General features: G+C 36.7%; 3 protein-coding genes across 3 annotated transcripts; all 3 read right to left on the minus strand.

The window, feature by feature from the left end:
* Window positions 1–9,545: 9,545 nt before the first annotated feature.
* On the minus strand, window positions 9,546–10,803 carry LOC149933565 (uncharacterized). Its single transcript, XM_090155264.1, has 2 exons — window positions 10,683–10,803; window positions 9,546–9,781 (listed from the first exon to the last, which is right to left on the minus strand). The coding sequence occupies exons 1-2, from the start codon at window positions 10,778–10,780 to the stop codon at window positions 9,574–9,576; spliced, it is 306 nt and encodes a 101-aa protein (XP_090011390.1). The 5' UTR covers window positions 10,781–10,803; the 3' UTR covers window positions 9,546–9,573.
* A 3,744-nt stretch (window positions 10,804–14,547) lies between these two features.
* On the minus strand, window positions 14,548–15,787 carry LOC149933566 (uncharacterized). Its single transcript, XM_090157064.1, has 2 exons — window positions 15,681–15,787; window positions 14,548–15,140 (listed from the first exon to the last, which is right to left on the minus strand). The coding sequence occupies exons 1-2, from the start codon at window positions 15,732–15,734 to the stop codon at window positions 14,562–14,564; spliced, it is 633 nt and encodes a 210-aa protein (XP_090013190.1). The 5' UTR covers window positions 15,735–15,787; the 3' UTR covers window positions 14,548–14,561.
* Window positions 15,788–37,958: 22,171 nt separating this feature from the next.
* LOC149933567 (uncharacterized) lies at window positions 37,959–50,038 on the minus strand. The gene is made up of 10 exons (XM_090157336.1): window positions 49,957–50,038; window positions 49,028–49,191; window positions 47,722–47,825; window positions 47,491–47,657; window positions 47,153–47,251; window positions 46,880–46,991; window positions 46,007–46,076; window positions 39,644–39,688; window positions 38,385–38,463; window positions 37,959–38,201 (listed from the first exon to the last, which is right to left on the minus strand). The coding sequence occupies exons 2-10, from the start codon at window positions 49,129–49,131 to the stop codon at window positions 37,959–37,961; spliced, it is 1,023 nt and encodes a 340-aa protein (XP_090013462.1). The 5' UTR covers window positions 49,132–49,191; window positions 49,957–50,038.
* Window positions 50,039–60,948: the final 10,910 nt, after the last annotated feature.

Genomic DNA, 60,948 nt, shown 5'->3' on the forward strand with positions numbered 1-60,948 from the left:
CAGGCAAAATCACGGATGTGCCAGACATTGTGGACTACCTCTTGATAGAGTTTCTTTCCAATCCGGAACTGAATCCTTATGTCTCCTTCACCATCCGCTGTCATCTGCGTCTTGTTTCCAATCTGAAAAGTTGCTGGAGTAGCGAACTTGCGGAAGTTTAGGAACTTTTTGGCGTCGTTCGTGATATGCTGTGTAGCACCCGAGTCAAAGTACCATGCTGCTTCAGACGATGAGCAAGCACCGAGACCATTTGCTGCGATCAGACCCCCGATGCTGGTGCGATTACTTTCGTCAACGCTCGTCCTTCTAGGAGTTTTCCTTTGTCCTCGGCAGTCTTCTGCTATGTGACCAAACTTTCGGCAATTGGTGCATTTTGGCTTACGTCCCATGCCTTTCGTCTCGTTTGATGAGTGACTGCGATGACCTCCGGCATTGCGTTTCGCCATCAGACCAGATGAATCTCTGAACGAGTCACCTTCTCGAGTTGCACGGCCAATCAATAAACGTTCCAACTCTGCGACCGTCTGTTTTTCGGTTGGCAGCGTGTCCCAGAGCATACCGAATTCTCGATACTCATCCTGAGGTAGAGACTCGAAGATGCAGGCAATCAGGATGCAGTCGTCGAATGTTACGTTCTTCTCTGTCTTTGCCGTTGACAAGATATCTGTCCAGAGAGAACACATCTGGGCAATGTGGGTGGCCATGTCGACGTCTGGTGACTTCGTAGATCGCATGAGCTGCGCCAGAAGCTTTCGGAGACGATTTGAAGACTTCTGCTCGAAGATTTCGAGCAGCTTGTCCCACATGTCCTTTGGTGTCTCGCAATTTGTGATCTTGTTTTGGACCTTTTTGGATAAGGTTGACCAGATGATACCCCGGACTGTACTGAATGCCACTCGGTATTTTTTCTTGTTTGAAGTGTATTCAGATCTCTCTGCTACTGTTAATGGTTTCGTTGGTTCAAGCCATTCGCCAGTAAGGATCTCGTATACGTCTCGTACGGTTAGAATGTCGACGATTTGTCTTTTCCAACTCCTCCAATTCTCCGGACCTGATAGTTTCTCGACGTCTTGACGAAAAAGACTATCCATGGTTACTAACGGGAACTGTTGACAGGATACGGATTACGGTGATGGTAACTGAAACCGGGATACAGCAGACTAGATCATCAGCATAGCAGAGTGGCGCAGTGGGAGCGTGCTGGGCCCATAACCTATTGGAGTTTTAAATCCAATGTTAATCAGCAAAGCTACACTACACTAACTAACTAATGAAACTAGTGAGAAATCATAACGTAGTGATTTAAAACAAGTTGGCAAGCCAAAATATACCTCTCCTCGGTAGAATTGTCCCTAGTGGTATTAATTTCTCGAGATAACCCTTAAAGATATATCTCCGCAATTTAGAGTTATTTGTTAAAAATATTAACCCATTTCTATCCCGCCCGGTATAAAATTTTAATTATAATTAAAATAATTGAGACGAAACGACCAATTTTAATTTATTCAGAATATCATAAGTTAAGTAGTTACAACAGTAAGTTAGACGTACTATAACAATGCACAATTGAATTAAACCCTTTTACAGAACAAGTTTATCAGTTAAATATAATACGAAGCAAATTTTAATGAAAGAAATATCTACAGAGGCTTTTTGGAATTACTCGCTTACGAAATACTTGCCGCATCTTTAACGCTCATTTTATTTCAACACTCGCCCTTGATGAAGATACCGTAGATATCTGGTAGTGGACGACTCGTTCACTTCCTGTTGACGTTGTGACGCATACCACATGAAAAAGACCAATGCCGTCCAATTTCCAATATCATATAATGACTCGCACACCCAAGAAATCATTGACTGCGTTAGAAATCGTAGATATCCAAATATCCACACCAAATGTATTTACAAGAAGCAAAAACCTTACCATCAACAAAGCACAGAGAGCCACTTGACTAACCGCCAGCTCTTAAAGCAATTAACGTTAAATTATCTCCTTTGAATTAACAGAACTATATATAGGTCGTTAAGAAAGTGGACCACCCACAGGGTCTACCCTTTAACCCTCTAATCTCGGCTGACTGCGCTAAAACAAGATTTAACCTTTAAAAAATACCAGATTAGGCCTTCATAAATTCATTAATAAAAAAAGACTTTATTACCTATTATGCTTACGATGCCTGTCTTAATTTCAGTGAATCTAAGCAGCTATCGGTGGTTCTGTGGTAGAGCGCTCGACTGCCAAGCCGAATGGTCTGGGTTCGAAACTTGGGTGGCGCATTTGTTTTTAATCAATAGAGAAACGCTAAATTAGAATTTCTTCGATGCAATAATTTCAATTTCAATTCTATTTCAATTAAACCAAAATTTCGTACTCTATTAAATACGCTTCCGATAAAGCTGAAGGTCTAATTTTCAATAAGGCGTAACAAGTGTCGGTGGTTCTGTGGTAGAACGTCCGCCTGTCAATCAGGAGGTCTCGGGTTCAAATCCCGCCCGATGCGATCGCAAATTGATACTAAGACGAATACCGTGTACAACTGGTGGAAACCCTGCCATTGGACTCAGCACTCGGTCCGTCCCAAAGTCATTAAGAAGAAGTTGGAGAGAAAACGCCCATATGAACACAACAGACTCAACATGCACATCCATCAGAACACAAACACAACAAATTCAACACTCACAACCTACGCATAAACATTACACCAAACCGTCACGACGGTGAGCGAAAAAACACCATCCAAACCAAACCGCAAATGCATCCGTTAACGCTCACCGTCACACGGTGGTTTTGCCAACCCTTTGAGAAACTGCGTACGCAGTGATTACACTTTGCACCGAAAATGCGAACGCGTTCGCAGTCCTGACAGACAGACACACCCACAGACCCACCCACAGACAGACACGGTCGTTGTATAACCCCTCCTAGGGGACTTTGTCCCCTCGGAGAGGTAAAAACAAACGTTTATTAAGAATGAGTACTTTACAAGATGAACGACATATTAGGAGTGACGGCAATAATAAACGCTGTAAGCGAATATATATACACATAAGGTTAAAAAATAGTAAGATAAGATTAGTGATTAAAAATATATCTTATTTACAATGAACATTTTTTAACCTATTAAAAAAACTAAACGAGAAAAGCCGATAACGCTTTTTATCTTCAACACTCACTTTCTCTTATGAGATATTCCACGTGAATTCACCCAATGATGTTATCATGGTTCAAGCGATTTTTTTTTAAATTTGCACACAGTTTGGTCAGTTTTAGGAACGATAATTCTGAGTTTCTAGCTAAAATTTCCTAGTAGTTATTGAAATACGAACTTACAACCATAGCCCCGGTTTTTCGCGTGGCGCGTTTACGTAATTCGCCCCCCTTGAATAAAAGTTGATTATCGTTCTATCTAACTATTAGAAATTAATGAAAAATTAGTTTCTTGTGTAAATTGTGCTCTTCGGTCCGGTGTGGGCTGGTAACTGGGCTTCGGCCCAGGCTAACGGAGAGGGGCCGGACAAACTGGCCGTCTCGGCGGATTGAGTTGCCTGCTGTGGGGCTGCGGGCCTCCGTATGAGGGCACGGCGGACCCATCTCCCGGCCTTTTGGGGTTCCACCGGGAGATCCGGTGCCAGCTGTGCAGGGATATGCGGGCTGCCGTTTGCCCGCCGTTCCCCTTTAGGAGCTCTTTCCAAAGGGCTAGGCTCTCTACCTTTCCAGGTAGGGTGTCAGCTGGCTTTGCCAGAGCATCCGCTCTTATTCCCACTGCTGTGTGCGAAGAGGCGCGTTGGTCGGCACATTGCTGCACCATCTGCTGGGTTGAGCGGCTTGCGTCGAAGGTGCGACCATCAGTAGTAGGGTTCTGCTACCCTGCTGGTTTTGTCACCTGTCCGGGCGTGTGGACGCTGGCATAGGGCATTTGATGATGGACCTCCGGTGGTGTGGTTTCAATCTTACCGGTACACCGGGCTATAAATCTGATGCATGTAAATTGGGCTGCAGAACGCAGAAGTCGTGCTAATTGTTTAAACTCGTCGCAGACAAAAACCTGCATACTGCTCAGCTCATCCCCTACAACACCAGAAATTTCTGTACTGACTATTGAATCACCCTGTTTATAAGTTGACAGAGTAACTTTGTTAGTTATAATAGTAGTATAGTTTCAGATGGTTATTCATACCAGCGAAAATAACAAGCTAATGTTTAATGTTTATAATAGTAATTTTTCTCTCCGGATATAATAATGCATAAATATTTACACCCAAAGTAAGCGTTATTTACATTTTTGAAAGCATTTTAATTTTTAATGGGCTTTGGCTGTACCACTCGGCGATTTCCAAAGACCAAGAGGAATTCGCCGAGAGTTTTTAGTCTTTAGTCACATATTAATTTACGTTATCAATGGTGAAACAGACCATTATTTAAAAAATTCATTAGGTAAATAGGTAGTGTCATACTTATGTTGATTATGTTACTTATGGTTTAAGTAATTATATTAAAAATTGGTGGGCAAGAGGGGGCCCCAAATTGTAGTGCCTACGTGGGAAAAAATCCTTGCGGTGTCACTGCATAGTACGTTTGATAACGTTGATAATGAGGTCACCACTTACCTCCCCTTTTTGGATGGCGTCACGACGTGACGGACACAAACCTGCGAATTCGAATTCAATATAAATCAGTTGCCTCATATAGTTCGTTCTTAGAGGCAGCCTGTGAAACTATCCATAACACGCATGGAATCTTCGAATGGATCCAATAATCATTTGTAGGTGGTAATTTGGAAAAAAAAATTTAATTAAATTAAATTTGTACGTGTTTCATGACATTTGAAGAAGAAAAAGATCCCAATTAAATTAGAAACTCATTGACACAACGGTGCCACTTTGGAACACCTTCGTTTTATGTAAAATTTAATTTACACACTTGTCCTACTTATTCTAATTTAATAACGCACTTTTCATACTAGTGATCGTTTTATTATCTTATTCGGAAAAAAATAAAATGATTAGTAATAGGAAACAATTGGGTCGAATGAATAATAGAAACTGCACGTTTTGGATACCAATTCTTGATGGTCAATAACTCGGAATCAATGAATTTTGGGACCCATATTCATTAGACATTTTCGACTCAATATGACCCAAATAACACGTCACTTAATTGTTTACATGCTTTTTCGTAACACCCTGTACGTATATTTTTGAACACTTCCCCATGAAATTATATTTTAGAAAATTAAAAGTGTATTTATATAATAACTCAGCTAGGTCATTATTCAAGGTACTAGCTAAGGCGAAGTAGTTGACGTTTATTGCCTTTATATCAAGTGAACGGAATTAGAGGGTATTGGCATCACATCATCGACCGCAATCTATTTAGTTCACCAAGCTAAATTAATTTTGTGACAATATCAGAAAATTTATCCTGCATATTTATGTTGCTCTCAAATGAAATGGTACCAAACGTCTCTGTGATAAATGATTTGAAAGCTTCTAAGTACACTGGTTTATTATTGCAAAGAATACCTCTTTGAGATCAAGCAGTTTGCAATTTACTAATGATCCATAGTTGTCAACTTTAACAGAAAAACAATATACCTAGCCTATTATAGATGGTCCCGGAAGTTGGGACTACCAATAGCTCTTCTATACGGAAAGATCATGATTTCCTCTGTGTGGTTTGCTTCTTACCAAAAACGTTCGAAAGAGTCGATACAGGTTAGGAATTTGGAAATAACCAGCCCAGAATTTTCCAATGCTCCTCTTCGTATACATCCCTTAATTGATAAAGGGATATACATCTGATAAGCGCGTAATCTGGGTAGGAATTTGTGGTTCGATATCACGCAAGCTTAATCCCCGGTCTTTTGGCTGATTTTGATTGAATTCAGGTTACGTTTCAGTTTTGGGAGGTACAAGACATCAGATATCTTGGAGAACTGAAGCTTTTCTACAGATTATCGCGTCCACTTTAACTGAATTCTTTCCAAGTGTATAAATCTGAGCTCCATCGTTAAGCGCTATGGGGATCAGATCAGTGAATTTCTCGTAGTCTGTGAACTAGGCAAATGTAAAAGACGTTTTTTGCTTCAACTGTATCCACAACTAAATGCTCTGACGAGTAAACGATAACTGCAGTTTCATCAAACAAACATTTAGATACGCACACTGATTCCCATCTGATTGCGATCTGGGTGCCTCTTCTGACCCGTAGAAGAGAAAAAATTGTCCTGGCCTCTTGACGGCTTTCTGGAATTCATGTAGAAGGATTTTTCACTAGTGGCGATATCTTCAGTTTGTTGAGCTGTCCTTAGACTGTGCCTTTTCTCCACTTAAGTCAAATATTGCATTTAAGTGCCTACTTGGAAAGGCCCGTAACGGGTCACGGTGTGAAATAAGCGGAGTCGGGGTCCGGTTTTTGAAACTTAAAACGATGGTGGCACACTTGGAAAAGTTAACAGTGATTAAAGTTTCCTATCTCCACCTTCGACGTTGGTCAAGTAGGGACCGGCAACTGGGATTCAGCTCAGGCTTGTAGAGAGAGTCCACGTTTATATCTGGTGACTCAGCGTAATTTGTTTCCAGCTGTGCCGGCAGGGCCGTGTTTAAGGGGGGGAGGGGGCGAGACGGGCAGTCGCCCAGGGCCGCTTAAATTTTCCCATGGGGACGAATATACCGGAGGGCCGCTATACTCGGTTTCGCCTATGCATTTCGCCCGGGGCCGCGAGACCTCTAAGCACGGCCCTGTGTGCGGGGGTGGTTTTCCTAATGAGCTTGCCGACATTTCCGTATTTAACTGTTCATTTAAAAAAATTAATTGATTTTTTTTCCATACCCCCCCCCCCCCCCACCACCCGGTAAGGGGGCCCCTCTTTAGTCTCTAGCCGAGGGCCCCCAAAGGAGCCAGTCCGGGCCTGGCCTGAATGCTACAGTTATCACCATTATTCCCACAGCTGTACGTGAAGTGGGGAATGGTCGTACCATTGCTGATCCTTTTGGGGGTTAAGTGGCTTGCGTCAGGGGTCTGACGGTCAACAGTAGGGCTCTCTTGTGGTAAATGGCTGTTTCGTCACCAGTTCGGACTATGGATTCTAGCGCAGGGAATTTCCGATTAGACCAACGGTTATATGGGATGATACAATATCCTAGGTGCACCGGTATATTGAATTCTGATATCATGCTTTCTTGGCAAACCAATGTCTTTTCGATGTAGCCCGTTGATAATTTTCATATGCTTTGATTTCAAAACCACCCATTTTATCGAAGAGTTCTGAGATTCTTGTGATCATAAACAGTCAGTAATGACAAATAAATGATAAGGTTTTTACTGATGAAATACTGCAGTGAGGATCAACAGTGATTGACTTGCCTTCGATGATTATACTCTAACAGGAATTGACATCCAATTAGATCTCACAATAGACACTCTGCTACGATGGCATTTAATTACTTTAAAAATTATACTAAGGTTTAAGTTAAACATAACTTCAATTAACGATCAAAACAAAATTTAGTGCTTTAATAAAAAATATATAAATATATACAAATGTTTAAATACTATACTTCGAATTTTATTTGCAATTCGTTAGATTAGATAGAGATCTTTTTTAACTGAAAGTACATTTTCATATAATCTTAAAAAAAAAGTGGGCATTAACGAACGGGGACATTTTAATTTATCGATTTGGCGCCTTGATTTCGGCTACGTTCAGTAGCTTGCAACAAATTAAACGTTGCAGTATTTTGGAACCAGTTTTCTACTGTACGCTTTTTTCTATTTCCGGTGTGACGTAGCGTTGCTGAAACATTTGAACCTGCTCTTCCAGCCGGTTTCTTCGTTGTTAAACGGAATCGTGACGTCACAGCACGCGGGAAGGCTAGCTGCGGACGACACAGCAGACGATATTTTATAAAAATTAAAACAATCGTAAAAAAGCGTTCAACAAGACAGGATAAAAAGTCTCAACGGAATCAACGCAAACGTAAAACGGTATAAGACCGTTAAGCTTCACTGAACGTAGCCTTCATCTGCCGTAGCCGACGAAAAGAAATGGTTAGCGGTGGGCTTACCACCTTTTCGTCATTTGAATTAATTTGTGACGTTAGGAAATTTTTTCTTTAAACATAGGAATAATGATTACTTTTGGAATAATATTTTATGCCGAATGAAAATCGATTTAGTTTTAAGACCAAGGATGACTCATGACGAAAATTCTTTTTTCAGATAAATAAGAAGCATTCTCATTGCGTATCAATTGACATTAACGAGTGCATTAGTTAAAATTATCACATCTATTACTCCGCTTGCACCATGATCTAATTGATTTCGGTGCGAGAGAAGAAAGAAAAATTTTCATTGGCGATTGCTTCAATCGGTTCTGAAGACGTGAGGTTTAGGGAACCAATTAGATATAAAACTGATTTGATATTTTTAGGGCAATAGAACTTACTTTTAAAGCTTGAGGTGGATTCGGTGTAACTCAAAAAATGGTTTTAGCATAGTCATTATGATACATTTTAACGCTAAATTTGTAATTTTCATCTTCAAGTTCCTTCGAGTTAAGGGAAACGCATTCTTTTCGTCACCGTTATAAATTATTTATAATCCACTAAATACACTAGTTAATGTCGAATTTCAAGTCAAAGGTAATGCTCTTTATACATCTGAAAAAGTATTTTTAGAACTCATCTTAGATGTATGTTTTTCAAATAGGCAATTTTGTAAGATACAATATTATTCTTTTACAGAATAAGTAATTGGTTTTTTTGAAACAGTGTTTAAATACAGGTTATGCAGATCGTTCGAAATGCAATTCTTCGAAGGGCATTTTAAAGATCCAAATGGAAATGAGGCCTCATTCCTTTATTAATGACATAAAAAGAGACATGGTGCTGAATATTAAGGAATCAGGCTTCTTTTTTCAGCATTTTGTTTTATGGATTGTTCATCCCTCAAATTGCTTTTCTTGAAGAAACTAATTGTTTTGTTTTTCTAACGACAAATGTCAGTTATGTACAAGATGTTGAAATAAACAACGACAAAGGTAATTAATGAACAAACAGATAATGATTAAAGATTTCCACAGTGGCGTAGCTGAGAACTCAGAGCCCCCAACCCCCCGAAGCTTGAGGCCCCCCCGCCCCGCGGGCCCTGCGGACCATCAGCTACGCCACTGGATTTCCAGTATATTAAGCTTTCTCACATAACCAATATAAGTGTTCTCTTTTACAATTCAGGGTAACTGTACGATTGGGGCTAAAACATTTAACTACTCTCAAAACGACCAAAGCTTTATTTTAAGTCATACAACTTTACGAACTAGGTTGTTTGCTGAATATATTCATTTAGCATTGAGTGTTGCCTTATAAGTAAATGTTTAATTTGTGTGATTGGGTGAGATAAACTTGAATTTTTCTATGAACAGCGTTTGTATTTCCCATAAAATGTGTATGTTTTTATAAGTTTGAATTTTTTTTAAATTTTTATCTTTGTCTGGTACGAGCGGATTTGTAAAGATTGCACTTATGTCACTTTCCAGTTCACACCAATGTACAAACTGAACAAGAACCCCTTTAACAACAACAAAATTCGACACACGCGCAGACGGCAGATATCAAGATGCCAAACAGCCATATTTCGAAAACAGAGCAGAGAAACCAGAAACTCATTGGAGTAGCTTCCCTCAAACCTCCTTGTGCTATAAAACGTCCCGCACGGCCATTCCAGGCTTCCCATCTGTATTTCACTTCAGACTGAGCAGTCTCCAAAAAACGAGAAGCTCTGCAAAAAAGATGTTTTTTTTTCATAAAATCAATAAAATGACACATTGTCTAAAGAGCAGTAAAATTAATAATTAGTTAAAACTATTCAAAATACTTCCGCGAAAGTGTGTTTGATTTCTCTTTACAAAAATCTAGCACCCTTTTTTTGTCAACTTCATATGACAAAATTCAGGAAGAATACGAATTTTAGTAAAAACTACTTTTCAATTACTGTGATGGTCATTTGTTTTACGAAAGGTTATCTTAGCGGTATTATCCCTTCACACTTATAAAGAAGGGACAGCTTACGTTCAACGAAAGTTCATCGAAAAATCCGCTGAATCAATCATTCAAATAATGAAGATTTTAACAAAGTGATTTTTGAAAATAGTTCGAAAATATTTAAAAAAAAACATTTTGTAAATACCATAAAATAAAAGAATTCTTACGAAATCACACAAAAAACTACAAAGCTTTCTCGCTTTAAATTTTACACATTATCTGGGTTTTTAATGTGAATCACTTTGAAAAAGAACTCGCCAGTGAGAGATTAAGTAATTTTAGTCTTTTTGTTTATTGTTTTAATTGTAATAAATTTACTCTATAATAATTATGCCTTTACCGATTACGTGAAAACTAATTGTTTTAGGCATAGCTGTACTATAAAAAAACTTGTTTAACTTCTGTGTCATTTCTTTCATCCAATATTTAAACATTATATTTTTATATACCTTTTAAGATTCGGTTACTGCTTACAATGGTATTTGCTTATTTTAGATCAATTAATTTAAAATTATGTTGTTAGTCTAGCAAAGGGTTTACTTTACACTTTATAATAAGTTCTAAAATAATTAAAACTAAATATTAAAACCGAAGCTAAGAAGGCCTTTCCAAATTAAGTGCAAAGTTTGTTTTATTACAAATAGTCGACGTTCTCCAGATGTTCTGTGAGCATTCGTTTGGAAAATGTCAAGAACATGTAATTGAATTCGTACTCGCTGCTTCCAACGTGTATCATGCTTCCATGTGGTTTTATGAACCAGAAATAACTGTCGATGACGAATTTATTTACGTCCTGTGTGTAAGAAAGAAGGGCGCCTCTACCAGTTCCAACTGAAGCCATCATCGAGTAAAAAGTATTCCTCGATGAATAGTAAACAATCCTTTTTCTGCCCATCCGTCGAACTGCGCGGAAGAGTGGTTGTTCGCTTCTCTTTAAAACCAAATGAATACCATTTAAAACTGCTTTGACATTTCCTACATGCAAGGCAATGGTTCCCTCTTTATTTTTAGAAGTGCATTAACTCGAAAATATAACAAGCTGCGTCAGCCAGTAAAAACTTACTTCTAGTAAATAACTCATTTTAGAAGGATAAAGCATATGTAAAACTAAATGTTGTTTAGAAACCAAATCTTCTATAGTTTCAATGAAAGAGCCCTTTACAATAAGAATGGTTCCTTTCAAATTTCCAGAAAACGCTTTCATTAAAATGTTGGTCGCTATCAGCCACACGGCCAGTACGATGTTAAAAGACCAGCGGGTTTTCGCAGACATGAAACCTGGGTTTAATTAAATAAGTTATGATTAACACTTATAACATACACCGCTTGAAAATGAAGTTGCGAAATTAAGAAAAAGTGTTTTGTTAGAGAAAGTCTACGGAAAAGACTTAACGTATTTTAAGTTCACTAGCATAATCTCTACAAAGCTCGTAGGGATACTAAAATTCAATCAATTTACCATTGAAGCTTCATTGCAAATATTAGTATTAATAATAATAATGATAATCACCTAGTCTAATAACTAAAGTAAAACCTTAGGCCCAAGACATATAGCGACTTTTATTGCCTTTAATTACGGTGGCCGGGTTAAATTGCATACGAGTGGGTGGTGACAAATCCTTCGTTCCACGCGAACCAACAGGTCCCTTCACTTACTATTATACCTTTAAGATCAACCCTTGAATTTCACGTACCAAATTTTTATAAAATATTAATCCCGTAGGATTTCTTACGTATTTAAAACCACAAAGTCTATTTCAGTCCTCAAATGAATTACACTATTTCATTGATACTCGTAATCAATAGCCAGCAAAGTTATAATCTCTAAAATTGAAGTCTTAAGCTCGAAGCATCTAAATATCTTGAATGTGGTGTTTATGTTTGTAACCGAGAACAAATTGTTTTTTAGATAAACTATAAGCATCCCTACTTTGAAGTGGTATTCTAGTTTTTGCCATGAAATTATCCTTGTGAAACTATAAAATTCAAATTATACTACGCCTGCGGCTTTACGCGTCTGTAAAAGTAATTTCCTCTTATTATGAACTTTTATGAAAATATGAAGGAAATGGTAAATCAAGTTTTTAAACAGGTATTAGAAATAATTTCATACCTTCTACCGTTGAAGACTGAGACACTGACTGTAATCTCGTCTCGGGTAATAATAACCAGCTAGGCTAATATCTAAGCCCAAGCGATCCAGCGACGTTTAATGCCTTTTATTCAGGTAGCCGGGTTACAATGCGTAGGAGAGTGGTGGCAAGCCCTTCATGCCACGCTTGCCAATACATTTTTTCCCTCATTATAACCATTCACATTTAAAAGATTTAATGAAAAGGAAAACCGAAAAACTCGCGGATAACCCCTTTGACCAGTGTGCAGAAAGGGGCAAAAAATCATTTAGCGAATAAAGAATAATTTTTTTCCCTGTTAGTTGTTATTTATCAATAATGTAACAATTAATTTATTTGGAGAAAAAATTTTAAATAATTATAAGAAAATATTTTTAATATAATTAGTTCAGAAATAAAAAAGGTCAAAATATCTATTATATTAAATCATTTCAAATAAATTTATCTAACAAATAAAAAAAGAATGAAATATTTTTCCAGCGGATATTTCAGGTTTGCGTATTTTACAAATAAATTGTCGAAAATACTTTGTTTAGTTATTATTTAGTAGATAACGAATTATTTGAGAGGGATAGATTCAAGGAAAATAACTGAATATATTACAAAATTATAAAATAAAATACAATGTTTCGTAGACTGAAAGTAAATACCGGTGTCCGAGACAATAAAACAAATTCCACCACCATTTTTATTTTAACCAAGAGGATCAATATTCCCCAGCAATGGCACAGTGAAAGAAGACCCGCCGTTGGCGGAAGAGGGGGGGGGGGGCTAATGTATTTTTAAAGGGAATATAACCTACAATGTGTTATTTATGCAAGACTCCCACATTTTTGGGATTGCCTCTACTACGCAGCGCGAAAAGTTCTAAAGCCATAGGAGGGGGTGACTCAGTGACCAACAGCGAAACTCTTGGAAGGCGACAGAAATAATTGAGCTTATAATCCCTTTAAGGGGCCCTTGTAAATTTGGTTTTCGGTGAGGGGGAAGGTAGAGCCCTGGACATATTCACAAAAAATCGTCCTTTGGATCACGGAAAACATCCTTGCAGAAAACCCTAAGGAGTGTAGCTTCGCGGGCCCGCCGCTATTGAGTGCGATAAACCAAGCCTCTTCTCACAACACAATTCGTTTTGCGAAGGAAAAAATTAAGGAACCCCAAAAGTTCGGGGGCTCAATAAGTGCCGCTAGTTGCTGGGCCCTCAATACATGTATGTTCTTCTAGGTGCGGGCGCCTTGCTCGCCTTGCGCCAGCGCTGGCCCTGTAGTTATGTCACCGACTCATTACTCAGACGACCACGTCTACCTTTCTTTTTAAGTCGAAAAATGTAAGACACCAAAGCACGCCAAAGGACGATAAAAGAAAAAAAAGACTGAAATGTCTGGGAAGAATTTCGGCAAAACGCCATTTAATACATTATCGATCAGGAAGAATATTCGCCTTTAATAGGACTTTTTTCTCAAACATATTATCAGACAACCTATTACCCCTTGAGCAGTTCACCATTGTCGCGAATGAAAACAGTCTCTCAACTGGAGCTGAGGAAGGCAGGGGCGTGTTGTACCTCAAGAACACTCGTTTTACTTCCGAGTAAGCCGCCAACGACGAAATATCAAAACTTGAGTCTTCCAAGTATTGCAAAACCTTTAAACCATAAACGACACTGTTAATTAAATACTTTCTAAGCACTCGTTATCCTCTCCGCGTACTGTATAATATATACCATAAATATGACAGTGAACGATGTCGTTTAATGATAGTCTGTCTCGGAGTTATTGCGTAATCGGAAGATTCTAAACCGGAAATTCTTCCAAACAACTATCATTACGGCATTATATACTAGTCTAAACACGTTACGGTCTCAGTTTAGAAAGAAAAAGAGCTTATAAAAATAATGTTTAAAATGCCTTGCGTTTCAACTCACGGATAGTTATCAGTCCTCAAAATTTAATCATTTATATGGTCAGTGCCGAGACAGACGACTTTAAATAATTTAGCTTTAAGAGGAGAACACGAAATGTAATACTCGTGGTTATTATGTTACTTATGATATACACTGTGTCTGTACTTGTAATATCCCAAGTAAATTAACTTTATTGCGGAACTTATGTTTATTAAAAGATTGGCTAGCCTCAGGCGCGGATTGTTTTGAATTAAGTGGTACAGCTTCTATTTTGAATTTGGCGCCCCGCTCATCGACAAGCTTTTAGCGCCTCTTTAACACAATTTGGCGCCCCTGCCCAATTTCAAATGGGTACATGGTATCCATGTCAGTAGTAAAGCGATGGTGTAAAAAGTCATGGATATGAAAATATATTACCTGTATTTCTGCTTTGGCCGTCTTTTTCATTCTTGTTTTCTCGTGGTTTTGAACTGTTCCAAAATCTAAAAAAATCTTCGTTGTCTGGTGGTAGATTGGCCTCTTTTAGTTTTAGTGGATTCCATGTTTGCAGCCACCGTATTTGTAAACAGGTTAATTAGTTTTTTGTGGTGCATAGAAGCTATACAATTAAACCACATCGTTTTGAATCTTGGATGTGAAATTGCTGCAATAGCAGCGTTTTCAGCTTCTGGACTGGCGATATTTAAAATGTCTGCAAATCTAGTTTCAATACTGCTAAGAAGTGACTTAACTAATGGCGCGCAAGTGGTCCAGGAGTTTGTTTTTAATATTTCCAGCTTTCGCCTTAGTGCCAACAAGCAGGGTAGAACAATTCCATAATAAATATTTTTTTCTCCTTGGAGAATATCCAATGCCTCTGCTAAAGGCTTGACGCAAGTCAAATGTTCTTCTATGTAGACTAACTCGGATTGTTTGAAGCAAGAGTGTTTTATTCCTAACGCCATAAACAATTCTGGGAGATTTTCCTTTACACTGAGAATTTGTCTTAAAGAGTCGTAGAGAGAGTTCCATCGCGTTTCTCCATGCCTCTTCAGTGTGTGCCCTAAAATACCTTCTATAACCTAATGTCAAGAAAAAAGCTGCTCTGTAATATAACTAATAATGTAATACAATATAAACATAAGTTAATAAACAAAAAGTTATCGGATAGTTTAAAATGTGAAAGAGACATTTCCGTTAAGGGGGAGCGGCTGTTCCAACTTCGCTCAGGGCAGGAGGAGGTTGTTAAATAAACCTGATAACTCGCGTAACAAAAAAGTTACCATTTCCTTCCTGCTATATGAAAATATCAACTGTCAATAAAAATACTGTAGTCAAACGCTACTTTGTAAAATCACGGGTACCCGTGGATATTATTTTCTATGTAGTTAAGTATAACGTGGATAGACCCATTACACCTAAAACCATGGGAATAAGTTGTATAAGAGTATATATAAAACGTGAGTAGATACATCTAATGGTTTGACTGCGAGCTTCCACATCTAGTGTAAAAGTCATAAAACAGGGGACAAAATGAAAATGCTCTTTTCGCTAGAGCTATGAATACTAATAACTTCGGTTCATTAAGTCATTGACTTCTGATAAAAGTATCTCTACTTTACCTCTGCTGACTTAGGTCTCCCAGCTGCGTTCCACAATGATGTACATTTCAGCATAACTTGATTGTGCAGATCGCGAAGGGTTACCGTTGTTTTGATACATTTGGTGAGGTCCGTGGTTGCGCAGAGACTGAGTGTATGGGCGCAGCACCTCAAATGGTGCGGTAAACGTAAATCATTTGATTGTTGAATGTCATTATTGGTAGATGTGGTCAGGTGTTCTATAGAGTCGTTTTCGCTTTCTTCACTGCTCAATTCGGAATCCTCGTTCAAGTCCGTTCGGGAAAGCAGAACGCCAAACAGTTTGAACGCTTTCAAAAAGTTACTGCGGTTATCGGTAACGGTGGCGATAATCTATAGGTAAAATACTGCCATATATATTCGTGGTAAAACATTTAACTTGTTTTAATTTCTTAACTTCTTTTCAAACTAGCAAACGTGTTACAATTTGGTGAAACTTCCCCCCCTCCCCAAAATGGTGGTAGGACCGAACGTCTGCGGGTGCTACAGACCATTTTAAGACGAAAATGTTCTTTGGCATTTTTTCGATTTGGGCCGCCTTTTCGATGTACAATTTATTGACATTATCGTCTTAAATTAGTCTGTAGACAGCGGCGCCGATCCTGGGGGGGGGGGGGGGGGGGGCTGCATGTCGAACCAGCAGACGCTCGGTCTTACGACTATTTTGGGAACACCCTGTATTAAAATGAAAATCCACTTACTTTGTTAGTGCTCAACCCGTACTCCATTTGAATATCTTGAAGTAAAGTAGAGATTCTGTCGTAGCTGTGGGTACCTTTAAATCGACGGCACGCGAGACTCGCTGATTTTCGTTCCAAGGAACCGGTATCTATCCAGTGAGCTGTTACCCCAAAAAAACTTCTTCGTTTCGCAGACCAGATGTCGGCCGTTGTGCAAACGTAGGACACGTTATTAAAGGTATTTTTCAGGTTTTCAACATTATCGTCAAAAATGATATCTATTCGTCTACCGAGGGTGCGTCGTTTCATAACTTGCAGGTGTTTCTGCATCCCGAGGTTTTCGAATAGTTTAATTCAATAGGGATCCTCTACTATGCTGAGTGGCGACAAAGAATGGAGGACGAAATTAGTTAAGTCCCTATCAAAACCTTCTTGAGAAACTACAGATCTACCGCGACCAGAGGAAAATAATTTTGGAGTTGATGGAAACTCGTTTTTCTTACGTTTCTCGTCGATATACTTATCATACTCTTCCACCACGGTAGAATCGTGCTTTCTCCGCAAGTGAGATTTAAAGTTCGATGTAGCTTTCCAGGTTCCCTTTATTTCGACACGTTTTGGTTCGCACTTTACACAGAGCGCTACAACCTTTTGCGCGTCACTCTGTTCAGTAAGTACACGAAAAAATGTCCCGTCTAATACTGCCGACCCTATAATTTTCGTAATATCGTCTAAACCTTGTTCCTGGAGGTGCGTGTCGTTGGCAATAGCGCTTGACGTTGCCATAGCAAGGAATCAAATATCCGGCAACCGTTCACTCGATTAACCAAAGCAAAAACAACACGGTCTACTTATTCGTTATTTAAATTAAAGAAAATATTTCCATTATTTGCATTTTTTATGACTGAAAATATTTTGTAAAAAACAATTTACCAAATAAATGTTCATGAAATATTCGTTAAAAATTATTTACAAGATAATAGTCGAAATTATTATTTTTTTAAATCATTTACCAAATAAGACCACCACCAAATATTTGTTTAATTACCAAATAACGAAATCTAAAATATTTTGTCCTGTCAATCGACAAATAAATCTGCTCGGATATTTTGTTATTTAGTAATTTATTCGTTATTCGCTAAATGATTTTTTGCCCATCTCTGCCAGTGGGGAGAGAACTCGCAAATTCTATGAAGAAGGAGCTGTTCCGAGTTTTCAGCCAGTGCCCCAAGCTGGGATCGAACGCGGCTCCTCTTGGTGCGAGGTGGAAGTGCTAACGTCACCTCATGCCCAAATGTATTCCATATCATAAATACTAATCAGCAGCCAGTGCAAGAAAGTCTGAGCAGACTTAAGGTTTGTGTACCATTTGGCAAGTTACAAGATTAGGAAAACTGAAGTATACTCAGATTATTGGCTTATCCACTACTGGTCGCGGATACGTATTTGTGATATGGACCACGTGTGAAACAAAATGATTGATTCACGAATTCTTCATGCTATCCGATGCGCGATTTTATTTCAGTCAAATGTTAATGATTAGAGACGTATTTCTCAAGAAATTGCAATTCGAACTAGCAAGTGTTTGACCATAATCAAACTGTTTTATGTTACACATTTAAATTTAGTGTAGTATTGAAAAATGCAATTTAACTGTAAATTTAATGGTTATACATTTCAACTGGGGTTTAAAAGTTACTTTCAATAACAAATTTCCGTTAAATAAAAACCATACCTTGACAGTTGATTTTACTGAATAATGTGAATCGTAATTTCATAGAGTGTAGTTGAGGTAGTTGAATACAAGCAAAAACAAACCAAATAAGCAATAAAACATAATTGGGCTATAGAGGAACGTTACGTGTAAAAAGTATATCTAAGACCACGCTTAAGACAATTATCCTTACATCTTCGGTTAAAAACATAATTTACAATTAAAAAAAAATTCTATAGCGAAAAAAAACAATTGTATGGTGATTCACAGAGGGCGTCTTTTCCATGGGCCGAAATGAAATTAGAAAACAAGTTGGACAAGTTCAGAAACAAAGAAGACCCACGCGTTTGTTTCCTTCAGTTGATCATTTTTTCGATTTAAACATGTCAACTGTATTTGAAAAAGCGCGACACTCGCGGTTTTTTATTAAGTAAATATTCCAAATGCACTGACCATTTTGCAGTAAATGCGAAGTAAAGAACCAAAAGTTGTCCAGGAAAATCATCGTTCTTCTTCTAAATGAATGAATCGTAGTACTTGATGTGTACGACGCGAATAAGGACAAGATGGGAAGGGCTAGTGCGGTGGTCAACCAGACGTGCCACGACAGACCCAAGATGGAATACTGATTATCCCCGCGCTTCATTCCAGATTTTACTCCAGTCAAAATGACATAACTGTTTGAATCGAAAGGTGGTGTAAGATGTATGGAATCAGCAACGTTATCTCTGGTATAAAATTGAATTGCTGTATCTACAATCTAGAAAATAATAAATAGACTGTCGTCACTTTTGGCTAAGACCATATTAGATAAATATTAAAATGAAATGACGTCGGAAATACTTATAGGAGCTTACATTGAACTTCATCGCTTCCCGTGCATAGTTTTCGTAGCTCTTTCCTACATCGATGCCTTTCGCCATGAGGTTACGAATGATATCCAGCCCTCCACGATATTGAAGTCTACAGGCGAAACAATATGGGAACACACCATTTCATAAATATATATTTTTTTTAATTAACAGATTAGGATAGTGTAGAATACGAACAAGTACCTTAAAACCGGTTATTTTTATTTGTCAAAGTCATAGATAAATATTTCGGAAATTAAAGACAAAGAAATAATATATAATAAATTAAAATTTACACGATTTAATTTTTTTTAATTTTAATTTTTAATATAATGCATTTTTAACTGTAGCCAAAAATTCGATTTTAAAGGAATAAGATAACGCTGAAAATAACGTAGTAAGAGTAATAAAATGGCGGGATTAAAAAGGGTTTCGAATAAATAAAGAAGAGGTTATAATATTAAAAATCTTTTTATAGCATTATTTCCATTTTCCAGAAAAAGTTCATTTCAGGTTTTACATCTTTTACAATCAAAAATGTCTTTGATGATAAGGGGATTATAAAGGTGTAATATGCGGACATAATGACTCTAATTGCCAGCGAATCAAAGTCTAGATCGTAACGAGCGAAGTGAGCTAATATAACTGTTTTTTACATTTTTCTGATTCACCGGTCTTGAATTGTTCAATTATTACGATTTGTTTTTCTTCACCCACATCGCTACCATCTCATATGGCATATATCATAATAATTTTGAATCAATGGCGAAAACATATGGTGACAAGTGGAAACTTCAAAAAACTCTTTTTTATAAAGAAAAACTAAGGTACCCCCGGAAAGTTAAAAATGACCATTGATTTATTATCGATTTTTTTTAAATCACGTCAATCTTGTAGATTTCATTTTCCCTGAAAAAGTTATTTCTATACCATTGTTAATCATTCCGAAACGTACTTAGTATTTGGGATATTGTGAAGGATAAATTGTAGTGCCATGTAATCTGAAGGAGAATAGCGATAAATCTTAAAGGCGTTGTTCTTGAACGATTTCAAGCAGCAATTTTCAAAGCCCTAAAAAAAAACGATTTATAAGATTTCGAAAAAAGGATAACGTGCCCTCCGCAGTTAAGTTTTTCTTATTTTTTAAATACTCATGTTAATAAATAAAAGTTACTTACGTGCATCATGGTCCATCGTAATTCAGTTGAATTCATGGCTGAAAAATATATAATATTTACTTTCAACTTGACTGATTAGCAGGCGGCAAATCTAAGACATACCTAGTCGGGCTTCAACTTACAAGGAATATACCCGAGGTATTCCCCACCGATTTTGTTCAAACTCGGGTATCATATACAACTCAAGGCAACTAGAAAAAACTGCGAGGGAAAAGTTACGCTGGGCTTTCGTTTTGCCATTAAAATTTGAAAAAAAAAACAAAAACAAATCGTTCTGATTCCCATGTTATTTTCAATGGGAAAATATTCAATTCGTGGTGTTTAATACATTTTCGGTTGTCATGGCAAAAAGAAAGCCCAGCGTAACTTTTCCCGTGCTGGGATTTCAAGTTACACTGAGAGGTACATGATACCCGAGTTTGAAACAAATCGGTGGGTAACACCTCGGGTACATTCCTTGTTAGTTCAATATGATTTATTGTAATTTACCGAAACAAAACTAAAACTTTCCAGATATTATAAGACCAAAATAAATGAACTGTGAATGTGCAATATTCCAATCACAGTTCCAATTATTTAATAACTCAAATTCAACCTGGGAATTGAGGAAGATAGTTATGGAGAACTTGAAATCATATAAGTCAAATGTTAATCATGTGGCGGTTATTAGTATGGTACGCTTTTAGATCCTTAAAATGACAAAATATTTTTCTGGTTCACGTATTTCAATTCGAAAGTAACGCCGAATATAAAGAAGAATAATATATTACCTTTTTAGCAGAATATATACGCTAATTTCTCTGAAAAATAATAAATCCTTTTTAGAAAATACCTTTATTATAGAGAGTTTTAAGATGGTTTGAATAATATAAAGATGAAATACGGTGATGTTTAACTTGAATGTGAGAAATACATTGCCTGTATATCTTGGAAACACTTTAATAAAGTCTTGAAGGACTATCGAGTGCAATGCCGCGTTATTTGTTCTCAACAAAGCTCGGTTTTCCACAATGCTTTGGTCTTTTCGTAAAGCTCTCCGTTTGACATTGGAAAAGCCATTAGCAAACGTCGGTTTGAATTGAGGTTTTAATCTTTGATTTTAAGCCCTTTCTATTTAATGTTTTAATGCAAAAGTTTTCGAGGCTATTTGCTGTTTGTTAAAATAATGCTAAATCGTAAAACTTGCAAGTGGTAAAACGAAGTTTTTCTACCTGGAAATGTTGTTGTGGACGCTTATGACTTCTCAATCCACCATGGAAGGCAAAAAAAAAGTAAATAAGCTGACACAATTAACTCTACCACTTTTAAGATTCATTCAAACTAAAAACATTTCATTGCCAAGATTGTTTATTAGCGAAGCTAGCTAAATTATTGTTACTGCCAATAATAATAGTCGTACAGGGCCATATTATATAAGACGAGCCAGCATTGTTTATCAGTGGAAAAATAGTCACTCGGCTTTGTTTCTATTGTAGATATCAACCGAGGAGTTCAATATCCAAAAACAATTGTTTTGTATATTTAAAAATATTGGATTTTTTTCACCAATCCACTAAATCTTATAAAGAAAAATCACAAATCCCCAGAAAATCCCGAAATTCTATAAAAAATTGTATTTTTAAAATCCAGTTTTTTTTCCTCAAATGCCAAAATTCGCCGAAAAACAGAAACGGGAAAAAAAAAACATTAATCAAGAGAAAAGCTCGAAACAATCTATTAAAACCAAAAAAAATAAAAAATCCAGCATCTCTGACGTTTTCTTGAGGACATCCCTCTTTTTGGCCAAAAATGTATTAATCATTTTAGGGATGTACTCTAATGCGTTCATGTTTATCTGGCTATTGCAATATGCGCTTAAATAAATCATCCTCCAAGGTCGTCACATAGAAGTAGTATTTCCAAGAGCCAGGAACCGCAAGGTATTGTTTATATAGAGCTTGTTGCTATAATGGAAACTTGTTGAAGATAAAAAGCGTTATCGGCTTTTCTCGTTTAGTTTTTTTAATAGGTTAAAAAATGTTTATTGTAAATAAGATATATTTTTAATCACTAATCTTATCTTACTATTTTTTAACCTTAAGTGTATATATATTCGCTTACAGCGTTTATTATTGCCGTCACTCCTAATATGTCGTTCATCTTGTAAAGTACTCATTCTTAATAAACGTTTGTTTTTTTTTTAAATCACTACGTTATGATTTCTCACTAGTTTCATTAGTTAGTTAGTTAGTGTAGTGTAGCTTTGCTGATTAACATTGGATTTAAAACTCCAATAGGTTATGGGCCCAGCACGCTCCCACTGCGCAACAGCAACACTGATGAACAAGTCTACTGCTTGCTGAATCCGGTATCCTGGTCCCAGTTACCATCACAGTAATCCGTATCCTGGTCAACAGTTCCCGAAAGCCACCATGGATAGCCTACTTCGCCAAGACGTTGAAAAGCTGTCTGGTCCGGAGAACTGGAGGAGTTGGAAACGACAAATAGTCGACATCCTCACCGGTCGAGACGTTTACGAGATATTGACTGGTGAATGGGTTGAACCCGCGGGGCCGTTATTATCAGCAACAGCAGAAGAGAAGTCTGAATACACCTTAAACAAGAAAAAATACAGAGTGGCATTCAGTACAGTCCGTGGCATCATCTGGTCAACCTTATCCAAAAAGGTCCAAAACATGATCACAAATTGCGAGACACCAAAGGAGATGTGGGACAAGCTACTTGAAATTTTCGAGCAGAAGTCGTCCAACCGTCTGCGTAAGCTTCTGGCGCAGCTCATGCGAACTACGAAGTCACCGGACGTCGACATGGCCACCCACATTGCCCAGATGTGTTCTCTCTGGACAGATATCTTGTCAACGGCACAGACAGAGAAGAACGTTACATTCGACGACTGCATCCTGATTGCCTGCATCTTCGAGTCTCTACCTCAGGATGAGTATCGAGAATTCGGTATGCTCTGGGACACGCTGCCAACCGAAAAACAGACGGTCGCAGAGTTGGAACGTTTATTGATTGGCCGTGCAACTCGAGAAGGTGACTCTTTCAGAGATTCCTCTAGTCTGATGGCGAAACGCAATGCCGGAGGTCATCGCAGTCACTCATCAAACGAGACGAAAGGCATGAGACGTAAGCCAAAATGCACCAATTGCCGAAAGTTTGGTCACATAGCAGAAGACTGTCGAGGACAAAGGAAAACTCCTAGAAGGACGAGCGTTGACGAAAGTAATCGCACCAGCATTGGGGGTCTGATCGCAGCAAACGGTCTCGTTGCTTGCTCATCGTCTGAAGCAGCATGGTACTTTGACTCGGGTGCTACACAGCATATCACGAACGACGCCACAAAGTTCCTAAACTTCCGCAAGTTCGCTACTCCAGCGACTCTTCAGATTGGAAACAAGACGCAGATGACAGCGGATGGTGAAGGAGACATAAGGATTCAGTTCCGGATCGGAAAGAAACTCTATCAAGAGGTAGTCCACAATGTCTGGCACATCCATGACTTTGCCTGCAATGTTTTCTCGCTAAAAAGCGCAATGAAGAGAAACAAGAATCTAGAGTTCAAGGTCACAGCAAATTCTTGCGGTCTCTATGAAGTTGTCGGAGGCAAAAGGAACCTTTGTGTACCTGGCAAGGTCGAGAGTCTGTATCGTCTGGATATCAAAGTCATGCAGCCATCATGCTCCGCTCACATCGCAGCAGATCCGAGAAATGACCGGAAAGCAGATCTCCAAGTCTGGCATGAACGCATGGGTCATCAGGATAAACGGCATGTAGCAGCGACGTTACGGAGACTCGGATACGAAGTTCTAAACCAGACGTCTGACAAGATCTGTGAAGGGTGCGTCTACGGCAAGATGACTAGGCACAGTTTCGGCACTCGTTTGGAGAAGGCTACGAAACCAGGTGAAAGGATCCATTCAGATCTCTGGGGACCATCACCAACACCGTCCATGAAAGGGAAGAAATACTACCTCCTATTCAAAGACGAGTATTCCAGTGTTCGAGCCGTATATTTCCTAACGAAGAAATCCGAAGTAGTCAATTGTTTCAAAGATTTCCTTGCCTTTTGCCGAACCCGCAATCACAAAGTACAAGAGCTGGTCACGGATAATGGAACTGAATATGTCAACGAAGAGTTCCGTCAATGGACGTCTCAAGAAGGGTTACATCACCGCAAGTCCATGCCATACACGCCTGAACAGAACGGGGTCGCTGAACGAGAAAATCGTACGATTATGGAGTCTGTAAGGGCCATGTTGCATTCCAGATCGGACTTACCACCGAAACTCTGGGCTGAAGCGGTGAACACGGCCGTCTATATCCTGAACCGAACAGCACCTACATGCATTGCTGGGAAGACGCCGTTTGAGTTATGGACGGGGAAGACAAACCCATCGATCGAGCATCTGCGTGTCTTTGGCACTGAGTGTTTTGTCCACATACCCAAAGAGAAGCGAAGGAAGCTGTCTCGGAAGGCGTATAAAGGTTTCCTGGTTGGCTATGAAGACAATGCAGACGGTTATCGAGTTTATGTTCCAGAGCTGGACGACGTACTAAGATCTCGAGATGTCAAATTCAATCCCGAGACGTGCGTTCCTGATTCCTGGATTCCTGTCTCTGGGGAGTCCTCCAGCCAGGGCGAGCAATTGACCGACGATTTCGTTTGCGAAAACCGGCCAACCAGAGCCACCAACTCATCAAAAGACGGACCAGCCAGAGCCACTAATGCACCATCGGGCATGCCAACCAGAACTGCCGACTACTCAAACGACGAGACAACCAAATCCGTCGAAGCGTCGGAAGACGTGGCTACCGGACATAATGAGGCAACAGTGTCTCTTCCTGACAATATCCGGGACAATCAACCTGAGAAGAGCGGTCCAGTCCTTAGAGATCGTTCAACACTAAGGAAAGTCCAACCATGTCAGAGCTGCCAGCTAGCAAATAAAGCATTCCTCATCTGCGACATGTTACCACAAACGGCACGAGAAGCACGTTCAAGCAACGAATCCGCCGAGTGGGAGAAAGCGATGGTAGATGAACTTTCGGCAATGAAAAGACACGACGTCTACGAAATGGTTGATCCTCCACCTGGTCGCAAGATAATCGGAAATCGTTGGGTCTTTCGTACAAAGAATGGTGAAGATGGGACGATCGTCAAGCACAAAGCCCGGCTTGTCGCAAAAGGTTTTACGCAACGAGAGGGAATCGACTTCAATGAGACTTTCGCTCCAGTTGCCCGATTCGAGACAATACGAATCTTTCTAAACCTAGTTGCCCACAAAAATCTCAACCTCAGGCAATTCGACGTAAAGACCGCATTCCTTCATGGGAAGCTATCCGAAGAAATTTATCTGCGTCAACCTGAAGGTTTCGACAATAGTAGTGGACAAGTCTGGAAGTTAAAGAAAAGTCTCTACGGTCTTAAACAGTCTCCACGATGTTGGAATGAACGAATTGACAAATCGCTTCAGAACCATGGCTTCAAGAGTGCTGATGGAGATCACTGTCTATATATTTACTCAACCAATGACGTTTTCTTGGTCTTGATCCTCTACGTCGATGATGGATTGGTTGCCGGCAGTACCACCAAAGCAGTTGATGACTTTCTTCACGACTTCAGCGATGAATTCGAAATCATAACCGGAAAAGCGTCAACGTATCTTGGACTTAAAATCGATCAGTTAAGCGACGGCTCCGTATTCTTACACCAAAGCGCCTACATCGAGAAGGTTCTTGAAAGGTTCAACATGCAAGACTGTAAACCAGTGAGCACTCCTATTGGCAGTCCAGACACGACCAACCAAAGTCAGGAGAGTTTCGAGTCAACGACCATATATGCCTCGGCCATTGGAAGTCTCAGATACGCAGCGACAGGAACACGACCTGATATAGAGTACGCTGTTAATCGAGCGTCACAAGCTATGGCCAACCCCACAGTCGCCGACTGGAACTGGGTGAAAAGGATCTTTCGATATCTTAGAGGGACCTCTACACTTGGTCTCCTATTCAAGTCCGAGAATTCAATGACAACCATCCCCTACAGCGACGCTGATTACGGTGGTTGTGAAAAAACCAGACGTTCAACGTCTGGGATCGTATGCCTAATTGGTTCAACTCCAGTTACTTGGGCGAGCAGAAAGCAACAATCTGTTGCTTTGTCAACCACGGAGGCTGAACTGGTAGCTGCCACTGAAGCGGCGAAAGATGTCGTCTGGATTGAACGAATCAAGTCTTTCCTGGGTCTCAACGTAGACGATGATGTACCCGTACTCCGAGTCGACAATGCAGGGGCCATTAAACTCATCAGAAATCCTGAGTTTCATCGCCGAACGAAACATATCAGTATTCGTCAGTACTACATTCGTGAACTGGTCGAAGAGGGCGTCATCGACGTTATGTACGTCCCGAGTGAAGAACAGCTGGCCGACATTTTCACTAAGCCACTACCTAAAGAAGTCTTCACCCGCCACCGTCAGAATCTCAGTTTACGGCAGTACGAGAAAGTCGTCAACGAGGGCGAGTGTTGAAGATAAAAAGCGTTATCGGCTTTTCTCGTTTAGTTTTTTTAATAGGTTAAAAAATGTTTATTGTAAATAAGATATATTTTTAATCACTAATCTTATCTTACTATTTTTTAACCTTAAGTGTATATATATTCGCTTACAGCGTTTATTATTGCCGTCACTCCTAATATGTCGTTCATCTTGTAAAGTACTCATTCTTAATAAACGTTTGTTTTTTTTTAAATCACTACGTTATGATTTCTCACTAGTTTCATTAGTTAGTTAGTGTAGTGTAGCTTTGCTGATTAACATTGGATTTAAAACTCCAATAAAACTTTTCACCTGTAAACAGAACGTCGTGATTTTCCCAAGCCTTATTATGTCAAAAAAGCTACCTGGTTTCAGTGGTTAAAAGGAAACGCTTGTTGCGGCCTTAAATGTTAAACATTTCCATCATTTTAACAAGCACTATATAAACAGTCGCTTGCAGGTCCTGGCTCTCGGAAATATTACTTCTTGGTGATTTCCTTGGAGAATGATTTATTGAAGCGTCTATTGCTCATGGCGAAGAAAGGCGCCAAATAACAGATTAATAACCCTTGGCATGGCGAGTGTAAATATACAACAGACGGACTTCCGGAAACGATAGGCTTAAAAGAAATAATCTAAGATATTAATAATAGATAGGTTAAGCTACCTCTTTATAACGTGAACGGGGGAACTTGTAAAAGTATAGTCTTTAGATAATAGAGAGGTTAAGCGAAGCGCTCTATAAGTTTTAACAACAACGTCAGGAGTACATCGACGTTCAAGGAGAAACATTCTTTAAAATCGGTTACGCGCTCTTTCAGTTCGCTGGCTAACGCTATCAAGTACGTGTGCAAATGAATGTAACAAATTCCACACCTTTCGCTAACCTAGGGTACACGAAGAATTAAAAGCGTTGTTTGAACAAGCGTTGTGTATGGGTTTGACTGTCGTCGAAATACAATTATATGTTTCTCCGTGTTCCCGGGTGTACCGCGAATGTCTGTCTCTCTTTGTATACTTGTACATATTTCGCACAAGGCCTAGGCGTATTTCAACTCTGTCTCTGGAAAATAATAATTATCAGTATTTTTATATAAACACTATATATATATTACGACGTGTCACGTGAGCTCGACTCCAAAGTAAAACGTCTAAAATGTTCACATGACTAGAGTGCTTAACCTCTCTAATGACGCTATACGTCTACTCTCCCACAACTTTCCCTTTTACACGGTTGAGGAAAATACTAATAATAAGATCACATTTATGAACATGCGGGAAACTGTACAATCTCCGAGCTTCTGAGCCATCTTCTCCAGACCAACCGTACACTCTGTTAAATAAGTCTTCGGCCGTTGTGTTTTTTTCACTAAATTTATGTTTTCTCTTGAACGGAACTAGATAGATGGATGAATCAAAAAGCTTCGCGAATATTTTTCAAAGACCTATAGGGTGACATATCTTGTTCTCGGATCAAAGCGCCACCTTCGTTAAAAACGGAAACTAGCACTTTTGGGACTTATTGAAATAATGTGGTTACGACGCTGAAAGTGCCCTTTTTGGATTCAGCATGGTCGATTCATATTTAGAAAGTGCAAATATCTTAACTCTACGACCAACGGTTGAGATGCTAAGGCCATTTGAAAATTTTGTCGAAATTCGCGAAATGCTAATTTACAAAGTGGAACATTTTAATAATAAAGTCAATCTTTCACTTCACTCGAACAACTTCCTAATTTAATTGGTAAACAAAAGGGCCTTCCCATTCCCGTATAAATTAAACTCATCCAAACTCATGTGGAACAATAACAACCCGAAATCGGGTGGCCGCAGAGCCATATGCCCGCACCAGGAGGTCATTTTCCCCACAGGATACTGTTTGGGCTCTCATTTGGGACAACCAGAGGCAAATTTCGATATTACCAAAAAGGAATGGCCAGCACGTGGCCGCCGAACATAACAAAAAATTCAGTGGCGTAATTACGTCGGAAAATTGGGCCAAGTTGTCCCAAAAGGGCGCCCACTGAAGAAGTGCCATTTCGATACTGAATTTTTCAATTTTTTTTCTGAAACATGCAGTGGTGGCGTTAAGGGTAGGCGAGACAGGCTAAAGCCTATAGCCTACGTTTGTTTTCACTGCGGGGTCACAAATCCACTGGACAGGGTCCCGAAGAGGGCTCAGTAAGTCCATTTTTAGGGCACCAAATTAAAATAAAATATTTAAAATAAATGCCAGACTATTTTCCGTTTTTACGTTATATTTAAGAAAATTTAATTTTTAAGTCAAGAGGAGATCTTTGTAATAAATTAGGGTCAAAAAGAATTTAAATTTCTCTCTAACCGCCTCTCCAACACCCTTGATTCTCAGATTTTATCAATTTTACTTGACGTTATCTCACGTTCTAACTCTAAAGAGTTCCAAGAAGCTAAATCTAAACATATCCGAAAATTCAACGAACTATGCCTCAGACACGCTACAAGTAATCCGAAATCGAGACATCACATTGATCATCCATCTAACCCTTCTATAATCACCAACCTTTCTAATCGACAATTGACAACCGGCGAAACTTCGCTACTAGAAAAGGGTCTTAACTTCAAACCAACACAAACCAATCCCAATATCAATGATATCTATGCTACAACTGAAAATTTCTTACGCACTTCAAAACAATCCGATCAAGATAAACAGGAAATAAGGAGTCTAATCAAAAATTCGTTCAAACACGAGAAACAAGTGAAAAACTTAACTCCATCAAATCTAAACAAAATTGAAAGAACAGCTCTCAAATTCTTTAAAGAAAATAAGGACATTATTGTTTTAGAAGCGGATAAGGGTAAAAAAGTAGTTGTTATGGATAGACTTGATTATGTTCACAAGATGGCTGAGTCTTTAGATAAGAACAATTACTTAAAGCTAAAAAATGACTGTACTCAGGACATTGATAGGAAACTTAGGATTATTATAAATCAAGCGGTGAAATCAAAAGAAATTACGGAAAAGGAGAGATTTAGATTCTATAATGACAATGTTCAGACCCCTCATATTTATGGAAAACCCAAAATTCATAAGCCGAATAACCCACTACGAACTATAGTAGCTTCATATGGAAACCCAACGTACAACACGGGAAAAATTTTATGTAATATAATTTCCCCTTTAATTGGAAACAATATTTCTTGTTTAAAAAACTCTGAAGATTGTATTAAAAAACTAAAATCCCATTGCCCTGTCTTATCCCAGAATGACGTCTTAGGGAGTTTTGATATAACCGATATGTATGGTAGTATCCCTATAAATGAAGCCCTTAAATTATTGGAATCTAAATTGAGAAATGACCCTAATTTATTACAAAGATCTCCTCTTAAAATCAATACAATTCTTAAGCTTTCGGAATTATGTTTAAATAGTACTTATTTTGACTTTAATTCCCAAATTTATAAACAAAAAGACGGCCTAGCAATGGGGAATCCATTATCACCGGTTATAGCAAATCTCTTCGTGGAAAATCTAGAGGATACCATTTTTGGGTCGGACATGGACAAAAATCATTTGGCTTGCTGGCTTCGTTTTATGGATGATATATTTTTTGTATGGAAGGGAGACTTGGATTCATTAACGACTTTTCACAATGATTTAAATAATTTACATAACTCTATTCACTTCACTCTTGAACTAGAAGTTAACCACGAAATTCCTTTTTTAGACCTATTTATTAAAAATGTTAATGGTAAACTAACCTTTTCATTATTCCAAAAGCCTACTCATTCAAAAACCTTTTTAAACTTTAATTCAAACCACCCCAACCATGTAAAAACATCAGTCGTAAAAGGTTTAAAACACCATATTGAATCCATATCTGATAACCCAATTGCGGATAAATTAAAAATTAAAAATCAGTTAATTGAATCAGATTATCCAAAAACACTTATAGAAACCATATTTGACAGAAACTTAATCAGCATGCCTTCTGATATGAAAAGTAAACCTAAAGAGGAGGTTTTAGTTTTACCCTATATACCTAAAACCACAGAGAAACTTAAACGTATTTTGAAAAATTATAAAATAAACTTAGTATCAAAAACCACTAATATACTAAAAAATCAAATTTCTCATTTAAAACCTAAAATAGAAGATTCCGCCATTCGAGGCGTTATTTATGAAATCCCTTGCTCATGTGGAAAAACGTATATTGGTGAAACAAAACGTTCCATTTTAGACAGGATACGTGAACATAAATCCTGCGTGGCTAAGGGCGATATGAATAACGGAATTTCAAAACATATTTGGTCTACGTTAAACCACTCTATTAAATGGGATGATTACAAAATTTTAAAACGGGAAACCAATTGGTACAAAAGAAAATTCTATGAAGGATTGTATATTCGTAAACTAGGTAATTTAAATTTAGATAAAGGATGTCAAGAAGTAACTAATTGGGGTAATATTGTGATTTAAAATTTTATTTTATTTTATATTTATATTTTAATAATTCACACTGACTTACATATACTTTGGATTTATCGGTTACATTGATTCTATTACACACGTAAATTGTTAAAATCAGTAAAACTTTTGTTTATTTTTTAACACGCTGACCTTCTGCTCGCGTGATATTAGAACTTGAATATGGCGCGTGGTAAAATTTTAAATCAAATTAAAACTAACGAACGACTGAAGAAGAGCCTCGGCTCGAAACGTCTTGTATAAAATAAGTTTTATCTTCTAATACCATGCCGTTTTCTCTGAATTAAACATAATTTCTACTAATATTCACCATGGTAAATAATAAGTTTAATATATATTTATTTTTTATTGTAGCTATCATTTAAAGTGAAAGGCGGACACATCTCCCCTTTGACCTGATACCCAATGATAAAAAACTCCCAAATATACTTAATGAAATGTTTATTGAGCCATAAATTACTTTTATGGGTAAAAAATTACCGGAAGGTGATAGCCACCTTTGAAAAATATTTAAATGAAATTCAACTCTACCACCATTTGATATTAAGAGAACAACAAGCATAAAGACGCCGGGAGTAGTGGCGTACTCCTGTAATCCCAAGCGTCTGGGAGGCAGAGTTTGTGGATGGCCGTGTGAGGATGACCACCAATCCCCCAACGGGTGGTCGGAATACTTCCGCCACGGGTGTCCCCACCCCGTCCCCGCGTATCCCCCCACCCCTGTCCCCACGTATCCCCCCGTTGGCGTGGCCGTTCCACATATCTCACCCTGATTAATCAGTTCTTGTGTGCTGGTGTCTAAGGCCTTGGGTCGACACCGATGTGTGTATATAAAAAAAGAAACCAAGCATAAAGACAGAGACAGCTCCGTTGGACAATGGGTCAGCTGACAATCATAAAGAACATATTATTAAATGTTTCATTGTTGTGGCATGGGCCAATAAGGGTTGTGGGAAGTTTTACATCTGAAAGCCAGATAAAAGGTAATAAGTAATATCAAGAGACATAGAAGAAAAAGAGTCTGCCTCGAGAGCCCTCCCCTAGCTTCTACCATGGGTTTCCTGAAAACTTAGAATTTCGGCCACCTCCCTCTTACCCACTATAGCAGCGAGCCAATCATATTGTGCAAATTCAAATCGTTTTTTTTTAAATTGTACCCGCGACACTAGCGACCACAGTAGGCATTCCGGTAAACTCACGAATAACGCATTTTCAAATGTAATCATCCGCAAGGGGGAAAGAACACAATGGAGAAGCTGGAAATTTTCATGGCACACGCAGAGGCAGCGTCGAGGCAGCCTCTTTTTCTTCAATGTCTCTTGGTAATATTTATTAAATTTATTTTAAAGTAGTAGACATACTGCTGGTCAATTTAATTATGTTTCAGGGTTATAAATAATTCGTTTATAAAGGCGAGATCACTGAAATAAAATTTTCAATTTCCTTTTCAGCCCGAACAAGAGAGTTGTGTATGGCCACCAGAATTTTATATATTCAGGGGGATGTGATTTAGATTTCAGGGATTCCCTGCAACAAGTGCCAGTGATTCAGCGAACACTTGTCAACCCCACGACCGACCGTACAGGAATAAACGGGTATAGCCAGGCAAAAACGGGCAAAATGTTTGTATTCGCGGCGGTCTCGCGTTATATACATTCCCCCTTTCCTCCTAAAGTCTTCCGTTATAGAAGCTCCCTGCTGAAAGTGTGATAACTGCTCTTTCGTTAGAAAATTTGACATTTGTGGAGGCCCCGAGCTTTAGCACCGGCTGCCCCCCTTCAAAACCGGCCCTGCAAATTAGTCTGTTTTTTTTGCGTGAAATTGACTAAAATTCAATACAGTTCAGTGTAGACTAATTTCTGTTAAAAATCAGACCAGCATAAAATAAAATTCAAATGAAAGTCAAATTAGAGTGTATTATTAAGAATAAGAATAACCGTCACTAAACGGCTTGCGCTCCAATCACATCAGATGACGTGAAATTTTGGGGAATAAATGAGAAACCGGGTGGATTTTTTTTGAGTTTTCTATTCGAGCATCAGAGTTAGTAATACCGAAGATGTGTCGAGACAAGTTAAAGATTTGTATTCTTCAAATAATCGAAACAGAAAGACGTTTTGCATTGAAACGTTTCAAAATATTGTATGAAAAGATTCAATCAATTTGGGGAAAAAAGGTTAAATGAATTTGTTAAAAAAGACCCATGAAATATTTTAGAAAGAGGTTCCATAAAAAAAATATTTACATTAAATTCCAAAAACAAGGAGTCTACTGTATTCGGGGGTTTTGAATTTTATGTTATAAAATTCGTTTCGGGGTGTATAAACGTCAGGCCAAGTACCTTATATGTAGGCCTAAGCAGAGGCGTATCTAGGGTATGGCAGCCATGGCGCGTGCCATGGGCGCAACTCGACGGGGGGCGCCAAATAATGTTTTAAATTTTTTTTGGCGGTCTGCTTTGGTGTTGTGTTTTAGGTTTTTTTTTAAATTTATATTTCCGTTATATATATCTCTAAGTTGATATTAGAATCAGGTAACTTTCTGGAAAAATTCCTGGGGCCAAGGAAGGTTGTGTGAACTTGCTTTGCTAAGTTTTCGAGAGACGGAGAGAGAACAAACGGAAAAAACCGACTTCAACGATATTATTGACAAATGTTCGTGAATCAAAGCAAGGAAGGTAACACTATAAAGTTGGTTTCAAAATACATAATATTTCTTGTACAATAAAAGATTATAGTTATTAAAAAAATAAAGTTTAACTTATATTCCATTTCCTATAATTCTGACCACCTGGGAAGGGGCGCAATTTCTATGGTTTGCCATAGGTCAAATTTTCCTAGCTACGCCACTGGGCCTAAGGTGGTGACTTGGGTATAAGCCTAACTGACAATTATTATGATTATATTTAAGTTGATTGACCTGCCTAACTACCTTACGAGTCTTTATGGTTTAAGACAAAGCATATGATTCTTTATACATAACTATTTTCAAGTGTAGGTGGCAATGGATGTTTCCGTTATTGCGTGATGTTTCTACACCTATAGCTCTCAAATAATTAGTCGATTTTCTATGTATTGACGTGAAGTGAGCTCGCTCAGATTTTGTTAGTACCAAGCTTAAGAAATTAAGGGAACGGTGCAGGGACGTTTTTCAGAATCGCAAAATTACGATTCCTCGCTAAATTAACAGAAAGGGGGCGTGGTTTCGGAAAATCGGTGTGCAGAGACATCGCGATCGCAAAATAAACAGGAAAACGTTCTGTTTATTTTGCGAAAGGTCTACGGCAGTCCCTAGCCGCCGAAAAGCTCGCTACAAAAATGGTGGATTTTGGTACGCAAAGAGCTCGGGAAATAAATTGAGAAGTAAACGCTTTTTACCTACTTTAAAAAGATAAATAATACAACACGATAGGTCAGAATCTTTTAAATTATAAAAATTTGAGTTTCTAGCTCACTATCGCTTTCCGAAAAATGTTTTTGTGAAATTATTTTCAGAGCCAAGGCCAAACACAATCACGATTTACGAAACACTAAAATAAACCAGCCACTCTTAGCATCTTTACAGGTAAGAATAAATTATAATAGGGAATTTTACACATTACTTCTTTGGTTGTATTCTAATCCTTGGTTTATTTATAGATCCTTATTTGCTGGTAGTGTATGCACTGGGTTTTAACTAATGAGTCAGTAATGACATGGTGTATTGGTTCAGTGTATCAAAGATCTTTAGCTATCAACCAGCGATTAAACCAATTCATCTTCCGAGATGAAACCTTTCCTCAGGTAGACTAGGAGTTGCGATAAAAGATATATTGGAATAGTCAAGTTTATTTGGCATGCATCAAGAGCTTACCGAGCCCATTTTATGTATTACCTTAAAAATGTTTGTCAGTTAATTGTACACGCTTATATCATTTGTTACAATTTATACCTTGACTAGGCTGTGTAAATGCAAAATAATTAGGTAGAACAACAACTTATATCAAAAAGCAGGACCTTTTTTTTACGTGTGATCAATGTAGGATATTTAGCTAGAAATGGCTTTAAGACAATTACCAATTTTTGTACACTCGTGAAAATGCAGTTTTTTAATTTATCGATTTATTTTAATTGCTATCACCTAAGTTTTGAAATAAATGTTTTCCCAAAAACCAAATGATACGGCTCATTTTCTAGCAGAGAATTATTTTCGGAAAATGTTGGCTTATATATATGAATCTTATTTTCATTTGTTATTTTATTATAAAAATATATTTTTAAAATAATAAAACCATTAAACTGTGTAATAAATGCACCCAATCTAATAAATAATAAGAATATGAAAATTATATAATCAGAAGAAACTTAATTTTCATGCACTATTTTATTGCTTTAAAAAAGATTTTGGATAACCTCTCATTCTTCAGAAACTGATTTGCTTTCCCTTCGTGGCTATATTATATAAATATGCTTAAAAAAATATCGGATTTAACTAGAAAAATTATAAAACCTAATTATAAAATTAGAGTAAGAAAATTATTAATTAGAAGAGCCAAGCTTTCATCGTCAAAATGCAAGCCAACCATAACCACTACCACGTGATAGCTTTTTGCGTCAAAAATCAAGCTCTCCTATTGGTCGATGACTTTGGTATAAAAATTCGGAAAAATAACACGTCACCGATTAATAGGAATCGCTAAAAAGTCTCTGCACCGCGATCCTCGCAATCGAAATCGCGGTGCAGAGACTTTTTAGCGATTTCGATTGCGAGGATCGCAAAATAAACAGCTCGCTAAATCTAAATCGCTAAATTGCGATCCTATTAAAATTAACAGGAATCGCAAGACGTCTCTCCAAAAGGCCGTTAGCCTTTATGAATGTAGTATTCATAACGCTTTTCAAGTTCAATACGTAGGCAACATTAAAGAGTGCCGCTGCGAGGCGTTGAGTTTCAAGCAATTCCGCCCTAAACATAATTTCGGTGCTACAAATTGTATCTATTATGAGATACGTTGTCAAACTTGAGTAATTTCCTGCCAGAAATAAGGTGGATGTAACTAAAACTCCACCAATTTTGTTTAAGCTCGAGGTTTTTTTCGGACCTTAACATAACTTCAAATTCCTACAAAGACAAAAAAAAACAATCGGCTATTATTTGTCAACAGAAAACGTTTTTGACAATGTAAAATAAAATATGAAACACATTTAAGAATTAAAAATCTAAAAACGAAATAATATTAACTTATTTTCACGCATATACCCCGATTACTCAGATAACCCGCATACCAATATGTATAACCCGTGGCTTTCCCGTTTCCTCTAAAAACACAACGTAGATAACACGCATACCAATATGTATAACCCGTGGCTTTCCCGTTTCCTCTAAAAACACAACGTAGATAACCCGCATACCAATATGTATAACCCGTGACTTTCCCGTTTCCTCTAAAAACACAACGTAGATAACACGCATACCAATATGTATAACCCGTGGCTTTCCCGTTTCCTCTAAAAACACAACGTAGATAACCCGCATACCAATATGTATAACCCGTGGCTTTCCCGTTTCCTCTAAAAACACAACGTAGATAACCCGCATACCAATATGTATAACCCGTGACTTTCCCGTTTCCTCTAAAAACACAACGTAGATAACCCGCATACCAATATGTATAACCCGTGACTTTCCCGTTTCCTCTAAAAACACAACGTAGATAACACGCACACGGACATAACACGAATTTTTTTCTTAATAAATATCAGATATGTTGAAAAAACTAGACTCGCTCCCGTATAACACCCCTCATTGAAAATGGGGGGAAATGTTAAATGATACGGGGTTTACGCGTGAAAATATGGTTCTTCATTTTAGAGCGGAAAACAAAGGTTTCAAGTTCATCCCGTCAGTGCCAGTATTTCTAACAATAAAGATTAAAATAACATCGTATATACTCCTCCGACTTGAAATAAGTGGTAGTTGAAAAGGCTATTCAAACTAGCAACAGCATGCCAGCGGTTGCCCGAAGTCGTGCAAAACATTCCATTTCGAAGATTTGTAGAAAAGGAAATTAAAATTTAGGCATCACTTAGGCTGACATTAAAAATATGCCATTCATTCTGTTGGCGCCCATAGAGTGTTATGCCTAGCGGTTTAACATCCAAAATCACAGCCTTTAGACATTGCAGTTAACCATTCATTTAAAACGTACGTTAGAGATGAATGGGATAAATGGTTTGCAAACTGAAAACACCCGTATACCCCAGAAGGAAAACAACGACGAGCTACCTATACGTTTAAGTCTGCAAGTGGGTTAATACCGCTTGGAAAAAAAGTCACCAAAGAGACAATTCCAAAGGGTTTTTTAAAACTGGTTTACTAAAGAAACGAAATATCTGACGTAGAATCTGAAATTGAGTCAACTTCAACAAATGTTTAAAATGCCCATGCCCGAGCTTTCTTCCTCTCTTCGTTGGTATAAGCCAAAGCAGTTAATAGAGTAACAAATAGATGGAACCATTTCTTTAGGTTATGCACCTTGCACAAGTTGTTTAGCGAATTTAAATTTTACACGAGAGCTATAAAATTGCAAATTAAAACACTTTGGCTTTTTGGTTTATTAATCTAGAGTGAAATAACTAAATATATATTTTAGCTATTTATATAAATTGCTAACAAAAGACAAATTTTAGTTTATCTTGTTATAAAGCGGTCATTTTTCTAATACATTTCATTTACAGCATTGATTAAAAAAATATTTAATTCATTTTATTAATTAAAGTATCTAAATGTTTTTAAATATGAGTAGCTAATACATTTCTAGACAAAAAAAGTGAGCTATACATTTTTCTACTTTACCGCTTCACCAAGGAAGGTTCAAACACACATTTTAAATAACTAACATCTTTGTTGTTCGTTAATGTCAAAAGTAAGTTTGCACATCTAGGTGTTTTGAGATCAACTCTACTTCTTGGCACTTTCGCGACTTTATGACCCAAGAAAGAGACAAATCTGAAGAGAATATCATACATCAGAGGAACGGAAAGACCGAGCCAAACTCCAACGCAACCTCCGATGTTACTGAACAGCTCAACGGTCTGAAATTTTGATCAAAACATTTTAATAAAATATTTTATTTGAAATGCATAAAATATTGAACAACTTGGAAATCTTCAGCCAAACCAAAACCCACGCGAAGAATGTCTACAATCGAACGTGGTTGTGAGGTTGGCTGGTTAGATGCTTCCCAAAACAGATTTAACTTCCTAAATTTAGCTTACCGAAAACTGCGCTTTGTGAATATACAACACATCTACGTTGCCTCGTAATTCTACGTACACCCGGGAAACATTGTTACGGCTAAATTTAAACAATCATGCAATATGTTAATGACACCTTTAAGTTAAGGGCATCCTAAATTAAAAACGCAAATGAAAATGTTTTATCTCCAAAAGCCACGTATATAACGGCTGTAAAAATATTCTTTTGTGACGTTTTTAATTGACAACGATCTCACAGTAAACGTTTTGTTCACTGGTAGAACTGTTTGGGAGAACATTTATATGTCAAGTTTAGGTTGGTTTTAAGCAGCCCATAAACGCTACGACGGCCAGCGTCCATGCAGAGAATTCCGGCTGGCCTATAGCTTGGTTTCCACCAGCGCGCGTCAAAAAGCGACACTCAGCTTTGTAACGTGCAAATGATCTTGCGCTCGACAAAAAATTGACATTTTGACGCGCGCTTACGCTCGTTGGTGGAAACCAAGCTTCGTACCATTTTTTTCTCGCTCACGTTCACCGTTGTTACGTTTGGGTTTATAATATTTTTCGCCGTTAAAAAAATGTCCAATCCCCTTTCTTATAAAACGTTTAAGAGGACTATACATAATCCAAATTAAAATGCCTCAAAATTTATAGAATATTGCAATGTTTACAGAATTATCTTGCCAATTTTAATAGATTATGTAGGAATTTGCAGCTTTCTTTCATACATGTTTCTGATTATATTTTATAGAATTTTTAAAGAAAATGTTTGTACTGCCTTTTTCGATTGAATTTACAATTAAGGGGACTATGATATTTAGTGTTATTTGTTAATACTTTTTAGGGTTATTTCTATTTAACACCGCGATCTAAAATTCGTGATTGGTCAATGGGCAGTCATTTCTCTGAAATATTGATATTTAAGAAAATTTTAAATTTAAATATTTCTTAAATATTGGTTATTTTGGTATTTAAGTTAAACTCAAAGGCACTCACAGGGTAAAAGTTGGAGTGAATCGAAAAAGGTTCTGACGAAATATTCTATTCATGGACATGGTAAAAATAGTACAATATGAATTTTTTTTGTCTAAACCATACTCAGTTTCCAATTTGTAGATTATTTTATTCAATGTAATTTTATTATTTTAATATGGCATTTATGTGTTTATAAAATATTAATATTTGTCAAACCTTTGGTTTATAAGAAATTAAAATGCTTCATTTTTTTAATTAATAAGACTAAAGATTATCTATGAAATATAAAAAAATTATCTTACTTGTATTTTGATTGTTTTGAGAAAGTAAATTCAAAGTATTCAGTTCTTAAAAAAAATTAATTATAATTTGAAGCTTTTAACACTAAATAATGATAATCAGCTATTACCGAAGGTACCACTTTAGGCCTAAGTCATCAAGCGACTTTTAAAGCCATTAATTTACAGTTTCATTATCCTACAGACGATCTGTGCATTTATTGCGAAGCTAACACATGCGATCTGATTTTACAAAATTTACGTGACATACCGGGTTAAGACATGTATTTTTTATCTAATTTCTCCAAAAATTAACCCTTACTATTTCATAGAAGTACATCAAGATTTTAACAGTTGCTTTGACAGTTTTAAGTATCACAAAGGTAAGAGACCACCAACGGTCGAAATATAAGAATTAATAGACAAACTGGTAGAAAAGACCGTTAATTTAATAAGAGCTAAATCGCAGTACTTCGGCAAAATATGCCTTCAAGGCGGTACAAGATTTGAAAGAAGACTAACATTTGAAAATTAAAATTAATTTTAAAAGCTCGCGCGGCGGAATGCCTATTAAACGCGAGCCCCAAACCAGAGCTAGAAATAAGCGGGGGTACTCTGCAGACTTTCCCAGGAAAGTTGTGACACGCCTTCTTTCTTTCAACTTTCTTCTTGAGATTTCATTGGGCGCGAAATCACATGTCGTATTACGTCCACAGGGACCGTACAAATTCGACCCCTACGCTCCGATTGGTTGTCGTTACGTCATAGAATGACACCACGTGAGTGTGAGACCATAATCGCCATCTATGAAACCCCGAAGGACCAAGTTCAGCTCAGTTCACCAGCCAGATTCAGCTGGCCCGTGGTTAAGAGTTCTCATAGGCTGAAGTGGTCGTGACGTATGCCTATTCTAATTGGCTCCAGAAAATTGAAGCGTTAAGGATTTCGCCAGGAAATTTGCCGTTATCTCTGACGCTATTCCGTTGGAAAATAACTTTTAGCTTAAGGGTGTCTTCTGTCTTCGAGCGCGAAAACTAACATAATGAAAATTCGTTCGGAAGTGAGTTTATCAAAAGGTCACGGTCAACCGGAAAGAGTGCTAAAGGTAACTTTAAATTTCAAAATGGCGTGTGAAGCTGTGGAAAATGTCCCCGAACGTGAGTGCGAGTGTCGTGAATTAATTTGTAAAAATTATATGCAAACCGTAATTTACACGATCTGGACGTTGGAAAATTAGTTATGGAGGGCACATTTAAACGAAGAAGGTATATTTGAAGGTTTCAGGTTACTGGAAGTTGCGCAGTAGTGTAGGCCTGTAACCCTTGCCTTAATTTAAACCAATTAAGATACTTTTTTGCAAGCCGAAGAGGTTTCATCTGCAAAAGTAAGAGAAGTACACTTGTTATAAGGTTTATTATTTCTTAGACTAATTAACTACTTTTAGATCTCGTTCGCGACAATGTACTGCGATTAGATTCCAAACAAAATAACGGTACGGATAAGAATGGAATTTACTCAATACACAAAGAGCTGGTACAAACATTTTCATGTTGAGAATAATTTTTATTTTAACTTTTGTTATAATGGCACCAAAATGTAGAAGGTGGTTTGATGGTTTGTGATTACCCAACAACTTCACTGAATGAAAACACTAACTAAACAAATTGTAGAAATTTGTAAATTACGGTCAGGGCCGTGCTTAGGGGGGGGGGGGGGGCGAGCCAGGTGGTCGCCAGGGCCGCTAAAGTTTTCCCAGAGGGATGTATATACTGGAGGGCCATTACACTATCAATTGTCAGTTCTCCCATGGATTTCGCCCGGGGCCGCGAGACCTCTAAGCACGGCCCTGATTACGGTTTGCATATAATTTTTATCGAAATTTTTACAAATTAATACACGACACTAGCACACACGTTCAGGGGACATTTTCCACAGCTTCACAAGCCATTTTGAAATTTTAAGTGACCTTCAGCACTCTTTCCGGTTGACCGTGACCTTTTGATAAACTCACTTCCGAACGAATTTTCATTATGTTAGTTTTCACGCTCGAAGACAGAAGGCGCCTCCAAGCTAAAAGTTATTTTCCCCCGGAATTGCGTCAGAGATAACGGCAAATTCCCGGGAGAAATCTTTAACGCTTCAATTTTCAGGGCCAATTAGAATAGGCATTCGTCACGACCACTTCAGCCTATGAGAATTCTTAACCAGGGGCCCGCTGAATCAGGCTGCTGAACTGATAGTACAGTCGATCTACGAAAAAATACATTGGTACCTAGAACAAATTGCAAGATAATATTTTATTTTTGTTTCAAGCTGAAAAAAATGCGCTGATTTCAATAAAAATAGTTTGCCACACTACCTCGCTTTCTTCCCCCCTTTTGGGGCGAAAAGTAGTTATTCGCCTGTAGCTCAAGTTCTGTGTAACTTATTTGGTACCGAAATACATTTTTAGAACGCTCACGTCATTATCTATAATTAAGTTGCTATAGTAAATATCACTGCGCTTAGCCGTTAACAAGTTGGGTGAGCATAAAGGTTCCCCCACACTCGTGTTTTTTTTAGAAATACAATTTTATCTGTGTTTAATGAGAAAAAAAATCGATTTCTTAGGAAAAGGTTTATTTATTAAGGCGAAAAATATTTATGAAGCAAACATGCCGATCATTAGGGAGTGTTGCGCCGTTTTATAGTACGAATAATAAATTTGCCTAAATGCGCTGCATTTTTATAAAGCCAGCCAAAATTTAAGGCACCATTTCAAAGAGAAATAGAGAATGCGATATAAAATTTAAAATGCAGTTCGTACCTTCCCGCGAGTTCTTCTGCTAGACCTCCTATACTGTTATTTGACCGCCCGAGAAGGCAAAGTACAAATGGACTCGATACGCGTGTTTTCGTACGTAAGGACAAAGTGCCAATTGAGTCGTTGTCACGTGCATTTAAGTCGGAGCGTCAGTCGAAAATAAAAGAGACCATAGTATTGGATATTTTGAGCATTTAGAGTTAGGATGTATTCTGAAAACTGTGTTTTTTGCAACAAAAAAATAACTGCTAATGCCAAAGCTTTCGGATTAACTGAAAAAGGTATTGCGAGTATACAAGTTAAAAAAGGCCAAAAAGTTCATAGCAAATGTCGTTCCGATTTCATCCATGCAAAGTCGATAGAACAAGCCAAGAGAGCCTCACAAGCTACGACTAGTAAAGCCACTCTACGATCGAAAGTAAGCAAATTTGCATTTGAGAAAATTGTTTATTTTGTGGAAATGAAGTATCGGAAAATGCTAAAGCGAAAAAAGAAGCGCACCCTGTCAGAACCAAAAATTACGGCCATACAATACAAAGTATTTCCTTAGAGCGAAATTATTCTTGGGCACTTGAAGTTAAAAGAAGACTAGAAATGTCCAATGATTTACAAGCGAGCGACGTGGTTTATCATAAATTGTGTGATACAAATTTTAGAACTTTGCGCAACGTTCCATCGCAGTATTCTTCTAAGGAAAACGATCCACTAAAACATTCCGGAAGACCAATTGACGAAGTAAGGCTACGTGCGTTTAATCAAGTCGCTAATTACCTTGAGGATAATGACGATCAACTAACTTTCGTTCACGAGCTAAGGGATCTCGTGGAAACTTATTTAGAAGGGACAGGCTACGAGCCATATTCCGCGAAATACTTGAAGAAAAAATTAACGGATCGTTATGAAGACCAAATCGTAATAATGGCTATCAATGGAAAGGATGACATTGTAACGTTTCGTAAAACAGCTGCCTTTATATTGAACAAACTCCGTGAAACATCTGATACTAGCATCGAAAAAGAGAAGGAACGACTTTATAAAGCAGTAGCAGAAATGATAAGATGCGATATAAAATGCGCTCAAATAAATACCGGAAAGGATATCTACGCTTCATCACTCGAAATTTCAGACATTTCTGATAATGTAAAATATTTATCAGAACATTTTCTTATGTTTTTGCGATTTTTATTCACTGCCAAAAACGTTAAAATCGCATCCGTAGGTCAATGTATGCAAGCTGTCCGACCACGCATTTTAATCGCGCATTTACAGCTTGGTCTTGGAGTTTTAATGCACCACAAATTAGCTTCAAAATTGGTGGTAGACGTTTTACACGTTATGGGATTCTCCTGTTCCTACGAAGAAGTACAGCGCTTTGAAAAATGCGCCGCTAAAAAATCTCAAACCAATGTTGGTGAATTTTCGTCGGAACATTTTGTATAGTATATGGCGGATAATGTTGATCATAATATATGCACGATAGATGGTTACGGAACGTTTCACGGAATGGGAATAATATCAGCAATAACACCAGCAATCAAAGATAAAAGCGTCATCCAGCGGGCAAAAATATCGGAAGATGAGATTCTTCAGGCGGGAAAGATTGAAATTAGCTTCGCCGGAATGTCTTTAATTAAATATACTTTACCAGAAAAAAGTTTAGAAAAGCTTCCGACAAGTAATCTAGAATCGGTTTGGAGAATTTCCCGTTTACTTAAAACCCCGAGACCAAATTGGAATGGAATATTCTACTCTTTCATTTGTGGCCGATAATGCTGGGAAATATAACTCGATACCCATATTAACATATCATCAGCCACTTTATTTAAAAGCATTTAGTCTTAATGAAAATGAAGCGCCCAATAGTGAACTTAAAAATATTGTCCTGCGACTTGATGGACTCCATACAGAAATGAGTTTTCTAGGAACAATCGGATATATTATGGCGGGGTCTTTAATAAAAGAACTTTTTGAACTAATATACCGGAAAAAAAGTGGTGCATATGCTTTCAGGGGCTGCTATATCTAGAGCTGTAAGAGCGCACTTGCTTTTAGAAAGTGCAATATGGTCAATTTTAATTTCAAAGTGTTTCCCGGATTTTTCGAAAAATCCGGATATACCCGTAACTGAATTCTCAGATATTTTAGATGCTATTTTATCGTCAAATATTTATCCCGAAGAAGTCTAATTCTACGATTCACTAAAACAAATTGCCGTCACTCTAGAAGAGCACCTAATTGATCTTAGTCAAAACTCGTTAACTGTCAGATTATGGACTCAGTATTTGGAAATGGTTTCTATTTTAAAGTCGTTTATAAAAGCCGAACCAACTGGTGACTGGTCTTTACATTTGAAATTGGTAAGCTTAATGTTGGCATATTTCGCTGCATCTGGCCATAATAACTACGCGAAATCAGCTAGAATATACGTCCAAAACATGCAAAGACTTGAAAGTGAATCGCCAAAAACATTCAAATTCTTCGAGTACGGCTATCACGTTGTTAGGCGGTCAAACAAATTTTGGGCGGGAATCTCAACCGATTTAATTATCGATCATCTTTTAATGAGAGGAATTAAAACATCCGGAGGTTTGACTAGAGATTGTGGTATGAGGGAATTGCGAAGAGCTATTTGGTTGCTATATCGAGACCAATTTGCACTGAAATGGAAGAACTCACAGGGAAACACATGCACTCTCGAGATCAACATGTGTATTTGGCTTTATAAAGACAAGATCGATTTTTTTCATCATTAAATACAGATAGAATTGTATTTCTAAAAAACACGAGTGTGGGGGAACATTTAGACTCGCCCAACTTGTTAACGGCTAAACGTAGCGATATTTACTATACAAACTTACTTATAGATAAGAACGTTCCAAAAATGTATTTGGATATCAAATAGGTAACACAAAACGTGAGCTACAGGCGAATAAGTACTTTTCACACCAAAAAAAGAGAAAAAAGGGGAGGAAGGAAACAAGGTAGAGCGGCAAACCTTTTTTTATTTGAAATCAGCAAATTTATTTCATCTAGAACCAAAAATACGAAATTCTCTTGCAATTTATTCTAGGTCAAACCTTATATCGACTGTACCATGAACTGAACTTGGTCCTTCAGGGTCGCATAGATGGCGATTGTGGCCTCACACTCACGTGGTGTCATTCTATGACGTAATGACAACCAATCGGAGCGAAGGGGTTGAATTTGTACGGTCCCTGTTGACGTAATACGACATGTGATTTCGCGCCCAATGAAATCTCAAGAAGAAAGTTGAAAGAAAGAAGGCGTGTCACAACTTTCCTGGGAAAGTCTGCAGAGTACCCCCGCTTATTTCTAGCTCTGGTTTGGGGCTCGCGTTTAATAGGCATTCCGCCGCGCGAGCTTTTAAAATTAATTTTAATTTCAAATGTTAGTCTTCTTTCAAATCTTGTACCGCCTTGAAAGCACATTTTGCCGAAGTACTGCGATTTAGCTCTTATTAAATTAACGGTCTTTTCTACCAGTTTGTCTATTAATTCTAAAGTATCACAAAGCCGACGCACTTTACTCGTCTTTTCGATACGAAACAATTTAGAAGAACTTACTCGCAGCCAACGGGACAAATCTTCCGACATTTTAAATAGATATCTCTGACCTCTTCGTTGCTGACACAATCTGAAATATGTTTTTCTAAATTATTGGCAGAAATTATCAATTGGAAACGCACAAAGCCACGTTTCTTTAAACAAAATTGTGATTTCGTTATGCGTAATAATAGTGTATTATTATCTAGTTTACCTATTACTCTGTATACGTTTTTACTAAAAGACAAAATGTTCGAGAAGGCCCCATTTTAACACAACTTCAGCAAGACGTGCCATCATGACGGTACAAATGTTTGCTATTAAGATTGTTATTTGAAATTGAATGTTATTTTCTTTTTAAATTGAACATCTTTTATACTTTGGCTTCTTAGGTACCAACGGTAGAAATATAAAATAAATACAACACCAAATGAATATTGGGAGTAGCACCACCATTTGAAAATGATAACCTATTGATTTAAAAATGATTTCCTGTTGATTTAAAAATGATTACCTATTTATTTAAAAATGATTTCCTGTTGATTTAAAAATGATAACTTATTGATTTAAAAATTATTACCTATTTATTTAAAAATGATTACATATTGATTTAAAAATGATGACCTATTGATTTAAAAATGATTACCTATTGATTTAAAAATGATTACCTATTGATTTAAAAATGATTACCTATTGATTTAAAAATGATTACCTCGTGAGTTAAAAATGATCACTAGTGATTGAAAACTATTAAATATTGATTAAGTTCTTTCATCGATGTAATCATCCTAAATAATACGATTTAATCTTATTTTTTATCAAGATTAGACGCTATCCTTTTGACTATAATGATGTGAATCTCGTTAGAAGTGAGTCTTGTGAAAATCTCTATACCTGGGTCCTTCGGGTGGCAGCCCTCTAAAAGCGAAATGAATGGCAAATAGAAAGGGATGCAGCCATCACATTTCACCAGAAGTTTCGTCCACACGCAGGAGAAAAAACAAGTCTGCCAATTAAGAACAATTAAGTGTCCATTTGGAATAAAATATTAACGTTTAATTCATAGCAAAATTAAATTAATTCCCCATAAAATATTCGCCTTCACTTTTATTACGTAACAAATTATTTGTAATTTTTAACTATACTAAGCTGAAACGTATTTCGTACTTGCTGGCTAATGTCTCGCCACCTCTTCTCTTTCTTCGTGAGCTTGGTGTAATTCGTGCACATGGTGTCGTATGGTGGTTCGAGTCTTATCACTCTGGTCTGAAAAGAATATTCAAATTAGCATAATAAAATTAACATTTTTAGTCGAACACCTTAAATTTTGGAAAGTCTAGCGGTCAAAGGTTTTTTACGTGAAGAATACATAATGTTCACTCATGGATAACTGATGGCCGTATTGTCTATTTTATAACGTTTTGCCATTTTAAAATAAAAACGCAAAAAAATATTTTGGAACATGTACGTTAATTTTAATTTTACTTTTGTATATAGTGTTTTACCTTTCTAAAGACGATTTTGTTAAGGGACATGGTCTCCATGAAAAAGGCTCGGACATTGTTGGTAGGAATGTTCTGAGGGCTGTCGAGGAAAACGTACGCCCCGTATCTGGGATTTTCGAAAACGTCCGCTACATTCGTAAAATTGAAAACCACTTCAAAAACGAACTCTGAAAATTTGTAAAATGTTTATTGATTTGTCAACAAATATTTTGATTATTATAGAAGATGTACCCGTTTTCAAGTTTTCTTGGAACTGCTGGAAACTTTGAAGATCGGTTTTTCCCCATCCAGCGTTAATAATTGAGGTTGGATCTTTTCCGCTGTAGTAAACTGCGCTAAAATCATCGAAGTATCTTGCAATTAAACTACTGTTTAATACCGTTTTGTCGGTGTTATTACAAGGATGAGGTTGTAAGTGCATATGATTGTCAGTTAAATTTTGTCTTTGTAATAAAAACATTTGAAAGAAATTGACCGTATATTTTTTTTAATAGAAACCAGTACTTTTAACTAAATTTTGTATCGATAACTTCTAAATATTATGAGCAAGCTTTAGAAAATAAATGCAGATTAATTAATCATAATTGGTTATAAATAGAAACGAGAACTTTTAACGAAATATATACTGGGCGTTTTATTTTTCTTAAACTATAATCGCTAGAATATTGAAATTTTTATGGTTCGTTTTTGATGCCGGGGAACAAGGTTTTCTGAAATCTCATATTTTAAAAATATTATTTTCCACCACTAGGTGCCCTTTAGAAAGTTGAAGAGCGTCATAGAAAACATACGAATATCTTAATTCGATGAAAAAAGACCAATATTTCACTAAAAATTATTGAAAAATTTACCATTGTTGTAACATGCTATAAAAATGGTAATTAACGATTATCCAAAATATGATCAAATTAAACATCATTGCCATTTTCCTTACTTATTTCATGAACCTACTTTCAACATCTATTTTTTAAGGAAGCGTTGTTTTAAGAGACAAAACCAACAAAAATACCAACATTTTTTGTAAAGTAAATAGTTAAGTGTTTTCCGAAAAAGGAGGCTGAAAGAACGATTTAGTCGTTCTTAGTAAACGTGTGTAATCGAAAAGAACTAAAAGACTTGTTTTTCAGTAAAAAATTGTATTTTGGCATCGAACTAACTCTATTTTTACGTTTTCGACGACGCTCTACAACTATCTTATTGACAAATTTGATCTAGCACCTAGAGGTAGAAAAATATTTTGAAATTTGTGAAGAAATCGATGAGTTTTCAGAAATCAAGCAAAAGAACTCCCTGTATTTAAGAAATTCACTGCTTAAATATGTACTACGCACCTCTAAATATTATTAGCAACCAAATCAAAAATTTAAATAAAATCACCGAAACTATATATTAAAATAAGCTCTTTTCGAACAATATTATTGTTAATTCGCTTTTTATTTCTAACTTTTTAACCCATTAATATTATTTTTCCCTTCAATAAGTTGTGCATTTTGGAAAGGCTATTTAAATGTGGTTTTGGCATATTAGAAATACTTACCTCAGGCATTTCTTCAAGATCACTCTCTGGCCTTTTTTATTGACGAACCAGCATTCGCCAATCGGAGAAGCCTCAGCCATTGTGCGCTGTACCACATGCCACATGATTTCCCTTTCTTCAAAGTATATCTTATCTTCACGATATTGTTCCTTATTGCGCGTGCTCTGAGAAATTAGGAAACAATTTTATGAACGATAAATTTATACAAAAATAAATATTTTTTTTTGAGTAAAAAACTTACAAATAACTCGTACCAATAGGTCTTCGAGTAAATATGAAGACACGAATATCCAACGATAGACCGGTTTCGTCCTATTTGGGACTCATCAGTACCGCGCGGGAATTCTGGCTCGCGACTATTACACCGTAAAGAGGAGCTAATCCCAAACAATAAAAATTACAAAAAGCGGAAAGCCGAATAAGCGAATAGTGGTAGATAATAATATATACGAAATGATAAGTTAATAAGAACCACCTATGAACTACACTGCAGTCCATTGAAATAGTTTTTTATCTCAAAATTAATAACCAATAAAAAATTACTTTAAAAAACGTTCATTTTTAGCAGTCACGCATTACAATTTACAAAGTAACTTGTTATTTTTCATAACCTAATATCTCAGTGACAAATCGACCTACTCCAACCAAGCCAATTTCATTTAAGGTTTTCGAGTATGATCTACTTATTGTTTATTGAAAGTGTTCATCTAGCACCTAGCGTTAAAAAAATTAAAATTCCAAAATCTTCACGATTTTGTTGAAATTTACAAATAACAACGACCTTCGCCGAAAATTTCACATTTCTTGGTAATATAGTTTTTGAGCAAAATTCCTGGGGCCATCAATTTAAACACACTGTATACTTTCTTTGCAACGAAAAGTATTTAAAACCACGAATTAAAATGCAAAAATAATTATTGATCACTTACTTTCTGGACAGTATCATTGATGCAAAAACTAGAGTTGGCTGAGCAAATTGACGCGAACAGAATCCTACAGAATAATATAATTATGTTAAGAAATTGCTACAACGCTAATAGATGCCAGAACATTTTGAATGAAAATGAAATATTCAAATAGCTGAGATACCGTTTCCGGTACCTATAAACACTTTCGAAAGATTATATCAGGTGTGCAAGTCAGGTTTTTAAGGTTTCAAGGAGGGTCTGGTTTTTAGGTTTCGAGGAGGGTCGATTGGTTCTTTAGGTTTCAATTCGGGTCCGGTTTGTACGGTTTTGAGACGAGTCCAGAGTCATTAAAAATTTGACTCATTTGAGTCCCATATCTTACAATATAAGAGTCCTTAATTTATCCTTAAACGGTTTCAATAAAAAATTTGTGTTGACTTCAAATTATTTACTAAATAATAACATTCAAGGAACTATTCATACCTACACTCGAGTACTCTTCGAGTTATTTCGATGGATTGGCGAAGAATTTCAAGAACTATAATCGTCTTGTAACTGGTTTTCACTCGAGTAAAATCACCGCAACGTGATCTGCGACGCAAAACATTAATGTTGGACCTAATGAGAATTTTTGGCGTCGACGCTCGACGTCGTAACGTTTTCAACGTAAAAAAGCCAACCTTTATATGTATACTATCCTTTGTATCCCTTTTATGATTACCAATATATATGTCCATGGTTACCAATTTCACTTGTAACGTAAATTTTCTATTTTCTATTATAAGAAAACGCAGGCAATAATAGAAACCCTTAGAGGTTTGAGGAACAAACCTTACAGGTCCGAGGACCTCAGGTTGGGAGAGTCGATATACACACAGCGTATATTGAGATCAAAGTTTAAGCGCTTTAGGGCTCAGGGTGTGAACGCCTATAGCCCTACAGACAGACAGTCAAACGTTTGGAAATATGTATTAGCTTGGTGAAGAACTGTAATACTTACTCCTGATTGAAGCATACGGAAATAGCGGGTACTTGGGAAAAGGGTTCGTTGATGACTTGGGCGTCCACTGATGTCGGGTAGGAGTAGTACAGTTCCAGAAATTTGCCAAGTTGGTACACGCAAGTAATTAAACATAGCAAACACACGATAATTTTTAACCGATTCAACAATTTGAGAGCGTAGATGATTTTTTTGGGCATGGGCTTCCGACCATCCTTCTCGTGCGGCTGGTTGCTCATAATCAAAATCAATTCGCTCAGCAGACGCATATACTATACGCGTTCCGTTGGTTACGGATCGGAGTTTTCAAATAAATCATTTTTTCTTTTATCTTAGGTTCATTTCGTAAACTAACGACCGCTTTTCAACTTTATTTCAAATTCCGTAAGACCACGAAAGCAACAATGTTCAGTGAGAAAAGAGACACCTGACAAAAGTCGATAAATAAGTAAGTAATGCTGAATATTACAAACTGTTTTCGAAAAACGATCCAATTGACGATTTAAAGTGATACGGATTACGGAGCTACGGCTTTTGTCGAAAAACCTAGTTGAATATTGAAAATAATCTTTATTTTGGCATTGTTGATCACGGAAAGATAGTTCAATCGATTTTATATTAGGGTGTTTGGACATCCAGGTTCATGATAAAAGCATTTGGCAAATATTGAAAAAGCGTTTACTGTGAAAAAATCTAATAAAGGTATTGTATATCAATATTGGTTGGGAAATATTTTCAGCATTTTTGTTAACAAATTTATCTTTCTAAAACCTTTTCTTGTGAATCTCACCGTGCTTTTTAAAATGCACGTCCAATGTTAAGATATACAGGGAGGGAATCTGCCGCTTTGTAGAATCAGTTTGCCTTACACGAAATATGAAAGGGGAATTTTTAATTATATATATAATTTCAGAAACAACGAAACAGTATTTTAAGTATTACTTTTGAAAAATAAATGATCAGTTTCTGGTCCTAAATAAGAATGTGTTGTTCAATTTATTTTTAAAATCTATCAACGGTGACTTTTCTTCTACGTTACTAGTCATATAACTACCTCCACATAAAATACTGTCTTTTGTTTTACACTTACTGTTTCCTTTTTTAATACTGAAGAATTTTATTAGCACACACTTTATAATATAATATTACTTTTGCGTGCCAATAGCCACCAAAAATATGACGGTTTAAAATTCATCGAACAACACATCGCTCGGGCTTTTGTTCAATTTTTACGCTCTTATAATGTACTAACAGTAGACTATATCATCAATTGTTAATTGGTTTTCTAAATAAAGAATTTGCCTCGAAGATTTTGAATGTCAAAGTTTTAGCGTTTAAGGGGAGAGCTGCGCATTAGATAAATGTTAAGAAGTTTAAACGCGATAATTATCACGCTTGGCGATTGATTACGTTAGAACATCCACCGAACAGAGTGGATAAGATATTGCTTTAATTGATCTTGTTTAGGAACACATACGCAATTCTCGAAATCGAAACGATTTAACTTATTGTATCTACAAGCAAGGCCCTAAATGGGTTAGGGTGTGCAATAACTGGTGGCTTTACCGGGGAGTCGGGATCCGGCTCATGTAACCCATAAGGGCGGAGGCGCACGGGGATATGTTAGCTCTGATCAAATGGTCCTATCTCCTCCTCCAACGTCGGTCAGGTTTGGGCTGGATACTGTGCTTCGGCTGAGGCTAACGGAGAGGGTCCGTGCAAACTGGCCGCCTCGGAGGATTGGGTAGCCTAGCCTTCTGTGGAGCGGTGGGCCTCCGTATGAGGGCACGGCGGTCCTGTTTCCCGGCCTTTGGGAGCCACACCGGGATCTCCGCTGCCAGCTGTGCCGGGTTACTTAGGCTGCTGTGTGCTCGTCGTTCCCCTTTAGGAGCTCTCTCCAAAGGGTTTGACACTTTTCCTACGTAGGTAGAGTGTCGGCTGGAGTTGCTACAGCATCCACTCTTACTCCCACTGCTGTGTGCGAAGTGGGAATTGGTCCACCCATTGCTGCACCTTCTGCTGGGTTGAGTGGCTTGCGTCAAAGGTGCGACCATCAGTAGTAGGGTACTACTACCCATGCTGGATTTGTCACCTGTCCGGGATAAGTGGACGCTGGCGTAGGGCACTATGATGATAGGCCTCCGGTGGTATGGTCTCTGTTACTAGGTACACCAGGCTATAAATTCTGACACACTGTATCTACAAGCAAATAGGTACGAGTTCTTGCACAGATCGCATATTGGTGGAATAACAGCAATAAAATAAATTCAAATGGATTATTTTTCAGCAAATGCATTTTAAAAGTAATAATTTATGGTTGCAGCACAAAACCGGTACATTTTAACTCTGTGGTAAATTATTCGTGGTACTGGATATTTGTGTAAAATATGTCAGTACTGCTAAGCCAAAAAATAGTTTTCGAAGTTTTTAATTATTTAAAAAATAATTGGTCAAACTGAAATTGTGAAAGTACCTTTATTTTAATGTACATGGCGATTGATATAGGGTTCATGAGTAATTTACAGGTTGGTTAATAAATAGTGGACATGGATTTCTTGTTTAAATAAAATTAATCCTTGGTTGTTAATGATTAGTGCCTTATGTTAAAGGACAGGGTGACTGAGAAAAACCAGGCCTATGGCATTAGGTCTTAACATAAGTAGGCATACTTTTTCCATCATTTGCGTATAAATGTCCACATAATAATGCCAAGAAAAAACAGAAATTAATATGAAATCTTTGTTTTGAAATATATTATTAAAATTTTAATATACCGGCTTAATTGCTTTAAAGTCTTTGAATTTAATTTAACCAAAGTCTTTTCAATAACATAAACCGAAAAGTATGGATGCTGTACGAATTTCGAGATTATAAAATAGTTATTCAACTAATTGTTTGTTTTAGTAATAATATATATTCGGTTATAGCAGAAAAAAATTTGTAATATCAATACCGTAATCTCTAAATTTGTCTCTGAATTAATCCAGCAGGCAACATACTCTACAGTCCCACGATATTTTCTCAATTCTAGGTATGACGTGAGGTTTGAGGTCAAGTACGTGACTGAATAAGGTAAATGAAATAATGCATAATAAAATTGATAAAGAAGAATAAGTTTGTTAACATTCCCTCATATTATCTTTTAAATTATCATTCAATTGGAAACTTTGTCGTTGTATAAGCTCGAAAAATCTAATTAAAGGATATTTAAGATGACATTGATTTAATTAAAGCTCGTTTCTGCGAAGTTTCTAATACCATAAAGGGGACGAAGTATGTATTTCATGTATAATTAAAATGTATATGTTGATAAAAACACATGTAGAGCCTAAGGTCTTGGTGAAAATGTATTTTTGTCGCGTCTTATCAACTCATAACTACTGCTTTTGTGGTTATAAATGACGAGATAATTTAGTTCTAGTCCCTTTATCAGCTACATGTAGAGTATAAGATTTTATAAGAAGTAGAATGTTTATTTCAAATGGGTACCGATGTTGCAAAGACGAAATACTTAATAAAAGTTTTTTCTATAACGAAATTTACTACCTTCTTGTTTATTCTAAAAGGAGATTAACCAGAATTAACTACATTTTTATAACAAATGGTAATTCCTAGTGACCAAAGCTTAATGAATCAAATTGGAGACTTCAATTTCTCTAACGAACGCCTTATTGCTTTTCCTGGGTTATGTTGTGATAAAATCACCGAACTACGCCGCACGATTGTTTTAATGAGAAATACCGATGTGCGTGTGATACGCAACTTCAAGTTAAGATTTACTTACTCTAATAAATTAATCATTTCGATGCTTGGCTTACAATATGAGCAACAAGTGTAAGACATTAATAAATCAATAACAAAGGCCTTTGAAAATGATGTTCTGCCAAGAATTTTGGCTGCAAAAGTAATTCTCGGGAAAATTTTACATAATGTGTAAAACAAGTTTGTGCTAATCTGTAATGGTACCGACATCAAAAAAGTTCAAGTAACGAAAAAAATCATATCACGGGCAATAAAAGTGCCACTGTGTAAGCCGTACAAATGTTTTAAAGAATACTAGCAGAACCCGGCAGAAGTTGTCCTGCCAGTGTATATTTATTTTTTCTCTATATATCTAAAAATGGATGGTTTTTATGTTACCTAGAATCTATAAAGCGTTTTAGAAAAATGTGGAAAAATGATTGATAACTCATACTGATAAGATTTAATTATTTTTATTGGTATAAATGGATGACGAACAATATACATTTTGTTAAATAATATTTTACGTAAATGAACAATATTTTTGACTATTCTATTCGCTATGTAATTGAACATAGTTTAGTTGCGTGTGATACAAATATCATGTGCCTAAAAATAAAAGAATAATAGAAATTCATACAGCACTTACATTTTAAACTTACATGTACTTACCAGCTACTAATCACAGTCTCAATCACTATTTGTTGGAATCACAGTCACAATAACTATTTGTTGTAATCACAGTCGCAATCAGTATTTGTTGTAATCACAGTCACAATCACTATTTGTTATTATTAAACTTACCAATTACTAATCACAGTCGCAATCGCTATTTGTTATTGTTTGTTGCTATTACTATTTGTTGCAATTACTGTTACTATTTGTTGTAATTACTGTTACTATTTGTTGTAATTACTGTTACTATTTGTTGTAATTACTGTTACTATTTGTTGTAATTACTGTTACTATTTGTTGTAATTACTGTTACTATTTGTTGTAATTACTGTTACTATTTGTTGTAATTACTGTTACTATATGTTGTAATCACAGTCACAATCGCTTTTTGTTATTGTTTGTTGCAATTACTATTTGTTATTGTTTGTTGTAATTACTGTTAATATTTGTTGTAATCACAGTCCCAATCGCTATTTGTTATTGTTTGTTGCTATTAATATGAGTTGTAATTACTATTTGTTTTAATCCCAATCCCAATTGCTATTAGTTTTTTTTGTTGTTAATATTATTTGTTGTAATAAATAGTTGAGTCATAGCAAAATTGATATCGCGTAAATATTTTCCTTGTTCAAATATCTACGCATACCAATTTTCATGGCGATCGGTTGAACGGTATAGAAGCTGATGCGTGCAGCGCCATCTAGTGGCGGGTTAAAGTAAAATGGATAGCATAAAAAGCTTCTCCGTGAAAAAACACTTAGATGTGCTAACTTTCATGGTGATCGGTCAAATAATGTTGGAGTTTATCAATCTTATACAAAATACCGACATCCATTTTATATATATATATATATATATATATATATATAGATTTAACAAATGTATTTGAATATGGTAGCATCTTGCGATATTATTGTGAGTGTCCTAACGGAAATGGTACCGATGGCTGCGGTGCGCGCATAGCCGCAGATTTGATAATTTAGTAACTAAACCCGCTTAAATATTATTCAAACTTTTCATAATTGACGAAATCGTTGTTACCATTTATGAAGATTAAGATTGTTTCTTTCAAAAGGGCGTTAAATAAATTGACCATAATTGTTGAAGAGTTACGTGGAATTCGGCCGCGGTGGCAGCGGCGTCATTGGCTACACTGTATGTGGGCCCACTACACACAAATCCCTTAGGATTGTGTGTAAAAACAATTTCTTTGTTTTTAACACACAATCCCAAGGCATTTGTTGTGTACTGGGCCCACGTACAGTGATTTCGATGCCCCCGCTGCCGTATTCCACATAACTCTTCAACCATTAGGTCTAGAAAGGTCGGTGATATGTCAGTCGAAAGCATTTGAAATGCCCTCGGTTGCCCGTTTCAAAATTTTGGGATCAGAGACCAAGAAGTTAATCATTTTCCCAATTTAGTCGTTTTTGGAGATTTCCGCCTTAAATTCTACATACTTTTCTTAAACCTATAATATAGAGCGATTTGGTTGACAATTATACTTTAAGTTATTACTGATTATTTCTGAACTAAGTTTTCGGTTGCATTAAGAAATTTTAATTTTAAGTGAGATTTCTGGACCAATCACGTGACCCCACAACCCGCGTACGCACTATTGCCATATTTGAATTTCGTACCAATTGTTACAGGCGCCATCTAACTCGTTCGCGTTTCGCTACATTATTTACACAAACCAGGGAACTCGTAAAATTCGTTTTGTCTAAAAATGTATTTAAATGAACGTTTTCATGTTTCGCTACCTTATTTCCAAGACCAGGTAACTCGAAAAATTCCATATTTCGATGAAATTCCTCTTCGGTTTAATAAGTTTATGTACAAGATAATTGAAAATTTGTTCAAATTTAAATTTAATATTAAAAATATAGTTCTAGCATCGGATGGATTGTGTGTTCGTGACATCCTGTTACTTTCACATCGAAAGTTCTAGTCGTGGTAGAAATAGTAGTACTTATGTGTTGTTGCTTTAGCACCTTCACGAAATTGCCATTTTAGATGGATAATATACATATTTTGGTGGAGTTTTTGGGTGCCTAGAAGTACCCCAACGAAAAATTCCCAAAAAAAGTAGCGTCACTAAATTTTTCAAGGCCTGTTTTTGTGTTAAAGGTAAACCGCAGTACACATTTTTCACTCGCAAGTAAATTATTTGACAAGAAATAGGAAATCAAAATCTATCTAGATCGTTATATCCGCTTAGGTCCTAGGGGCCCGTAAATTTCGGCACTAATCTTTTTTTTCTTAAACCATGTAATCATTTTTTTAAATGGTTCATGATCTCCTTGCGCTACCTCAATTCCAAAACCAAGTATCTCAAAAGGGTTAGGCACTTTATTTATCAGCAACTGCTGAGACGACTAATATAAACGATGCTACAAAAAACTATATCAATCGTGATAATATTGAGTATTGAGAGAGTTCCTAATTCATTTTAAATTATTGTAAAATAAATATTTTATTTAATAAATTATACAGGGTGTTTCAAATTTCCCGATTAGACCATTTTTCTCAATGCCTATTTAATGTATATTTCTGAAAATTTAGGATTTTATTCTGTAAAGACTTTTTAATTGGAAAATTTAAGTAAAATTGGGACAAATTTTCGCATTTTTCAAATTTATTCACTGGTAGGCGTGAGAAAAAAACCCTTTGAATTACAAAGTTGTAGACCAAACTTAAAAATGTAGAAATTGAATTGTTTCGATCGACAACGGCCCATATTTTTATTAATTTTCGAGGTCATGAATTATCTCAATTATTTGTGAATTCATGTGTTCAAATATTTTAATAAAGTACATGTTTTAAACGATCCTATGTATGGTTTCTCCTTTTACGGAAAAAAATAGCTAACAAACAGTTTCTGTTTAATAGATATCTGATAATTTGTTTTATAAATATTAAAATTTATTTTATCCATGGAAACACTTATTTATTATATAAAAAGAAGAGATTTCCTTTGAACAATTTATTAGGTTGTAAAAGACCCTATTGACCATGGACAGTAAATTAAGAGGACAGGTTTTCGATAGCCTTCCACAGTGCATTTTATTTCTCCCCGCGTATCAATCAGCTCGAGAGACTCCGAGGGAGTCTTGCAAGGTCGTTTGTACCACGTGATCTTAAAATTTCAAAATGGCAATCTAATGCGGTCAGGGTTGGCACGTTTTAAACAAAATGTTTAAAACACGTTTAAAACAAATATTTTTAACAAACACCAATTTGTTTTAAACGTTTTAAACTATCTGTTTTAAACATGTTTTTTATAAGGTAAATTTTCATTGTTTTTTTGTAAGATTTAGGTTATTCAATATGAAGGAAAAGGTAGAAAAAACCATTCCAAGGCTCTAAGAAAGGAAAATTGTATTGATAACGGGTACTTTGATTTTAAGATTCTCAGAAAAGAGCGACTGAAAGGGTTCGATTTGATTTCATAAATTTCCTACCAGTGCAAAAATCCTACGAACTCATTGAATTTTGTCTTTTTGTTTAAATAGAATGTATATAGCTGCCAATATACATCTAGGGTTGCTGTTTAGTCGGGTTGTGCCGGGTTTTAAGTAACAAGAAACACCGCCGGTCTGGACAGATCGGGTTAAAACCGACTAGGCGGCACTCCTAGATACAAATCAAGGGATTTCGGTCCCCTTTCTCGATTTTTCTGAAATTTTATGATGTGATGGAAGTTTTAAGATTATAGAGGTATCTAAGTTCACATGCACATTTCAATAAACCAAACTAAAAACAATGTGTAGATAACTAGCTATTTTCCCTTTTCTTAGTGCTATTCGACCGAAAATTCCAGGATGAGAGCTATATTAAAAACCCTACTATTCAGGTTAGGTAGTAAGGCCGTCAATGCTTGGTCAACAACGCTTAGCGAAATTCTTGGCTCGTTTAAATAAGCGTGTACTCTTTTGTTCTTCTCCCTGTGAGTTTATTTATAATACCATAAGTGGCATAATTACCCAAAGTTTGCCAATAGGAGCCTTTACCACAGAAAATCTTCAATTAGAGCTTGTTCTAAACAGACCAAAGAAACGTAGGACTCGCGAATTCCGTTCAAATACCCTATATGGTATTTTTAATGCTCGCGCCGCAGACGCCGCTTCGCTAACACATTACGTAAATTTCGTCACTGGAAAAAATGACGTCATTAACTTAACTTTCGTTAAACAATTTATCATTGAAAAATTCATCTTATTGACACACTTAGGGTAATTATGCCACTTATGCTAATACGTTTAATGATACGTAATATTTCTTTAAATGAGTTTACTCTTGAGTCTGATTCCATTCACAAGTATTATTAATAGTTTAAAACGTGTTTTAAACATAGTTTTTTATTGTTTATGATGTGTTTTTATTATTTGGTTTAAAAACAGTTAAAAACAATGAATCTTGTTTAAAACAATAAAAAACATTGTTTTTGTTCTTTTTGAAAAAAAACAAGGATTTTGCCAACCCTGATTTATGCGGTTGATATTGTTACGTAAATTTTTGCTTTTTATATTTTACTAATTTTTAATTTTGGTTTTTTAATTCAATAAAAACTATCAACTGATATTTAGTATATCATATTTAATCTATAAAAACGTGAAAAAATATCTTTTGGGCGTAAAAATGTACTTCGTGTTAATCTTTTTTCTTTTTTCGAACAGTATCGTCCACTCTTAGCGGTACTTGTCTTTTTCAAATAACCTTGGATGACTCCCTTGGTGCATGAATTGGCCAAAAATAATTTGCCGAACTTTTTAAAATTGGTAGACAATCTATGCTAACAGCAAATGATATTTATTGAGGATAATCAGGATTATCTTCAAGAAACACAATCAGTCCAATCTTAAAGCCAACATGCCAAAATTCACCACTTGCCATGTTTAAAGACTTGGCATCCTTTGCAGTTTGAAGAAGGGTTCGCGAGTCTGTAAATTAAGTCCTTGTTTCCTAAAAATTCGCAGAAGTTCATTTAGTGCATTATGGTTCATTTTATGATTTAGAGCCCAGGTTCTAATTGCTGAATCAATACTTGGTGTTACACAGTGGCGTAAATAGGGCCCCCGCGCCCCCACGTTGCGGGGGGGGGACGGATTTCCAAGGGGCCCCTTTTTAGTTACTTTTAAAACCTTGCTTTGGTTCTATTCTAGCACGGCAATTATAAATGATAATTGGAAAAATTCCTAGGTATGAAGATTTTGTTTTTAAATTACCAAACTTTCTGCCTGGCAGTTAACGGATGCAGCCTTAAATCGCAATTTTGCATAATTTTCGCGTATTTAGTCGACGCGAGTTAAGAGCTTTTATTTAGTAATATAACGGCACAGCTCCGATCTACGCTGATTGAATTAGGGAAATTATGGGACAGTCTAGTTCGAGGGATCAAAGTAAGTGCAGCTCGTGAAAGGTCTTCACTTCTCGATTTAGAGAGTATGTCGAGACTCAACTTTGTATGAAACCGTAAGTTAATTTTTTATCTAATAAAATTGAAATATACTTAAGCTTGTGACTGGGTGTAAGTAATAAACATCCCAGTGTCTTCTAATCTCTACGGTAGTCATAATTAACATGATTGGTCACAG

Source organism: Leiobunum rupestre, chromosome 8, assembly GCF_980474605.1.
Source record: "Leiobunum rupestre chromosome 8, qqLeiRupe1.1.hap1, whole genome shotgun sequence".
Taxonomy (NCBI): Eukaryota; Metazoa; Arthropoda; class Arachnida; order Opiliones; family Sclerosomatidae; genus Leiobunum; species Leiobunum rupestre.

Coding starts and splice junctions, on each gene's coding strand:
- LOC149933565 (XM_090155264.1), bottom strand. CDS start 10,780: ATGATACACGTTGGAAGCAGCGAGTACGAATTCAATTACATGTTCTTG. Junction 9,782..10,682: donor CTGGAGAACGTCGACTATTT/GTAATAAAACAA, acceptor TCTTTTTTGCAG/AGCTTCTCGTTTTTTGGAGA.
- LOC149933566 (XM_090157064.1), bottom strand. CDS start 15,734: ATGCTGAAATGTACATCATTGTGGAACGCAGCTGGGAGACCTAAGTCA. Junction 15,141..15,680: donor GGAGACCTAAGTCAGCAGAG/GTAAAGTAGAGA, acceptor TCTTGACATTAG/GTTATAGAAGGTATTTTAGG.
- LOC149933567 (XM_090157336.1), bottom strand. CDS start 49,131: ATGTGGCATGTGGTACAGCGCACAATGGCTGAGGCTTCTCCGATTGGC. Junction 46,077..46,879: donor CTGCCACCCGAAGGACCCAG/GTATAGAGATTT, acceptor AACATATTTCAG/ATTGTGTCAGCAACGAAGAG. Junction 38,202..38,384: donor TTCACAAAGCGCAGTTTTCG/GTAAGCTAAATT, acceptor TCAAAATTTCAG/ACCGTTGAGCTGTTCAGTAA.